The sequence below is a fragment of the Mercenaria mercenaria genome, unplaced genomic scaffold (assembly GCF_021730395.1).
Source record: "Mercenaria mercenaria strain notata unplaced genomic scaffold, MADL_Memer_1 contig_677, whole genome shotgun sequence".
NCBI lineage: Eukaryota > Metazoa > Mollusca > Bivalvia > Venerida > Veneridae > Mercenaria > Mercenaria mercenaria.
In genome coordinates this window covers 291-72,379 of record NW_026463567.1, presented here as the reverse complement: position 1 = coordinate 72,379, position 72,089 = coordinate 291, and the positions used below count along the sequence as shown (strand labels likewise).

The window sequence follows — 72,089 nt, the reverse complement described above, 5'->3', positions numbered from 1 at the left end:
TATAATAATAATCACATAGATTTGTCTTTTTCGCAGTTGTTCTCAAGAACAAGATGGCGTCGTTTTAAGACAAAATTCAAAAAGTAGTCCGCCAAGCTTTACAAGTCACTGACCTGATAAAGCAATTTTTTTTTTTGACCCCTTGATTTTTGCCTTTAATTTGCATGAAGGTATGAATTTTTACAAGCGTTTAGCCATTGGAATAAGTTTTCGAAAAGTACTTATCAAAAATGTAAAGATAGAAAGAGATTATATGAATATATATCTTATTAATTACAGGTTTTTTATATTTATTATATATTGACGTGATATTAATTTAAGCAGGAGTCTTTATTAAGGTCTGCCTCAGTTTTAAGGAACCTGTACAGAAATGATGTGTCCGAAAAGTGGAAATGTCTCCATGAAAACGGTTAATTTCTATTCTTAATTTGCAGATCTTACTCGGAATATGTAACTCTGTAAATTCAATCTGAAACTCCATTCTTGACGACTACCCCATTTTGGATTTACTCTCATGTTCAGTAACATATATATTAAAGTAAAGACAGATACAATGACCATTGTGGCAAACACAACTTTGTAAAACGCAAACGTAGGTGACTTTTGTTTAAGTCGAGGATGTCTTGTCAATCGAGAAACGATTCATCTGAGTAAGTTTTGACCTTATTTTTTCTAGAAATATCATTGATAAGCCTAGGTTTGAAAAGTGTAAAATATGTTATTTCTTTCAACAAATATAGATATGATAAAATAAATGTCCGGAGATTTTGAAGAATATGTTTTATTTTTTTTTTTATTTCATAATCATATAACCATTTACTTGATATATAAACTAAGTTAAGTAAAGACCAGTCTTTTTTGTATTGATGATATCTAAATGCTAGGTCTCATCTATTTAAACAATATGATGGATTAATGCCAAGATTTGTACAAAAGCTGTGTTCCAGATTGTGAGATTTGTTAAATTATATTCAACGAGCGTACGGTATTAGTACACGTCCATTCACAAACTCACCCCGTGTACATTTTCTCTTTGAAGAGACTGAAGACTTGTTCAATACAGTAGGTGAGTAATGAAATGTTTGATTTGTACCCTAAAATACAACCAGTTTTTCATCTTACTATTGAAATACACGTGATCTGAAGCCAACACTTTACAAACCTATTTTCAAAAATAATTTTATTTTTGAAGAAATAGAAAAGAAGAAAAGAAAAATTCTGAAAATGTTCTTTTACTAAAAACTTGAAATTTCAGCAAAAGATAATTGCTGTGTTCTCTTTTTTTTTTTTTTTTTTTTTTTGGTTGTTAAATGATATGCACATTTGTTGTAGTAGCCCCATAATCTGGTCTATTTTTGAGAATTCGAGTGCACACATCAGCAAACAAACCGACAGATTTTAAAATGATATACCTGTTCAATTTTCATGTAAAACAACTCTTTCTTTGAATAATTTTGTAACGTTCAAGTTTCAATTATCAATCGATTGGAATGCTTCATTTGTATTCATTTCCTTTAAAAAAAATCCACGATGATTATAAATACATTTTATGTAATTTCATTATTTAAAAACTTTGACCTTACGTCTATATTTAAAAGTAAATTTAATAATGATAATGTTTTATATCACGAACATCCTTTCTACCAAATTGTACAAATGTCTAATCTAGGCAACCTTGATCGCAATCTGTTCTGTAAAATATTGCAATGTCCGTTACACTAGACAAACTAGAAGCCGTTTTCTTTCAAAAAAAGTGTTTCCGTTTTTTCAATATCTTTTTTCCATACTAACATTATCGAAAAAGTAACTTTAAATGACTTAAGCAATGTCAGGTTTGAGTGTTAAACACTGTCCTGCAATGCGTGCTAATTATAAACACATTGCCAGTAATGTAAAACGTGACATTTGCTTAAATGATATATAGGTTATATATGTTTATATTATCATGTAATTTCAAAATTTAAATAAATACAAAATCAATAATTTTGCAATACAAATTGCGTGGTTCCTTAGATGTAGAGGCATAATGATTAATGGCAAACACATATATTTTGCGTTTAAATGCGAAATAAACATTCTTCCATAATTCCCCTCAAGTACGCCTCGAAATCTATGTTAGTCTTTTTTTCGAATATGAATATGATATTCATTTTCAAGAAAGTTAAACATTTTAATTAACTTGATTTATTATATTGATCTGTTATATTAAAAACATGTGACACAAAGCATTTAAATCTTGGAAGAATAAATATATTTTGTTTCGGAATAACCACATGTATAAAAAAACAATTTAAAAGGTTAGTGAATTTATTTGTTTATCACTGGCTTTGTTTGCGGCTATATTTGAGTTCACAGTGTGCGTTTTAATCTACTCTTTTCAAACTGACCTAATATGACATCAGTTATATTGCACCCGATGGCCTCAGTATGATTTATTGAATTTAACCTTTAACAACCCGTAACCTTTTATCTGTAGATCTTACAGTATTGAGTAATTAGTTTCATCCAAGTGATATTTCATCAGTGCTTCTTTGCATTCCCTCTCCACGGGAAGTGCAAAATACCTTGGACTTTGGATATCGGTACCTAAGGCTTTTTTAAAGTTTTACATTCTGTTAACACGCGTTTAAAATTTACATTTTTATTGCAATCTTTACTTGCTTTACTGGCTTAAGGATTGAGAATGGAAACAAACACTTCCTTGAAATCTTACACAAGTGCTGGTCATATACATGAGAAAAAAGAACTGTAGATAGCAAGACGCATTGTGGAGAAATGACAATCTGGCCATAATCAATTCGATTGTGTTGTTTTCTTGTTTCACCGAATGAAATGGAAATCTTGCAGAAACTTCTTAACGTTATTTATTGAAAAATAAATGATTTGCAGTTCTATGGCTAGACTTTCTTGAAGCAACCAGAGCCAACCATTGCAAAGCATGTAACATAGGAATACATGCTGCTTAAGAAATGTATAATAGACGGAGTGCTTAAACATCCACGTACAATACTTTTATCTTAAAAATCAATATTAACCCAGGAAATTAGCTTCATTATGATATTTCGTAATTAACAACTTACACCTTATGATACTGAAGAAAGTTTAGAGTGCAAACTTTAGAATAAAAACACATGTATTATGAAACATGCACTTTTCCATTTTTGTTTTTCAAAGAGTACTAAACAGAAATTTCTAAAGGCATCTTATAGTGAAATGAAAAAAAAAAAAATAAAATAAAATGTCTATAACGTCCCTGGGACCGTTTCATGTAGCCTACCTATTGCAATGTTTGACAAATGCAGACTAGAGTCAGAACCTTATTTAAATAAATCTAAAATTGCATTTTATTAAGTAATTCGATGTGTATTATATTGCGATATAAATACATCGAAACACGTGCCACATATATATTACTAATTTAATAATTTTGGTTTAACTTTGTTTTGACTGACTTTATCGACCTGAAAGGTACATATATTCTATTTAAAACAGCTTTATAATTATTATAAACAACACAAAGTGAAAATGTTGTAAGTAATTTGGGCTAATCTGTGGCGACAAATTCAGTGCTTTGTGTAATTTTGTAACAGAAGAACGCTAAATTGGTGCTAATGAACCTGGTTGGGTGTAGCACATTTGACCTTTTTTAACAAACTCAAACTTCAACATTTTTTATTTGGTTTCAGTTCGCTTCTATGGGGAGAGTAGTGAACATATAAAACATTGTCGTTTATTTGGATCGTTGGATACACATAAAATGTCAACGATGTAATGACTTTTCTTTGGTCATTTTGATTTCTCATACGAAGGCATCTGAAAAAAAAATCCCTGAAGCATTTATTCTAATTAGTTGGATTTACTATTATACTTTTTTTCTTTGAGATATGTCATTGTTTCACTTAATACATGTTGTTGTTAGCGTGGAACATTTACATAGCACTTACGGATATATAACAAATAGCAGTTGGTATTTCTTCGTTCATTTACTTTTGTATGAAAACATGTACCATAAACTTTTGTTACAGTATTTTCGTGAAATTGCATGCAGTCGTCCTTTTACAACATGTGCACGGTAAAAAATGTATATGCAGCATAAATGTACAATGTAAGTTAAATAAACAATACAAATGTGTACTAAAGAATGACTTTCATTCATCATTTTGAGGTTAATTCCATTACTCTGCTTTTTCTTTCTTTCGTTTTTCCTTTGTTTTTGTTTTCTGGTTTTGTTTGTTTACATTCCTCCTAGCATGTTCCCAAAAACTGTGACTTCTAGACATCATGTACATGATGGAAGTTTACGCAAGATTTTCTGTAACGTTGATGAAAAATAAAAGGTGAAGTATATCAGTAATATGACATATTTTGACAATGTGACTAATGATGAATTATCATTTATTCCATATGCTTGATACCCAAACATCGAAGTAAATGTTTTAGGTGAGAACCGTACAATTGGAACTGGTTAGTGCATTCTCCTGTTCATGACCATGGTTCTTGTTTAAAACCCATAGGGTTTAACATGTATCGTGGGGTACTTTTTTCTTGTCTGGTGCCAGTGACCATAAGAGCCACACGTGATATGTTTTGAAATTGTGATCTTATATAAATAGAGCGCGTTTAATTTGTTAGCCAGTGTTTTTTGCTTTGGGAACAGTTGGAAAATAAAATGTAGAATGTGATGTTTAAAAAAGTGTCTACATAGGAACAATGATGAACTGCCTTAAATTCTAGAATTTGTTTACTATATTTTAGTTCTTAATCGAAACGTTGGCCCTGAATAAAGTCTGCCTTTTTTGTGAGGATTCTGATAAATTGAATAATGTCGATGATAATTAAAAAAGAGTCTTAAATCTATAAAAATATTCATATCCAGAAAGAAATCTGATTTGTTTAGAAAATGTATCATTCAAAAGATAATAGGTAAGGGTAGATTTCTCGGAAGCACAGAACACCGAAAAACATAGCCCCGGAGCCAAGCATTTACATAGTAGGCCCACAACAAAAACAGGCTTTTATGGAAAATATTTCAGACGTGTTGCTTCAAACATCCAACAAATACATATTAATTTATGCTAAATATTGATGAAGGGGAAGGAAATGGTAAGAGGCGAGGGGTCGGGATGGGGGGGATGGCGGGATCCGAAGGAGAAAGTTGAACAAGGATAAATATACAAGGGAATGTCATGATCATTAAAAACATTCGCACTACATTGTAAACCATCATTTCGCAGACACTCATGTACCATAGATAAACACACAACTACGATCAACCGATCAACTAAATAACAGAAAAACGAACAAGCAACACATAAGAAAAAAGTAGGGCACCGTTATAGACTAACAAGCATACACACGCACCCACACAAGTAGGAAAAACAATCAAATACCGTCTTGGGATCCGGCTGCAAAAACAAAGCCACGAAAACTTACTAAAAAGAAAGGGGAGGGGTTGTAAAACGTAGCGTAAATGCAAGGGAAACGCGAGGACAATAGGGGGAGTTGGGCGGAGGAAAAACGCTTGCAACAAACAAGAAAGCATACGCAACATACAATACAAGACAGACAAAACAACCAGTTGAAATAGGGGCACCGCCTTGGAACGGTCAGTAACCTAAATAAAGGAAACTGGGGATTTAAACGCGTTTAGGGCATGCCAACCTCGCATTTACCCTATTTTAAGGGCACGACTAAGAAAACTGTAAGAAAAAAATCAAATTCGCTCCGTTCGTTGTGTGTAGGATTTTGGAGAAATACATCATTGAGTCCTACACTTTATTAGTCATCGTACCATCAAAAAGGAAAGCGTAGACATGCACTGTGCTTCACGATTTTCGCATTGTGTCCTCTTTTGATAAACTTTTTAACCAATTTTACAAAAATTTGATTAAAATAAGGAGTATGTTTCATTTTCCGAATTCTATTAACTACATCTCCATAGTATTCCGAGTGTGTAAGTCCAAGTTTTAAAAGTGTTTTAAGGGTCGTATTGTATTATTTTAACAGTTCAGATGATCTGTAGTAAAATTTACTTAAAGCTGTCCGTAGCTTATGATAACGGTAACCCTGGTGCAACAATTTCTTGGTAATATGAAGATTTCTGTCATTAAAATCATCTCTCTGTGAGCAAGCTCTTGCAAAACGAATAAGCTGTGAAATACAGACACCGTATGATGTTGCTCGTGGGACATCTCCGTCAAGATGGGGAAAGTTGACAATATTAAAATTAAAATCGTGGCTTCCATCATACATTTTCGTTTCTAGATTATTATTCACAATTCTTAAATTTTAAGAAATGACGCTTTTTAAATCTGAAGTATTAGCCTTGTTAAGCTCAAATTCTTTAGGGTAAATATATTTCACCATTTCTGAAAAATATTGGTTGTCCATATTTAAAATATCATCAAGATACCTTTAGTTTCCATTAAAAGCTTCAATAATTTCAAATTGTGTCTCAGTCGATAAACTAAGCGTTCATAACAATATAAGTATAAATCAGCAATGAGGGGGCGCAGTTGGTTCCCATAGGGATAGTAATTATCTCCTAAATGCACCACGGTTAGAAAATAATTCTCTAGTTAATTAACGTCTTCTCTTGCAAATGTTTCCTCAATTAGAGCTACTAGTTTGTCTGTAATAAGATTATGTGGTAAATTAGTGTAAAGATTAGAAAAATCGTAAATACGTATCTGCGAACATTTGAAGTGTTTGTTGTTTAGCTTTTTGATAACATCTCCAGAGTTCTTGATGGACCAAAACAGATTAACACCCTAGTTCCCATAAACCTTGGAGCAATACTTCTGTACGTGGTCTTTAATTGTAGTAAGACAAAACGTCAAAAGTACAAAAATGTTTTTTTTTTTTTGTAGTGCAAGAGGTTGAATTTGCAATAAATCGAGCTTTATATGGAGTTTTGTTTAGAGTTTAGAGATCCAATAAAGAGTAGGGAGCTTCATTTAACTGTCGTCAATTGCGACATTAAAATTTAAACAACGAATTATACAATGATTTGCATGACTTTTTGCAATAGTTTAGTCATCTAGTTGTGATATCTGGTAAGTTTTCGTATGTTTCAGTTCATTTTGTAATACTTGTGTGTAATAAATGCGACATATAATAATAACAATATTAGAAGCTTTGTCAGCATGAGTGAAAACAAACTTCGTATGTACCTTGGATAAAGCTTTCTTTAAACTTCGAAGTGAAAACTTGGGTTTAGGTGGTAAAAAGGAAGACTTTGATTCATAATATTTAACTCGAGTTTTAATGATTTTAAATTTATTCTTTTTCTATTCAGTAAGAGCGTTCTGATCTGCATTTTCCTTTTTCTTATATAGACACCATTTTTAATATAGTCATCAATAGATCATAAAACTTCAGCTGCACTACTTACTTGGAACATTATACTCAAAACTGATTATGTTCAATTTCTTGAATTTGTGCTTTCTAACAAATTGAAGATAAATATATCTTTGAAAGTTAGACAGTTAATCTTGAAGTTTCCGAATAATTGTACCTGTGGATATTAGAAAAAAAACTGCACATCCAGATGTTACCAATTTACAATATCTTATTCATATATATAAACAATTACACAATTACATTATGGAACGCTACATTATAAAGGCATGAAGGATTGAGTAGAAAGCTAAGCTTATTTGAAATATTTCTCCTCCGTTATTGGTTATTTCAGAGAGACATATCTCAAAGTAAATGGACGAGGGAATTGTATATTTTGGACCTTTGGAAAAAATATTTCTAATTCTTTTATTATTAAAAATCTTAAAATTACCCGTTATGATAATTATGGCAAGCTGGTTGGTAACAGTGTATAGAGATTCTGTACAGTTACAACTATTTGGAACATTAAGTTCTATATCTAAATTCGAGACAATTTAATTGTAATTAAATAGAACGTTTTTAACTGGTTTATTATATTTGTAACAGATAATAGGTATTTCTGTATTCTTGAAACATTTAGGAATACAGTTATCTACTGATTGGTCTCTCAAAATCCTATGTAAATCAATAAACTCGATTCCTTTATTTACGAAAGATGATTTTAGAAAGTTTCGTTTATGATCGGATTCAGAATCAATATGAAGTCTGATAACATGTTTTGTATAACTTTGATTAATGAAGCAAGGTCGTCAAATGGATGTTACGCATATATATATATTATCAGCTTCTTGATCAATTTACCTTAAAAAGCAGGTAAAGAGGTTAAACACGAACAAAACGCTATAGTATCATACGGCAATCAGCAACACTCATTCTTTTGCAAAGACTGGTGAAATCAAAATTAACATTGAAAATAAGGCACGGAAGATAAAAGTATCAAAATCGAATTCTGTATTGCGTTGTGTTATTACTGTTATTACGGCCTGTTGTAGGGTTTTGAAAGTGTTGTTTTAATTGTAGGAATAGGAATATACTAAACCGCTAAAAAGGGAGAGATAAACGAATGAAGTCAAATGAAAACCAGTAATCTACGAATATAGAAAATGCCGATACCAACGAGAATATTTAAAATAATGCATTTAAGCTTAAAAAGAAGATAAAGGTGAATGCAAAATTGTGCTGTGTTTTCAATAATGTATCGGCTTCTGTTGGGGTTCGAGGATTTCATTATTAATCATAGGAATAGTCTATACATTCCTAAAGAGAGATAGGGTATACATGTGGAAATTGGATGTACTTATATCGATCTTGCGCAATACGTTTTTAGCCGATTTGCGATATTCAGTGGAAATATGTTTATTCATCTAAGCGTAACTATTGAAGTAATTATCCGCTTTCTTTGATTTTTAGTATTAATTGTAAAATGAGGTATTGATTAAATTGCTAGAAAAATGTATATTAACGTGTGTATAACTGCCTTGTTTACCTTTAGATTTTGAAAGGGGTCTGTAACTGACGCTGTTATTTTGTTTTTCAATATAAAACAGGTTTGTTACAATACAGTTAGGGCAGATTGTATACTTGTATCTTAAAATAAGATTATTTTGCATAATTAATTAAACTGTGTCTGAGACGTTTACAAACTAACAGGAAAGGATAGGTTGTGTAGTGATAAATGATGCCTGTATGAAGTGAATATTATTTTGTGGCATTGGACTGTGTATGAATGCCTCATTTTTATATCAGTACTGATTCAAACAGTCGACTCAAAATGCACTTATTTTACTGCAAAGTGCGCATAATGATTATGCTGTTGATACATTTTAATAAAGATGATATATGTATGTATGTTCGGAGTATTCTTTTCTTTCTTCATTCTTGAAAACGTGAAAACTGATTTTTTTTTTTTGATAGAAACATAAAGACACAGCTTTAAATGTAGTGAGGAGAAAACTATATACCTGAATCTGAAGTTCCGGATTAGCAGCTTACTTTCAAATAAACGGCAGTAAATATGCTAGAAAAGGTTCGTCTGCAGCTAATATCTTAATGTGTAGATACTTAAGTACGCACAGATTTAAGGAACCATATCGGAAAAGTACCGAACTGACACTAAAAACTTCCAGGTCGATCGCGGACTTAGAAATTTCATTGATAGTTTCAACTTTTCCTTTTATGACACATACTTTAAAGTGAGAACAAAATACAATATTTAGAATTTTAGATATAAATGACTACATGATTTTACGTTTTAAGAAAAATAACACTTTCCCATTATTTTCATATGTAAAAGAAAACTTGTGAATATATGTAATTTAACCAGCATTTTCCTCCTTCATCCATCAACAATTGACGTTTACGTTTTTCTTGTAAGAACATAAAGGCACATGAAGAATCAGAGATTAAAATGTAGTATAATGCTAATTTTTTTATTAGTTCTGTAGTTGAGGCACAGTGGAACAATTCCAAATAAGCACACGTAAGATGTTGAAATAATTTTGATTGCCTACATTGGTTGTCGTTTCCGTAGCCCAAATAAAAAAAGAAATAATTCATAATCATTGTAAATTTTGTTTACTGTTCAAGTTCATAGAATACATTTACTTCTTTACTACATATACAAGACCTGTCAAATTGCAGCGGATGTGATACCACTCTACATGTATATCTGAAGATACAATGCAATGTTCCATACGTAAGACCATTTACATAGTAAACCTATAAATATATCAGATTCGGATCGAATTTCGTTAATGTTATCATTCCAATTATATAGTCTAAGGCGAATTTTAGTGTGTTGATTGTTTCCCTATATTTTGAAAAGTGTCTAGTTTAAAATAGAAAAAGTGGAAACTCCACAGGTCGCTCAACACAACAAAAACGAAAATGCTGCAGGCTCGGTTTGATTGAGCCTGTTCATGGACGGTAATGGAAATGCATGCTACCGTCCACGCTCTCTAGCCCCGGGTTGAGCAGAACTCAACATTTACGACATCCGCAGATGTGTTCATACGGCGATGCACATGGAACCTTCAATGCTACACTAGTGTGTAATTCAATGAAAAGCGCCATATGGTCCCCAGTTAAAATAATGGTTTTGCCCTAAACGAGAAAACAATGAGCAGAACTAAACAAACTGGAATTTAGAAAGGGGATCCGAGGTTATGGAGCCTGCATATCACAGGAATTGCCAAAAGTCAAAATTAAAAAGCAGGCACCATATCCAAGGGGTGATTAAACAATACCCAAAGCTATGAAAGCGGGGGTATTGGAACCACCCAGGCCGAAATGTTCATGCTGAGAAACTAAACAGTACCAGTAACACGACATAAAAGTCGTGCTGAACGATCTGAGAAGATCGAAAAAGTAGTTTACGAATAATCGATGGAGTATTCCAGTGGCAAAAATATATCAGTAAGTTGCCATCCTGATTTTCAAAATGACTCCCATTTTTCAATAAACAAACTAAACTATGTAATCTAGCTTTCAAATAAGCAATTATTCCTTACTGAGACACACAGATTAATATTTGCATGACAACGGCGTGTTTATATGCTGTTTATATGTAGATTTAGTCAAGTATTGATTTTATACAAGTGCAAATTAAGATAATGTATCTGTTATCATAGAACCAATTTTTGAATAATGAAATATGGTTATTATTTGATGCATCGCCAAATACATGTTTAAGACATTACTGAGTCAATTATCATATATAAAGTAGGAGTGACAGTTAGTAGCAAAAGTCCCTTCTGTAATGAAATACTTATGATAATGACAAAAACAGCAAATACGGATATGAAAAAAAGACATGTAAACCAATTTTTTTATTGAAACACAAACAGCAATATAAGAAATTTAGAAAGTAAAAGTACAGCTTTTCCAAGAAATAACACATGAAATCTGATACAAATATACTTCATGACAATGAAATAAACTGGAAAATCTTCATTGAAAGCGATATGTTCAAGGCAAAATGAATTTATAGTCTGTAGATTGAATTAGTATTGCCTAATATACTGTTTGCACCTTCATCAATCAAGCTTTGTTATTTGTCTAATATTAAATACTGTTACAGCATGCGTATTTCTTATTTGTTTCAGATCTCTCAGATAATGATATAATAGCGTCTGCCTTTATAAAACGTGGAGACTTCTCCCCAAGCCTTCAGCCAAATACTCCTAGTATCTTTAAGAACACTTTCATTTAAGCTCTTGAATTCAAAGTGAAACATATCTGTATTAATTAGATATCTGTTTTGCTTTATAGCTGTCATTCGAAATGATATTTTATGCCATATATTTCATACAGAGGCATTTCATATTGAACTTTTATATCATTACCTGGTAGGTCTTGTGTATAAAGGCTATTTCAATCTCATTTAATCAAATATCTTTTAACAATAATTGCTAAGTGTTAACAGCTCCAAAAAGGGACTTAAGTATTGATATCCTTTGATGAAACAAGACCTATTTATGACATTCATTAATAAAAAGCAGCCGGTACGATAACTTGATTAAATGAAACCTTGGCCTATAATAAAAATACAAACACTTATGCAAATTTAGCTTTTCTCGTCATCAAATCTCGCGACTGAGATATCAAGAAATTAAGGTTTTATAAACGGAAAAGTAGATATAACAAATGTATTACGGATTGTTTGTGATGCCATAAATACAGTAATGTTAATATTGCAATATGTTACAGACAATTGTATTAGGCTTTAATGGTCAAGTAAGCGGTTTGTTTGAACTGCTTACTTTTAGCTCGACTATGATGAAAGCTTACAGTTTATTGGAATCACGCTCGAGCCCGCTTTCTTGAAAACCAAGTACTGGTGTCATATAAAATGTCATGGTCGTGACCCCAGTGGGGTTCAACGACTCCTTGATTGAGCGGGCGACACGTTATCCGCTAGACCACCGCTCCCCGCTACACGATTGTAGTTTTAGAAGTTCTGAAGACTGTTTACAGCCTCATAAGGAGCAAACATAGGTGTTTGTAATTTCCTCTGCGTGTGTTTTTTAAATTTATTTGATGCTTGAGATGATTTTTGATATAAATTATAAAGAATTATGATGGTAGAAGTTTATTTTGAAACATAATGCGAAATTTTAAGAGCAGCAATTGAGGGGGTATAACCACAATTCAGGCATGAGCGTCAGATTTGCCATTCGTTTTCCTAGTTGGTATACTTTTAGCTATGTCTGTTATAATACCAGTTCGATTAAACAGATGCTTACTGCGGCAATAATGAAGTCACATAAGTCATTTGAACTGAAATTCATTGATTTCTATAAAAAACAGTTAAATTTTTAAGAGCACAATTGCGGCTTGAACTACAGAACGGGCTTCATGATACTTTCCGCACTGTTTCCTCCGAATCAGTAATGCATTGATCGCTTCTTTCTGGAACTTCTATACGTATTGCATGTACATCTTAGAATCTAGCTTGTCTGAAATGAATGTGTTTTGTAAGGATCTGTCTTAAAAGAAGCTTCTTTCCTGATATTTTGTCACTAGTAAATCGATAATATTACGACAAAAACATCAGATATCATACTATGTTCATCTGTTTTGTCTCTCTTAGGAGGTAGTGAGCCATTTTCAGCTGCTAGTGTGAAATTGTCCAGGGCCAAACTTCAAATTTACAAATAAGAGGCAATTTGAGAATTGAAATGGAGATTTGTACCACTGGCACCAGACCTAAAAGAAAATGCCACTGTGCTTGTTTTACCCTACCCCTAAGTATTCTATATGAATCATACTCATGAACTGGAAAAAAAACAAACCCGTTTCAATCGCGCATTTCATGCCTAAAACACGCTGTTCGGTAAATGTGTACTGAGGATTTTGAGCAAGTGGTAATTTATCTTCAATTACCTTTTCTTCAATATTACTTATCTTAGAGAAACAACGCGTAGTTTATAGTTTTTCCAACGCTACACAAAATAAAACTTGAACTGCCCTGGTGAATTTCCGGTCTACAATACTCCTATTCTGACTGACTGATGTGAAAATGTATGTCAGTTGTCATTTTGCTACACGTGTACGCTAAAATTTGTATATGCAGCAAAATGAAATAAACAGAACAGATGTATGACTTCGAATTGAAAACATATCTAAGATTAATGTCATTCATCATTACGAGTTGATTTTTATAACACTGTGAATAGTTTGCATTCTGCTTTTGTTTGTTTACATTTCGCCTAAGAAATGCACACTGCTGTGACCTCTAGGCCGGATGTTGAATAGGGAAGTTTACGTATGATTTTTCTGAAAGGCTGACGATAGCATCAATTATGTGGAGTATATCTGCAAGCGCCATTTTCACAATAGAGTGCACAAGAATGTTGCATTTAACAAGTAAAATTAAACGTTTGAAAATGACCATGATAATATTTTTAAATTTGAGCATAATGACCACTGTAACAGAATTTAAAATGTTTTTGTCGTACCTCTTCAACCTTTTAAGATATGGTGATGTTTATAACATAGGGGTCTGTTGAAAAAAAGTAGCACAATTTCGCTATGTTACGTCGAGGGTTCTAAGGTAAAAGGTGCCAACTTACATCATTAACATTTTGAGAAAATCGCAAAAAAGAACATTTTGAAAATCTAACATTTTTTTTTCCGAAAGAAATGAGCTTCTATTTTGTTTCGCTTGTATGTAATGACCATTAAACATTCTGTTGTGAAATTATAGAGTATAAGAAGAGTGTCTAAACAAATTTTATCCATTTTGGAAACCACTTATATCTCTTTTCTATAGCTCAGCTCAAACTCGTAGCACACAAAGATGCAACTAGGGCGGTTTTCGCGCACGTGTATCCATTTCATATTTAACCACTTAACTTTAGATCATTTTTCATTCTGTAAGTTCTGGTCCTTGTATGTTTTACAGTCTAGAAAATCTTCACATTTCAATGGAACAACGTGATATGGCTCGCCAAAGTTACTACTGTTTCCGTTGTGATGGAACATATACTTTTGTTATTATTTGGCAGGTTCAATCGAAGCATGAATTGAGTCACATTTCATTTCAGACTAACCATTTTCCAAGAACCTAGAATTAATGGTTTTGAGATTTTGAATTTCCTGAATACAGTAAACCAAGCAGCTGCCCACATACTGATTTCGGTTTTACCCTCCGCAAGTGTCGCTGAAAGTGTTTTCAACTGCATACGTTTATCTTGCAATAGAACTTATTAGTTTTATCATAAGTACGTTTCGACCTCACAAGGCTCTTCTTTTCTGTGAGTCTAATCCCAGAAATAACACTTACAATTTTCATTACCTAAATCATAGAATGTAAGAGTGTGTGTTTTTTGTTTGTTTTTTTTTTTCGTTTGTAATACAGCTCCCCAATCAAACTTTAAGGAATTGTTTAGACTTATTGCAGGTCGAATGTTGATTTATAAAATTTATGGCTATTACTTGTTTTTATCTTCACAATATCGGTTTTTTTTTTCGTTTTTTTTGTCTGGCTTTTGTTTTCTCTCTTGGTGAGCTTGGTGATTATGTTTAGTTATCTAAAGTACATTCAGCCTTCACATTTTAATACTAGTTAAAATACGACACGGGTCCTTTTTGGAATAGGAAAGGGAAAAGTTGTACTCGTTACAAAATATACTTCTTTACACTGCCTCTGTTACAAAATGACTTCTGCGTCTCTTCATTCTTCAGCAAAGGGCGAGTACATTCTTATACAAAGATCTTGTGGCAGTTACATCCTGTTTGTGTCTTTTCTGGAGCAGTGCGAGTCTACCGTTGTAAAACTATCAATGTGTTGTTTGACCAACGCTCTGTCACTTACAGATGTCTTACTTGGAGGTGGTGCAGTCCCTCTGTTATCCGTCCCAGAAACGGCAAACATTCCAGACCTGTTTTGTTTCATTGCATTTTCAACTCTATTTCTGGAAATTTTTAGTGTTGTCAAAATAATTCCTGCAAACCCTTTCTTTTCTGTGATAAACTGTAAAGAGGTAAGTGTTTGAGATTGTTTTCTTAATCTAACTTTTAGCTCGACTGTTCAAATAATAGTAAATCTATTGGACTCGCCCGTGCGTCGGCGTCGGCGTCCGTGTCCCAATTTGATTAATTTTTTGTATGTAAGCTGGTATCTCAGTAACCACTTCTTTAAATGAACTGAAACTTCACACACTTGTTAACTTTGATAAACTTACGTACATTGTACTGATTCCATAACTCTCTTTTGCATTTTTTTACAAAATCTTGCCCCTTTTTCGACCTAGAAATTTTTGGTAGGTTTTGTATGTAAGCTGTATCACAGTACTCCCTAATGGGAATGAATTGAAACTTCACTCACGTGTTCACTGTCATGATCTGACATGCATTAAGCAGGTCCTATAACTTTACTCTTCTTTTTTTTTAATTATGCCCCTTTTTCCACTCATTTTTGGTTAAATTTTCGTATGTAAGCTTGTATCTCAGTATCCACTTATAAGAATGGATTGAAATTTCACATACTTGTTAACACTCATGATCTGAGATGAAATGCTTAGGTCCCATGAATCTAATTTGCATTTTTACAAATATTGCCCCTTTTCCAACTGAGACCTCGACTTTTTGGTTAAGGTTTCGTATGTAAGCTGGTATTTCAGTAGTCACTAATTGGAACGGATTGAAACTTTATACACTTATCCACTGTCTAAAGCTGATATGCACTGTTCAGGCTCCATAACACTGTTTTGCATTTATACAAGATAATGCTCCTTTTAGGACCCTTGTATTCATTCAATTGACAAGGCTGTTGAATAGTCGAGCGTTGTTGCCCTCCGACCGCTCTTGTTTAGCTTGTTGCTACTAGCAAAAGGTTCTAAATACTGATAGAAAGTTGGCACAGTATATTTTTTCATATTTGCCCATAAAAGGATGGAATATAAACCAAACATTTTACCGGATATAAAGGACATCAAGCATGTTTAAAAAACGCAAAATGTCATTTTTGACCAAAAAGTTCAGTTGTCACCTTCTACCGTTTACCTTTGAACCTGTTCGCATACACGAACTGTAAAATACACAACTGCATGTCCTACCAACTGGAAAGAGACCAAAATTAAAATCTCAAAGCACAATGAACAACCACCGCCCAGTATTCGGTGTGAAATGTCACATGTTGAGCAAAACAAAGTTCTTGACAGAAAAAGAAAAAAAAAGAACTTGAATCTGAGGCAGAGAAACACCATCAACGATGCTACCAGGTCACCTAATCCACATCTGAAGTATTTTTTGTATACTTTCATACTGCAATACCAGCAATCTCAATCTGATATAGGGAACCAGAGGATCTGTTAATGACTTAATTTGGTGCACCATCTTCATACTTCAAAATGACCAATTTGCAGTGTCCGTAACACTAGCAATATTTCTCCCTGAGATAAAATGAAAGCAGTTCCCGTTTCTCAAAGGAGTTTCAAGTGAAAATCATTATATTTGGAGTTTTGCATTTGAGAACATTTTTTTAACCATATTTTCAATTCCAGATGAATCTTTACATTGTGATTATTTTTTTAAGAAAGACGTTTGTTTTATTATCAAAGCATTAACAAATCTGTATAATATAAGGTGAAAAGTGATTAAAACAATGATGAATAAGGTAAAACAACATTTAGAAAAATATATCATAAAACCAGACAGGAAAAAAAAATACTTTGTCACGACACCACAGCGTCACGGACACTACAGATAGAATAAGACCCGGCATTCCAAACAATTGGTTAAGATTAAAGCGATACTTTTCTGACTTAAAGTCTGGTTCAAATTACTCTACTGAGTTACCAAACCAGCTTATTCTAAAAATCATGTTAGGGACACGTCAGCTTTTCTGTGATCTTATATAACCAAGAAGAAAATTAAGAAGATTAAAAAAGATCTGTTTTTTTTTTTTTTTTTTTTTTTTTTTTTTCATACAGTTTATATATCAATGAATTTAAATACCATGAATGAGGATGGATATTTCTATGCAGATACATTCTATTGAACATAAAACTTATGTAAATGATCAAAGCGGAAAACGCATAACGAACCAAAGACTTCACTGGACATGTTTCTGTTTCATAAAACAAGCGGCAAAATAATTTTAAATGATTTATTATTGAAAGTATACTATGCAAAGCCTTTTTGCAACTCCATACTTATACAAAATACAATGTTGAAAACCTATAAATTTTCAAGTTCAACAACATAACGATGAAATTACTCTGGTTTGGGATCCATTATTTGGACATGTAAACGTATTACCGATATAGGATATAATATACCGTTTTGATTTGCAAGAACACATCATAGTATTATAAAAAAGTACAAACAAAATCAACATAATTTCTTGATATATTTCATAAAATAACATCATTATAATTGGATATAACATGCACAAACTAAAAAGGTGCGCTTTTATGTAAAAATGGCGAATATAGAATACTGAGACAATGTAAGATAAATTACGAAAGACCCGTGGTGACATTTCAACTTCATTATTTCACGCTTTCTGCTTCATGATTTCACGACTTCATAAATTCACAAATTCACGATTTCTGCTTCCTGATTTCACGAATTCTACATCATGAATTCGCGAATTCACGATTTTACGAATTTACGATTTCATGATAGAACTTCACGATTTGACGAATTCGCGATTTCTCGATTTCACGATTTCAACTTCACGAATTCACGATTTCACAATTTCACAATTTCGTTTTCACAAAATTACGATTTCACGAATTCACAATTTCATAAATTCAGGATTTTACGAATTCAAGATTTCTATTTCAAGAATTCACGATTTCTCGATTTCATAATTTCCGTACAATTTCAATTTTTTGCGACTGTATTATCCACATGACTTTTGTATGACATAGAAAACCGAAGTTGATATTTGCTTCATGTAAGATTGCGTGTTATATATTTGTACAACCATGTTTAGGTACTGAAAGTGGAAGCTGGCCGAAAATGACTCAACTGATGAGGAAATAGACTTAAAAACAATACTATTAGAATGCATTATTTCTTTAAGTGTAAAATTGTTCAAGTCCTTGTTTTTGGTTTTAGTAAGCTCCCAATTTTTCTTCTATTAAATGAAAAGCGACACATCTTATTTATATGTAAGTTATTGCCACCTGCTGCGTAAATGGTATGCAAACTGAGTTGATCAAGAGAATGGCCTTACCACAAGGGCCGTTTAAAACGTAAAAAAAGGGCTTAGAGGTTTTACTACAATACAGGCGTGGAAAGGATATACATATAAAATATAAATTCAATCCATGCAAGCATTCTCTTTTAAATGAACGGAAACCAATGTGTCTATGGACGGAAAGACGGATTCCAAAATATCGGAATGACAGCCGGACAACTGCAGGGCTTAATGCTCCGTCGCCAAAAATGACGGGGGTATAGAAAACATACTTATATATTTTTTAATTGTCTAAAACTGTAAAGCTACTTGGGAATCTGATATTGTTCATACATGTTTTAGTGCTGGAAGTACCCAATACTGTGTTTGTACAGGCACCATATCCCTCCCCAGCCTCCACACAGACGCATGCAGGAGTATAAACTCATCCGTAGCCCAGACCATTCATTACATATACACTACATTGAGCGGAGAGTAACGGAATGGATTGGCCAAATGGAATCAGTGAAATCAAGAAATTATGAAATCGTGAATTTAATGGTGAAATCGTGAAATAGTGAATTCGTGAAGTGGAAATCACGAAATCAAGAAATTGAGAAGTTTTTTTCGTGAAATAATGAATTCTTGAAGTAGAAATCGTGAAATCAGGAAGCAGAAATCGTGACTTCATGAATTAGAAATCGTGAAATCATGAAGCATAAATCATGAAATAATGAAGTTGAAATGTCACGACGGGTCTTTCGTAATAAATTATCGTTTGTTCAATATACTTAGTACCAATTCACCGAGCTGTGCGTTTTAAGTGAGAAATGTACGATTGCAATTGTTTAGTGCACTTTCCCGTTCATGACCATAGTTCTTGCAATATACCTAAAGATAGGGTATAACATGTACAGAGGCATCTTCTGTCTGGTCTGATGCCGGTGATTTGTACTGAAAATTATCATTATTAACAGAATTCATGTTTCGGTAGTAGGAAGTGAGTTTAGGTTAATGAGTGAAAATCATCTATAGACTTGCAGGTGCGAGTGCAGGCGTTCCTTTAGATACATTTAATAAGAGCTTTCATTTTAGCAAAGGACTCAGAAAAAATGTTAAAGTGAATAAACGGTATGAATGGGACATGTCTTTGAGTTTATTTTCCGATTTTACAGAGTTTCTTAACTGAAAAGTAAGTACAACAATTATTTTTCATATTATTATTCAAATTATTTTGCATGTGTTTTATTTTAGATGTGTAGTAACAGACATTTGTGTGAGATGTTGAAAGTCAAGTAGGAGATAATAGGCCGAGAAGTTCTGAAGACTATTAACAGCCCTCTTAAGAACAAAGCTGGCGAATATGTAAGTTCTTCCGCGTACATCTATTGGATCTTTTTTACTATGATTTATGAGGGGAAATGAGTGTAGTTTCACTAACGTCTATTTTAATACAAATTCGGTTAACAGATGCTTGTTTTGGCAATAATGTTGTCAAGAAAAGGCATTTAGATTGAAATCCATTGATTTCTATATATGCATTAACTTTTTAAGAGCATGATAGGGGCTTGGACTACAAAACGAGATTCAGGGTACTCTTCGCACTGTTTCCTGCGAATCCGTAATGATTGATCGCTTCTTTCCTACAATTGTTATACGAATTACATGTAAATTTAATAAACTAGCTTGTCTGAAATAAATATCTTCTTGATTTTTCTCTAAAATAGCTTCTTTCTTGATATTTTGTAACTTGCAAAATGGACAGAGTTTGTGAATACATGATTAATCTAATAGTCACCATTTACAAAATTCAAAAATGATTGGAGTTGATTACTATAAAATAATCATTATTACTAGAATTGAAGTTTGGGTGGAAGAATTTAGACATTTGATTATAACCATGTACAGACAATCACGATAAGGAGCATTGTCAACAGACAAGCTGCAATTGAAAGAACCGGTGTAGAGTGCTTTATCGTGTTAGATATTTAGATATATTATACATAATTCAAAACTTATATCAACAAATTTGATTACCATACTTGATTTGTTAATACAATACGCCGAAAAGGCAAACGCGACGGCCATTTTAGCCCCCATTTTGAATTCCAGCCGTCCTAGAGACCATCTTAGATTAACTTAATAAATAAATAATGATATATAAATATGTTTGAAACATTTAAAGATCAATCAATCCGCAAAAAGCAATATGTAGGTTATTTCTTGCACCACTGATGTGTTTTTTTTTCTGATTTGGCGGCCATCTTGGACACCATCTAGAATTTGTCAACATGCTCAATGATGCCAGCTGGGCCTTATTCAGATAATTCAATAACAACATATTTTCTAACAGAATACCATTAAACATTTACTATACAATCGAATGCCAGGTCATTTTAGGATTGACAGGACTATTAATTTTGGAACGTTTAAAAAGTATAATGAAAATGTTACATTTATCAAATAAAGCATAAAATGAACAATAAACTGAATCCCACTCCATGATATATTTAGACATCATTCAGATTCTTCAATAACAACATATACTCTAGCAGAATACAATTAAACATCTACTATGCAATCCAATGCCGAGTCTAAATCAAATATTACATTTATTTACCAGACTATAACGCTTTTAACAGATTTTACTACTACATATGTATCTGTATTATTCCTAATGTAAGTACAACACAGCTATTAATGGCAGGCCACTAAGGTGGTTAGTTAGCATAATGTGTTTGGTAAAATAGCATTATTTCTCCAAAATGATAAACAACTAGAAGAAAAGAAACAATAAAAGTGTTTTCTTAGCATACGCGGTCTGTCGAACAAAGAAGAGTATTTTAAGAAGTCAAATAAAACAAAGTTAAGAAATGATACTTAAAAGAAATGCATAAGGTTTTCGAAAGTTTGTCACAATCTTTATATTTCAATGACTGTAGTAGTATAAGAAAGAAATACCGTTTTTGGCACAGTTTGACCTAATTTTGACCCTTGCCTTTGACCTGAACTGACCACAGCTTGCCAATTCCAAAAAACAACAACAAAAAAACAACAGGTTTTAACAAATTACTTTGAAAACCTCTAGTTTTGCAATTAAAACAATTCTGCCAAACTTCTGTCTAATTTCTGCAACGGAGGTAGCAATGTGTCAGTGTCTGCCAATTTGGCAAACTTTTGGCAAAACTTTGGATGGTTGTTTTCATTGATAAAGTGTAAAGGTATCGGTTTCATTTTCAATCAGTACTGGAAAACAATTTACAACACTTTTGACCTGGCATTTAGTTTTACCCTTTTTTATTAAAATAATTTATAATTGTTTGTTCGTTTTGTTTAACATTGTTAACTTTTAGTATTTTATACGATAAATCATAAATGTTTATACCATCTTGTAACATTTTTATGAAAATTAAACAATGATAACCACAAAATACACTTGTTTTGTCTTGATATAATATGCTGCTATACTTTACTCCAGGTATATATTTGATTACTTCTTGTGGTGGTGGTAAACCGAATGGGTCAGAGTATATTTTATTTACATAACATACCCAGTGTGTTCCGGATCCGACAGAGTTGTCCAAATTTATAATTCCGTATTCAACCTTTGGTTAAGTGTAACTTTCCAAAGATTTTGTCTTTGTTCCTTTTGTTTTTGGTAAATTATTTCTACTAAATAGACCGCTAGAGTTTTTAAATTTTAATTGTTTTACCCATTGTTCAATTTCAAAGTTAGAAATAGGTTTGTTTAAAAATTTTATTTATCTTTTTTACTATAGGAATTCGTTTGTAAGGTCTTCGCTGAGAATCAATCCGTATACCCTGCCCTTGTCGGTTGCTTGCAAAACCCTTACCACTTAACTAAAATGTAATCAATGGTATGCCGAGACTAGCAGCCAGCATACATAAAATCCCACCGTCTTGTTGTTGTTTTATAGTTTGTTTTTTGTGTTTTAGATTTTTCTGCCTTTTGTTTTTTGGATTTTTCTGCTTCTTGCATTTCTTTAGTTAATTCAGTAATACCTTGTGTCAGATCTTCTGATACACTTTTCGGAAGTAACGCTAATTAGCCTAATTGCTCTTTAATACCGAACAATGCTTTCAACTGACTTGACAATTTTTGTTTTTGACTTTCTGTTCCTTCTGTAATTGGTTTATAAATTTCACCATACATTTCTCGGCTAGTAGCTGTTCCTATTTTTCTCTCATTAATTTTTCTCCTTTAGCTCTTACTTTTTGTTCAACTAGGTTGTTTATTTCTCTCATTTCTTTAAGTTTTGCTAGCATTTATATAATAATGTAAGATACTGTAAGATAATTTAATATTATCATATAATGGAAATTCCTAATTATGATACAAAAAGTGATAAATCTAATAAATTTAAGCAATTTTATCCTTTTATGCCAGATTAAAAAAAAAAACAAATGTATTAATGCGTATGCTTTGAAAACCTCTTATATATTATAATAAATTATACCTGTATGCTTAAGACTTGGAGAAAAACATGAAATAGATCCAAATGAAATACTTGAATATTCTAATAATGAAATTGAACCTTGTGAGAATTTCGAATCAGAAGATCAAAAAGTAGCAATGTTTGATGATTTTATATGTGAAGAAAAAAAATTCAAAATGAAATTATAAAATATTTTATTCAAATACTTCACAAAAACTGTTCTGTTATTTATTTAAGTCAGTCTTACTAAAAACACCAAAAGATATCCGAATTAACTGTTCACACTATATTTTGTTTGAAAGCCCAGGTAAAAAGGAAAATGATATGATTTGTAATGAGCAAAATATAAATCGTGATTCTTTTGCTAATGCAACCAAACAAAAACATGATTTCTTATATGTTGACAAACCAAAAACTTTACGGGAATTATATAGATGGGAGTGTTTAAAGATGTAGTACAAAGTTAAATTTGATATTGATTTTAGTGATAATGCCACTTGAAAACAATTCAAAAACCTTAAAAAGGACGTGGACTCATATCTTCATAAAAATAAGGAACTTGATAACACAATGAACAGACCATTAGATAGGGGAGGTAATGGAATAATCAACCTAGATAAACCCAGTGATGCAGTTTCAAGACGGTTTGTGTTTAAAAAAAATCAAGTGTAATAGAAGACTATAATCTAGAAGACATCAAAAGTATAAAACAGACACTCGAAGAAGAAGTAAAGAATAATTTTGAAGAATTAGAAAAAGACTTTAAAAACAATCGAGCATTAATAGTTCAATTACAAGGTCAAATTGAGGAAGAAATGAAAGCTATTGTTGATTCTATTAAAGAACTTGAAGAGAAATCTGATTTGACAGATAGATGAAATAAGTTTTCAGAACCAATTTTGAAAAGTTATACAATCAAGTGCAGGAATTAAATAATAGTTTGATTAAACATGAAGAACTAAAAGACAAGATTGTTGAAGCCGAGGAAAAGATACAAAATATGTATCAGTTAGAAGTGAAATCAGAAATAAATAAACTAAATACTGACTTTACAGAAAAGAATCAAGATTTGTTAGACACATTTTCAAATAAACTTGCAGAATATAAATCAAAACTCGAAAAGATAGCTTCACAAAGAGGTGATGATCATGACACAGCATTAAATAGGCTTAGAAAAAGTTCTAACTCAGAACATTTGAAGAAACAACTTGAAATCTGGATAAGTACTGTCAACAAACGTCACAATATAAAGTACGCAAAATTAACTACACTTACAGAAATATTACAAAAAGATATTAACAAATTTAATGCTAAAATTGAAAAAGAAAAATGAACTTGATTTTGTTGAAAAGTCAGTTAAACAAGGAGAATCAATTACCTCTAATGCTGAAGCAATTATCACTAATGCAGAAGAAAAAAAAAAAGTAAGAATTTTTTTTTTGAAACAAGAAACAGGATAAGCTAAAACAAAAATACTGTTGACAAAGTATCTGCTTTTGAAGTTGCTACAACAAAACGAGTTGATGATTTGGCTGAAGTAATTCTTAAACTTAATGAAAATTATAAATCAATAGAAAAATAACTAGAAAAAGTAAATCGTGGAGTGTTTCTTTTTGTACATTACAATAGCAGACAACTACATGTAACGATCCTTAAAGGAGGATTATATTAAGATAAACAGATACAACACAAGGTATTATAGGCCGCAGATTGTTTTGCAATAATTGGAATACGAGTTAATAAGATTATAGATTATAAAAGTTTTATTAAAAAATGTATATATATTTAATATCCGAGAAGATGGGGATTACATAATTGAAATAAATATTATCATTGAATACTCTGGTAAAATATTAAATCGTTTTATTTTAACTGGTGGGATTGTGATTGCACAAACAGACATGAGTATATAATACGTGACGTTAATAACACAATACAGGTTTTTAAGGAAAAATTGAAATCAATTCAAGCAAAGGAATACGGTTTAGAATTTATCCAGATGTAATAGAAAATGAAAAAGTAAATAGAATAGAAAGACAAATAGTAAGAAAATCTCCTTCGTATTTAACATCTGCAACAGAAAATGCTGCTGGATTATTTCAATGGAAAATTAGTAATGCTAATCCTGGTTTAGTTCAAAATGATAATAATGTAACAATCAAACAAATTTGCATTTTAATTATTCTTATAGATGCAATTAAATTAGATAAAGGAGATGTTAAATTGGAACTAAAAATTTCAAACAAAGTTCTTCATAGTTATAATGCAAAAAATAAGAGAACAAAAATGAATCTACTTCTATTAATTGTGCTAATCAACTTAAAATGAATGATATAATCTCTATAGATGGTTTTAACGTTAAGAATATTCAATTAACAATTTATGGTTCTACAATAAGCTACTGTATTAATACCATTATCAATAATATATCTTTTATCGTCATAACATGATAAAATTGTTTAGTAATAACATAACTGGAAAGATTCTGCTTATCAGAAAGAATAACTTTAAAGGTATGGTTACTTTGGGTTTAAGGTATCTTTGTAATTTTCATGAAATGTTTTCTTTACAACATGTTTTTTAATTCCTTTACATCTTTTTATTGTTAACTTCATTTTCTAATAAATATGAATACATTTTACTTCTTAATCCAACAAATTCAACAATGGGAATTTCGGCAGCTTCATCTTTGAATTTTCCAATTACTTTTTATTATTATCGAAATAAAATTTTGAATTCCTATCATAATCACTATTATCAAACAGTTCTGAATCTTCATAAAAATCCTCATATGCATCTTTAGTATTTATTTCATAACATAATAAATTAGTGTCAGTGAATAATAATTTACAATTACCTTTAAAGTTTTCCTTCATATAATTATAATGAAAATCATACATTAAATATTTTGATCAATCTAGCTTGCATATTCCAACATAACAACGTCTGTTTAATAATAAACTTTCTTTTATTCTATGAATATCAAACAAATTCTTATTAAGTATTGTTGAACTAACAAATGAAGGTTTTGCTGTATACTTCAATAAAAGATTTTCATCATGTGTTAATTTCATATTGATTCTTTTGCGTAAATTCTCCATCGTCTTACCGAATACAGAACTGTTCATGTGTTTAAAAAAGTTTTTTTTCAATATAATTATTTGCTTTAGATCTTTTTGGAGTATGAAAATCAATATATCCTTTTAACCAAGAACTTTCGTCAGTTAATATTCTGTGTATTTTTTATTATTTTTAGTCCAAATTGGTTATATAATTCAAGATTTTTAAAATGGAAAACATAGTTTTGCTTTTTGCTTTAAAGTTGGAACTAAATTTTTATACATTACATTTCCCTATTTTAAATTCTTTCTTAATGTTTTTACTTTAACTCGAAAGCCATTGACCTTTAATGAGTATCTTTTTAGGAGCTAAGGGATAATCATTGCGAATATTATGTAATTCTTTCGGATATTCAAGATCACAATCAATTATAAAGTTAGTTTTACATTTTGCAGTTAACTTATTATATTGTTTTGGAGTGACACATATAAAATTTCCAGAGGGTAAAGGTCGGCACATGGCCAAACCGTAGAGGTTATTGTCGTCGAGGTACATAATGTATTTAGTTTCTAATTCAGGATCATAATCTTTCATATATTTATTGTTTGCTTTGCTGTAACGATTAGCTATATAACTAATTCCTCCTCTAAGTCCCTTTTCAAAAAAAAAGATACAGATCAATATCCGTTATTAAATCCAGATTTATTCCAGTCATTTTTAACATTGCATTCCAATCTAAACCAGGACTACTAAAGTAATGGTAAGGGAAATGTTTATAATATTCGAAACATAGTTTTCTAAAACTTGCAAAAACATCAGCTAAAAGTAATAGGTCAGTTTTTAAATATAGACCATGATATTCTCCTAATTGTTTTTATTTCAAATTTATTCCAAACATTTTAGCATGCTCATATTCGTTGCCGGATTATATGCTTTTCGTTTAAAATTGAATAAAATTTTTCTTTAGGAGGTAATTATGTTTCTTTGAATTTTTTAAATGAATCCATGTAATCATATGGATAAACGCCTTTTGTTTTTAATAAATCAATGTTATCACCATCAAATTCTTGAGAAGTGTACTTCAATTATGGAATATTGTTTACTAAGTAATCCAATGGTTGAGACATAAATTGAAAACTATCTCTGAAAATCAAATCATCTACCATAAATGCCATATATCTTTCCATATTATTAGGAATAACATTAATTTCTTTTTTTTAAATTTTCCTATTTGTTGCATAATAAAATTGCCATCATAACCGCTTAAAGTATGAAAAATAACAGGAATTTTATGTGTAAGTCTAAAATTAATATTACATTCTGAAGAGCACTTCCTCTAAAATTTCCTGTTGTATGACAATAATCTCTTACTTTGGTTTCATTTTCCTTATATTCTTTCCCATAAATATGACAAGAGGTTTGTGTTTTAAATAAAGCTTCATCTTTTTAGACGTTTTCAAATCTTTTTTAAAGTTTTCATTAAATAATTGCTTACAATATTCTTCTTCCTCAAGCATTATTTTTAAATCAATTTATAAACTGCATTAGGACATCTGTAAACATGTGTTGGCTTAGTATAGTGAGAATCATAACAACAAACAACTTTATAACTGTAACCACAATCTATATGTTGATCTTTGGTTTTGCCAAACATTGATCTATTAAAGTCTTTTATCCAAACATCATGTTTTTATTCCTTTATAATTGAGTTTTTATATGCTTTTTGTAATTTGAAACTCTTTGAGGATCTTTTTCAACAGGAAATTTGTAAGCTAAATGACACCATCTAAAACATTCATTATCATCATTCTTTATATTTATTAATCCTTTCTTCGGATGTTTTAATTGTTTTGGTAATTGTATGTAACTAGAAGCAGCCAGCGGGGTATATTTATATCTATTTATTTAATGGGCATCAACTGAAACTATTCTTCAGCCACTTCCTTCCGAAATCCAATTACCAGTCCTATTTATAATTAATATATTGTATCTGTTTTACTTATTTTTTGGCGAAAGTTATTTTTAAAACAACATTTATTTTTATACCTTTTAAAGTTTCAAGTTCAGATTCAAGAATATCAAATGAGTCTTCTATATTTAATTATAACTGATTTTTTGGATCTTGTCTGTATGTAAATTTAATTTCAAATTTCTTAATATATTGATTTAAAGACCTCTCAATTTCCCTAACAACCATCTATATATATTATATTTACCCGTCCGCTTAGCTCAGTAGCTAGGGGTCTCGAGTTCGATCCTCGGGCGGGGCGTATGTTTTCCGTGACTATTTGATAAATCACATTCAGTCTGAAATCATGAGTCCTCCACCTCTGATTCATTTGGGGAATTTTGCTGTTACTTCCGGAGAACAGGTTTGTACTGGTACAGAATACAGGAACACTGGTTAGGTTAACTGCCCGCTGTTACAAAACTGAAATACTGTTGAAAACAAACAAACAAACAGATATATTATAATCAGATAAAAAATCATTAGGCAAAAAAATAAAGTTTAAAAAGAGGTGGATTCCAATCCCCGGCTGTTTGCAGTTAATAAATATTTAAGTTTATATCTGTTCCCATTTGTTTTCGAATTTACACTTTTTACTCCGTTTTTCCCTACACAGCACATTTTTATTAACCCAGAATTTATATGAAGGTCTTTAGATGCTGTGTATGTGCTTTTACATATTTTTTCTTCATTAGTGTCACAACCGGTTGCAATTATCTTTTTTAGGATTGTTTTGATGATTTTTTGGTCTGGGAAAATCACATAATATTTCATTATTTCGCTCTTCTGCTAAAGGCACTGCTGGAGGCACTGACATTAAACAACCACAATCCCATTCAAATAAATCTATATCCCTTTGTATACTGCCTTTAAAAAGATAAGGATCTATAACATTGTGTAATTTATGAATCACATGCCTTTTATAATCATCGCTAAATATCTACCTTTCTATTAACCATTTATTTAATATACTTATAGAAAAAAGTCTTTTTAAAACGCACGTAAAAAAAAATAAGTTCAGCAATCTTAATTTGATACAACTCTTCTTCTTTTTTATTTCTAAATCAGTTCAGTTGATATTCCTTCATATGCATTTAAAGAGACATTGAATAGTTTTTTTTTTCTGCATTTCTAACAGTATTGTAAAAATATCCTGAATAACAATTTTTCTCATCGTCTTTACCTAATTTTCTAATGTGTGCTTTTGATATTAGTTGTTTTATCTTTTTTATGATGTAATTTTAAAATAGCTTTTTTTGTCTTCAACTTTTAGCCTATTAATAAATATAGTAATTACTGATGGAACAGCGCCAGCAAATGCAACAAATATAGGAATAGCAGGAACAAGTGCTAGTGAAGCCGAGCAACCAAAGATACCTGCTGTAATTTGTAATCCTGTATTTAATCTTCCACAACATTGATATTTTTTTCTATAAGCAGCAGCAAGTTTATTCAAGTGAATAATTAACTGATCTATTGTTTCTATTTCTATTCCATTAGAAATTAGATTGTTATCACTCATTTATATTATGTATTTCTGTTAAATTTAATTTATATAGATTAAACTTCTTCCGATTCACTAAATGGCAGCCAGCTATTAAATTTTTCACTATAACCTTTCCACTTTACTGAAGCTTGCTTTTTTCTTATAGTCTCGTCTAATAACTTTTTCTTTTTTAAAAAACCTCTTGTTTAGTAGGTAAAAGTTATTGCTCATAAAATGAGTCCTGAATTATTTCATTATTCCAATCGTTAATAGTATATGTTTTTGGATTTGTGTTATTAATTCCATAAATTATAATTATGTCCTCTGTCCAGTTTGGTGTATATCCTTTTTCAAAATGTCGTTTAAGTTTACTTAAGCGAACTCGATCACCAATTTTAAACTTTGGTATACTCTTTGGTATTTTTAAATTACTATATAAATTAAAGTAAACATTACCTTTATTTAAGTTTATACTGGCTTCAATAGGTATCATTTTTATACTAGAATGTTTTGTTTTGTTTTGTTTTCTTATATTTACCAGCCATATCCTGCAAATTATCTAAGTAGGTGTAAGTACTATTTGCTGTAAAATATATCCACATTATATTTTTTGAACTTCTATTAAATCTGTCGATTACTACAGCTTTTCTTTTATTTATTGTATGATACATGTTAATCTTTTTATTCAAAAATGATTCAAACTTTATATTATAAAGTTCTTTTCCTTCATCTACCTATACATTTGTACGTGTTCTACCTTCTAAAACTATTGTATCAAATGCTTCAGTAACAGATTCCCCAGTTTTATTCTTTAATGGAATAACCCAAGCATATTTGCTAAACACGTCAATGACGGTTAATAAGTACTTCACATCTTTATTATATTTTGAAAAAGCTTGCATATCAACTAAATCAGCAGACCAAATATCATCAATGTCACTAACTATCACTCTTCGTTTAAAAAATCTTCGTTTAATTGGTTTATATAATAGTTCTGCTAATTTATCACTCCATGTTATTTCGGGGGTCTTTTTGAGTAAGCTTTTAGCTCCCAAGAACTGACGTCCAAGTAAAAACTCTACCCCCGTTTCCCGTTTTATTTTTTTTTTACTTTTTTCCGAGCCCAAGTTTGTATTTCGTTTTAATTGCTGGTTTTACAGCTAAATGATTTGCAATCTTTTCTCCAAATATTTTTGATTGAGTGTTGTTTATGTTGGAAAGCATTAGCTTGTCACATATACCATTTTTTTACACCACTGTCATAGTAAACGACATGGTCCATACATTCTGCGTCTATTTCATTAACAGTAGTTCCATTATCTAAAGGATTTCCTTGTCCACAATACTTATATCCTGGGAGTGTTACACTTTTCTTAGGTAATAAAGGTAACATTGCTTTATGAATATCTAAATTACCTCCTGTACTTTTAACAAACTTTGATTTCATTTTTCCACAATATGAACAGGTAGCCATCATATTTTTTACCGTTTTTTGTTTTTTTTGCTGTAACATAATGAGGATTTATATTATCAGTAAATTTTCTTTCTTTCAAACAATATATTTTATTTTGTAAACTCATTTATATTATATGTATTTAAAATTATTCAAAAACTAATAATGTAGTTACTAATTAAAAATAAAACCGATACCTTTACACTTTATCAATTAAAACAACCTGCCAATGTTTTACCAAAAGTTTGCCAAAGTGGAAGACACTGACACATTGCTGCCTCCGTTGCAGAAATTTGGCAAAAATTTAAATATAAGTGTTTTATGAAATTTAAATACATTAAATAACCTTGCCAAAGTTTTGCCAAAGTGGCAGACACTGACACATTGCTGCCTCCTAGGCAGAAATTTGGCAGAAGTTTGACAGAAGTGTTTAATTTTGCCAAACTCGAGGTATTCACAGTAATTTGTTAAAACCTGTGTTTTTATTTTTTATTTTTTGAATTGGTCAACCGTGGTTAGTTTAGGTCAAGAGCAGTGGTCAAAATGAGGTCAAACTGCGCCAAAAGCGGTATTTCTTATACTACTGACTGTTGACCTCTTTGCAAACTATTTAGATAAGTTTATTAAGTTCGGCTTTTGTACTTGTCTCATATCAGCATTTGTTCGTAAGTTTTGTGTTTGATTTTATTTCCAAATGTCTAGATTTGCTACAGATGTGCAATTACTTTTTAAGTCTGGCGTGGTGGCAATTCAGGAAGAGTATACCCGACATTTAACATCGCCATATAACAATGTGTATAATGTTTCATATGAAAAATTGATCAAAAATGCAACGTCCATTAATAGCATATATAATCCATATAATTTTACAACTTTGGTGAGGTATGACTTAACATTCAAAGGTCTATACTTTTTCATTACATTTTTGTAGTAATTATGTTTACTTTTAATGTGCATTAACCTGTAAAATTTGGAGAGTTCATTTAAATCTTTTAATCAAGCAAACAGACGTGACATTAAACCTGGTAAGTGCAACATAATACTTAGATTATAAGCACGTCTGATGGCCCCGTGTACCAGTACTTTACTGTTTTCTTTGCACAAATGAAATTCACACATTTATGGTTGCCTTTAAACTTATTCTATACCTTGAGATTTTGTAAACATGTTTCAACAGTAACCCTTAAGTAAGGATTAGCATGTAAATAAACTTGAGAGTAAAATGAAAACGTGATTTAACTCTTTCTAGTTTAATTTAGTCACAGAACAAGATAAACTATCAAGGATCTTAACGTACACTCAGAATTTATTTTCATATGTTTTAATTTTATACTTGGTTAATAGATATACTTGTCCCGTCGTTTTCCCACATTGAATTATCATCTCTTTAGATATATAGAGACAAAATCGAACTTTATTTTTGGTAAGTTACATTGCTTTTGCTGTTTTTGAATTATATAAATTATATCATTTTTATGTATTTTTTACCTCTTTTGTTCGTTGTACTCGTTTTTGCAACACCCCTTTCAGTTCTAAAATTTAATTACGCTATTTTGTCATGCCTATCTCAAATTTATCTTTTTAGCTTATTCTTAAAATCGCTTCATAGCTTGAGCAAGTAGAACTTACGCAGGAAATAAGCACGTCTGAAAAAATATTTTCTAAGAACATTGTATGACAATTAAATTTGTAAACGTACTAAGTAATGAAATGTGCTTGGCTTTAATCTTTTGTTATATTTTCAGACTGCAAAATGTTCGGTTTGGAATTAAACAGGAAGACGTGTCTCTGTGCCATAGTTGCGTGCATTATATTTTCAATACCAGTTTACAGATCGTTATTGCAAAATAACCACTTGGAAACGGTAACTGTTTTTCATCCAATGCTGACGCCAAAAACTCACTGTCGGCATTTGTTTTGAAAATCAAATCTTTTATAAAAAGGTTGTGCTTTTTCCTTTGAAAGAAACTCCCGATGCAGGTGTAGGTCATATTTAAGGTCGAACTTAATTTCATTATCACGTGAGTGGTCCTATTCAGCCTCAGATTAGTATGAGATTATGAATCTAATTGCAAATTTAACATTACATTAAAATTCTAGTTGTGACGAACAATCAATATAAAAGATAATAGGTAAGGGTAGATTTCTCGGAAGCACAGAGCACCAAAAACAACCCAGAGCCACGCATGTACACAGCAGGCCCACAACAAAAAGAAGCTGTAATGGAAAAATATTTTTTACTGATATAAGATGCAAAATTTTCAAGTAGTCACACTTTTTCTTGATATTTGTTTATGACAAATATACATTATGATATGCCGTACCTGAAATAAGATATTTTTGACATTGCACATTTTATCATCTAGAAAGTAAATACAAATATATTACTAAAGGGTTTTTTTAAATACATGTTTCAGATGCATGGTGCCCAACACCTATTCTTCTTGCAATTTTTGAGCTGTTTCGAAAGTTTTTAAGCAGGAGAATATCATAAGAGAACGCCATCCAGCTGGCTTACGAAAGGTTGGTGGTTCTACCTCGGTGCCCGCTCGTGATGAAATAATGCAAGGAGGGGCACCTTGGGTTTTCCACTACCACCAAAAGCTGGGAAGTCGCCATATCACCTGTAATTGTTTCGGTGCGACGTTTACCTCCCCCATAAAAAAGAATATCTTTAGAATCTTAACATCATATTCTTGTAGATCTAATTACGTATTGTTACGTCAAAGGGTAACAATTGCTTATTACAGTAGATAAAAATTACAGAAAGGCAAACCAGCAACTATTAACAATAACACAATTTTATTGGTGAATTAATGTTTAAATACATATACTTTTTAAAATGACAAAGAGCTGTAAAAAAATTTGTCCCAGTCTTGTCCAGATCAAATTTAAATCCAGTTAGAATAAATTAAATATTTCATATAAACAGTTCAAAAGTCATATCCAAAATATATAATCCCTCTCTTCAAAGATAAAGTTTTAATTCTAGAATGTTTTTAAGACCCTCAAATAATTCTTTTCAATATTTAAAATCCGGTAATCATTTTTTTTTATGAAATACAGGAACGTTTCATCAATGTCTACAGTCTAGCTTCTTAGGTTATCAGGTTCTAATTTAAAACATCTGACTGTATATTTTACAATGGACGATTCCGGAATTTTCATGTAACACTAACAATAAAAAGAACATACTGCAAAAAATCAAGGACATTTTTTTATAAAATTTACTGATATACACTATTTATCAATATTTATTACACAATAGAATATTCTGAAATATAGTAGAATTTTATAGGAAATACAGGAAGATGTTTAAAAGCAATGTTTGACTCAGGAGAAAATGATCTATGCATAAAACCACCCCACCTAAAGAAAAAGAAAGTTTGATAAAAGTTGTGATTGTCCAGACATACCAAGGAAATGCATAACTTGTCTTTTATTGGTTAGAACTGGACAATCACAGATTGATGTAACCTTAGGATCGATAGATTTTACTTGACCCTGTCCAAGAACATGACCTAAAATGTAACAAAAGCTTAACAAGATTCACTTTTGACAGATTAATTTTTAATTTTGCTTCACTAACTCTCCAGTAAAATATCCTGATGGTCTGCAGATGATTTTCCCAAGTGTCGTAAAGTATGATGACATCATCAATATATCCATCACATGCATTAAGTCCAGAAATTATTGAATCTACAAGTCTTTGAAATGTTGCAGGCATAACTTAAATGAAGCAATCCAAACAGTGTTACCATGGCTGAAACTTGTTTAACGTTTTCAGTAAGAGGATATTGTCAAATCCTGTTAGCAAACCAAATTTTGTTACAATTTTGCCTGACCAATTTTATCGATACAATCATCAATTATAGGTATTGGAAATGAATTAGTTCATATTCATGGATAGATGTGTTGTTTCAGCTATTCTCTTAAGGTTCCAAATGTAAAAGTTTTTTATCCACGTGTTGAAAAATATCTCAATTATGAAGATTTATTTGACCATGCACAGTGCCGATGTTTTTTTCCGTTTCATGTTCAGCTGAATTTTCAATTTCCTCATAAACAGGTAAACTGATACTAATGTATTCTTTTAGCTTAAAAGTTCTTTCTTCAGCACATTGATCATATCTTGATTTCATTCTGTTTTGAGCAGATTGCAAATTTGAACGTGCCAGTTTACAAGCTTTTGTCAACTTAGTTCTGAAGTCAAAAACATATTCAAGGAACTGTCATTTTTTAATGAAATTTCTCTTTAAGTAATTTTAATGGTCGCGGACAGTGTGATCAAACACTTATTCAAATAGACTGAAGCCCAGTGATTCTTGTAAATCATCGCTGACTGCAAATAGCAAAAAGTGAATACCTTCGTCCTTCTCTGTATAAAAATAGTATGTTCTGGTATTTTTCAATGTTTGATTAAATCGTTCTTATTCAACTTGACTTTCTATGTGATAGGCTGAGGATTTGTATTGTTCTATTACTAAGCTATATAATACGTGTTGAAAAATGCTAGACATAAAATCAGAACTTTGGTCAGACTGTACAGACTATGGGAGACAATCAAATGTGAAAAAAATAGCTAAAGCCTTAGCAAGTGATAAAACTTCAATGTTTCGTAAAAGAATATCTTCAGGAAACCTTGTTGAAGCAAACCTTACTATTACAAGGTACTGGTTCCCTGATTTGTTTTTTTTTTTTTTGGCAAGGGAGCAACACAGTCTGCTATGATTCTACTGAAATATTCATTAAATGCGGGTATTGGCTGAAGATGTGCCTTAGGTCTTTTCTGATTAGGTGTGCCTACCATTTGACATGTGTGACAAGACCAACAAAAATTGGGGCACATTAGATTTCAAATTATGTCAATACAAAATAATTCAAGATGTTTTGAAATGTTTCATTTACACCGCAATCTCCTGACAAGGGCGTTTTATGAGCCAGGGAAAGAATTTCCTAATGATAAATTTTTTGGACCACAATGTCTAATTAACTGTTCATTTGTCATCAGCAGGGACATCTGGTAGTCGCCATTTTCTCATCAAAATTCCATGTTTAACAAAGTAGCACACAGGAACCTGTGAAGCTTTTTCTTCAATTATAGCCTTTTGAAATAATAACGAAATTTCAGGACCATTGCTCTGCTCCTGGACCAGCTGTGACCTTGAGAATGATCAGAGAAGTTGTCAGAATCTCTTTTTGAACAGACAGTTTTAAGGAATAGATTCATATTCATCTGTCTCAGAATTAAACGGTCCATTGATAAAAGTATTAGAAAAAAATCAATATATGACAGAAGATGACTCGCAATGGCTTTCTTAGCCACAGAACGGGTAACTGCACAAGAAAGGGTAAAGGTCAGCAATTTCTTGTTCAACCGGACCAGGTTTTAGAGCTAAACAAGGTGTATCAGTTACAAGTTGATTTACCACAACCTTTTCTCCAGCCAGGTCATTTCCTAACAGTAAATAGACAGCTTTAAATGGCGAATCAAGTCTCACATCCACAGTCACGGGGCCAGTAAGCAAATCTGAGGTGAAACAAATATTATGGAGGGTACAGAAATAAAACCACACTTCACTCCAATAATAAATATATTAGTACTAGAAAAAATCTTCTCAGAAAAAGGCAGAACATCTGCACGAATAAGAGATTGAAAAGCTCCCTTAGGATTTTAATTAGAGTAGACTGAGTAGAATAACAGGTAAGTGATATAGAACATTCAGACATAAATGGCTCATTAACCTCCATAAATGAATCAGAATCAGTGTACGTGACCCCTATGACAGTATTTATATCAAATCAAGGCTGGGGTTAAGACTTCAAAGAGGTAAGACCTCTGGGCCTTACCTCATCTCTTCCCTGCTTGCTCTTAAAGAAAAATATTGCGAGATATTGTGTCGAGGTTTTCTGCAATAACTGCAGGTAGCTAGAGACAAGTGATTTTCAACAAGTTATTACCTGAATTTTCAGCAGTTGTATTACCTGAAAATTTTATTTTTTTAGAACTTACTGCATATGAATTATTACCAGATGAGAACCTAGAATTATTTTGTGGAAAATATCGTTTCTTGTTCAAATAATTAGGTTTGTTTAGAGAAATGTTATGCGTTTATGTATTATCATTAGCCAATCTAGCAGCCTCTTCTAAATTTCAACATGTTTTTATACAAGGTTGTTTTGACGTCGGTGCCAAAGCACTTTTTTACCTTTTTCACTTAATACTAACTGCCTATATTTGTCATAAGTAGTACCTTTCTTCTTCGATGCACATCACCTATAAAAACAGTTCTTTAACTCAGGCAAATTCAATATGGATCAGGTCAGGCTCCTTTCAACAATTTAGAAATTTTTGCCGGTAAGCCTAATGAACCAGCTAATAACTTTTCAAGATTATTTTTTTAAATGATCATGATTTGAGCTTTGCTTTACAGGCAGATGTGTAAAAAAAAAGACTCAAAATGTCCTTAGGCCATTTAAGAGTTTTAGCTATTTTTTCAACATGCATGAAATATTTGACAGCTTCTTTTTCTTGAAAAGTTGGAACTTACCTAGCATGTTTTGTGACATCAAAGTGACAAGAATCTGGAATTTCTGCACTTCTACGTTCCAATTTAACTTTTACATTTCAAATTCGTATTGCATTAGTTTTTCTTCTTCTTCTTCTTCTTCTGTCTCTCTCTCTCTCTCTCTCTCTCTCTCTCTCTCTCTCTCTCTCTCTCTATCTCTCAATTTCTAACTTTTCTCTTCTAACCGTATTCTTTCATTCTCTCTCCCATTCTCTTTCTCTTGAAATTCTAATTTTAATTGCATTAGTCTTAATTTCAAATCTGACTTCTACAATGAATGACTCAGCAGATGAATCAAAACAGTCTTCATCCATGAGATACTGAACAACAGTATTGTAGTTTTTTGTTTGTTTGCGCATGCATGACTTTACTTCAGAAATATTAATATAATGATTGGCAAGCAAAAGAAAACTACAGTTTTCTTGTTAATACAGTCTAACCTGTCTTAAGCAGCCAGCCAAGGGAAGCAGACAATTTGACCACTTAAGCTAAGTGACCGCTGATCGGAGGTGCAGCCAGTATATGTATTGTTCAGACTTCCGACCAATTTAGCCTTTAGGGTCATTTCTTTTCGGTTTTCTATTATTTTTTTACCAGGTTACATTGACGTGCATTTGCCTTCACAATAGGAATGGCCTTCTGAGCAATCTAAATGTAATTTGCTTTTAAGAAATACAGGAATGATCTATACATAAAAGTATATTCTTTCATTAAAATAGCTTATGTGGTAAGTAAGTCAAAATGTACAAAATGTACAAATGAAAGAAATTTGCTTGTGACCTATTATGCATATCACCATGCGTTCATAGTTAACCTTAAGACTTCAAAAAGCTTAAACAAAATAAGTAGGATATTATTATCTTGATTAAGTAACTCGTTTTTTATATTTTTATATTCAGAAGTAACTTTTGATCATACTGATATGTTAACGTCTATAAAGAAATGAATCTCTACTACTTTTTGTCGAACAACATGAAGAAGACATGTGTTTTTATATACTGAAAAATATAGTATAAATGTGTGCCAATTTCTGACCTTTCTGATTTATATCTAAGGCAAGATTCATAAAATCTTGATAAAATATGATAATAATGCTAATTGGGAAATATAACCCAGTTCAGTAAATTTGTGTGATATGCATTCAACACAATGATCATTAATTATAATATTACCGGTTAAATTGTAAAAGTCACTTGTCTTTCAGCAAAAAAAACTTGATAGCGATCGGACTAGTCGCCTTCCTCTTCAAATTAACATTGATGATCTCGCAAAATCAGGAACGAACGAAAAGATAACAATTCTGGCAAAATTCATCCTTAGCGCACAAAAACACGTCAGAGGATCGAAAACTTCGCAATATTTGCGTGATGCTGTATCTGTTTTAAATAGTATACTTAGAGATATAAATGTTGACTCACAAAAAGTGTTTGAAAGATTTAACATGAAACCCTTACATATTTGTTCAGAAACTTTCAAAGGTGCTGGTTTCGGATTTGTGACCGACAGATGTGATTATGGCGTATCTTTATCAAGTCTTGTAACTGTAATCAAATATATTATTGTAAAACCAGATGATGTAGAATCTAAGGGGGCTGAACTAGATCAATTTCTTTCCTCTGTATATGAAACAATGAACAATATTAGTACTTTAATAGCAGTAAAATCTGCTAAGTTTCCAAATTATCTGAAATCAAAATATCCCTTGGTCAACATATTTCAGTTAAATGGTAAATCAGAGGGAGAGGCGCTAAACAAATTAATGAAAAAGGTGAACACACCGTATGTTTTAGTCGCAAGGAATACAGATACTATAACAAATGATTCTAGATTAGAACGACTGATAAGAGAAATAGAAAGTTTGAATGTGGTCGCTGCTGGAGGCTCAATTCGTGATTCGAATGGATATTGGACAAAGGGTTGTTTTCAAATTGTTTATCGAAATTATACTTTGAAATATATTGAAGGTTATGACGAGTCTTTCCACGAGTGTGTGTTTTGTGATTATATACAGGGACCTTTTGTTACAACAACCAGTTACTTGAAACAAAATATGTTTCAAGAGTTTGACGAAAACAATGGATTATACGAAGACTGGTTTCTCCAACTTTTCCAAAAAGGAAAAGAAACTGTGGTGTGCCCGGACGCAATGTTTTATGTCAATAATCAAATTGAAATTTTGCATTCAAATTTGGCAAAGTTTGCACAAAAGTGGGACCTATACAAAGTGATTACACCTAAAGGCATTGAATTTACTCGAGTGTGTGAGAATCAAAAAACTTCAAGTAGGCCCTCACAATCACTGTCGCTATGTACTTTGCAGAATGTAAGTAATGGCATAAAGACTATAATGCGAATTTGTGAAGAAACCGGTGTCATATGTGAACTCCAAGAAGGCACTTTGTTAGGTGCTGTAAAGTTTGGAAAAGTTCTCCCGTGGGAATATGACTTCGATATAAAATTTCTAGCGACAAACTGTTCGAAATGCAAGAGACTTGAAAGTGCTTTCAAGAAGACACCAGAATTGGAAGTTGCTAGTTTTTCATCCTTCTGTTGCACTAACAAGAGTAATACAAAAGATTTTTCCTCCAATTACCAAGGTTTCTACGGTGATTTTTTAGGAACACATGTCTTGGACAGTGATACACTTATCAAAGCCGGTTTTCCACCAACGAAAATATTGTTTGATGGACAATGGGTAAATGTTCAAAGAAATCCTGGACTATCCATGAGAAATAGGTACGGCAAAGAAATATATCAACATGTTGAACACTGGAGGTTTACTGGAAACTACACAAAAAAAATATTTTTGACATGCAAAGAGCAAGGTAGCCACGACTGTTTGGATAGATATAAAGCCGATGGCGATTTGCCATTCAAACAAATATTTCCATGACGCTTACTTGAGTGTTACATACTATTATTTAGGAAAATGGCATCTTCATGCGTCCATAATGTTAGTTAAAATGTGGTATTCACTTTCATAACAATTTTAATTTGTGCTGTCAGGTTTTATATTGTATACGAATAAAATATTTCTTGGAATTTCTTTCACTCTTAGAAGTTGATATAATAGGTGATTTGCTTTAATTATGCTTGTTGAATGTATCGACACTTGTTATCAGTTATATTGCATCTGTATTGTTTATACCATATTCTATTTAAAGAGACTTACACACACTAAAGGCGAAAGATAATGGAAACATATCACAGAAAACCGCGGGAAGGGTTAACACATAACAAAAAATGTCATCTTTCTTATCGCCGTGATACTTCTTCTTATAATTACTGATATCATAGGAAAACTCCAAGTTTCTAGAAGGATAGACTAGCCACTGGTCTGATGATAAAGATTTTGTCGCAAAATTTAAATTTGTCTCTTTTGTTCTTTCATTTTGTGTGAAGGTAGATTATATCAGATTTGCAAAGAAACATATGCTCCAGTTCTGTTCGAGAGGTACTGCGCAACTTTAGGAGCTGAGGTGCCCAATGTTAACTGGCGAACAAACTAGAGCATATATTTCGATAGAAAGCGTTTATAACGTATGATACAAAATGATACAAATTTGGTATATTTGGCTGAGTAAATCAAAAAAATTATCAACTTGCTTAACGAAATCAATTCATGTCAGGTCATTTGTGACGACACACACCTAATCTAAGAGTAAATAAATATTTAAGGTTGCTATATTTAATTGTGATAGTGTCGAAACAAGGGAACATAACAATTATTATTAGTTTACATTGTCAATTTTATAGGTTTAAACTTACTTTAGTCATTAGGATGGTACTGTTTACGTGAAATTCATGTTTAGGGTTATCCTATTGAAACTGACCATTACTATCCATTAACTTAATTTTGATTGTTTTTAATGTGTTAAACATATAATAGTATTACTACAATAGTTGCATATCATTGTTTGGAAAATCATGAAACTGTTATGCATTTAGATATTGAGATACATACAGAGGTTGCTCAATGCATTTTCATGAGATACATACAGTAGCTGCAAATTCTTTTTCTTAATTTTTTAATGCTATTTTGTGAGATACATACGGCGGTTGTCTTGTTATGTCTCAATTTCTTAATGGTATTTTCTGCAATAACCAATGTTATTCCGTTAGATACATTATGCCGACGCCAGTTTTTTTTCCAGGAATTCCTCAGTGCAATTTCGTGTGACAACTTATGTCATTTAGGTCCTGAATTATGTTTGTTCGTGAGATGTATAATGTACAATTTTGCATCCATTCCAACACCCCTATAAGTATCTGAACACAACAGACCTATTGAAGAGAAATAATTCCAGTCTCAATAAACATTTGGTTGATCGGCTCTTTTTTCCATCATAATGAACCAAATCACATGCGTATGAAGAATACTCTCTAGATGGCCCCAAATCGGCCCTATCAAAAAGTCATGTTATGCATATTCTTACATTTTCATTCTGTACATCTGAAAGTTACACCTTTGTAGAACTATGCACTAAAATTTGACAGCTTTCAATGTTGCACATGGTATCAATCAAATCTGAGCAAAAAAGAAAAGAAAAAAAAAAAAAAAAACGGGTACTTTTTTCACATGAAAATAAAACGAAAAATTCTATAACATTTTGTTTGATGGAAACTCTGTAGCTTTCAAATGTGTTCTTCTTAAACAGCCCTGCATGTAGCAAATGTGAGAATGAATAGCTTTCGTACATAAATGCGTCATTTATTTTTCAGTGATCATTCCTGTATGTCTACCCTTAACAAAATGCGCAAAACTCCTCTGAGAAGTCCAATATGTCATCCAACTAAAAGGCTTCTGAGTCTTATTGAATGAATATTTCACTCAAATCTAACAGTTCGTAGGCATTCAGTGCACTCTGTACATAAAACATGCACGCCGTGACCATTTACACTGAACAAAATCTTAAATTGTGTATCACAGCTGAGCTTTCTGGCAAAAACAGTCCCTATCTCTATAAAGAATGATTTTAATGTACATCACTGCCTGCTGAATGTTATTAACTGGTTAAATTTCTGCAGAAACCTTAATATATACCAAACGGAGAAACTACAACACGAGCTCCTAATTTTTGCCTGATGAATAATATCTATTGAAGTGACCCTGCGTGACCCTGCGTGTGATGGAATCAGAAACTTCTGTGTGACTGGAAGGCCTGCGGCCGAACTACATCTGAAATATAAGTCAAGCTATCTCAGATTGACTACTTTATTTGATTGCATGTATGTGCAAAATATATTTCAAAACAATCTGACTGCAAAAATAGGTGAAATGTAAAAAAGTGCCCTTCAAAGTAACTTTTCTACGGATATTTCTACCACAATCTCCTTGACCGATACTGAAACTGTCATAATGTAATAAAAGAGCTCAAATTCAATACTTACACATGTATAATGTGTCATAACATACAATTTGAATAACAAAACTATAAATCACAAAGCAGTCTGACCAAATTATGGCTTTAATGACTGCTGGATCTGAAGAAATTTTATCTGCTTTCAGGTAAAATTAGCTACAATCTGAACTGAGTATTCACACTGGGAATACAGCCTACTGTATCAAGTACTATGAACAAAATCCTGTCCAGTTTCATGGTAACTTATTATAATGTAATCCTACTAACACACATGCTTCAGAAAATAGTCATTTTGACAAAACTGGTTGAAATAATGTTATTCCACTATATTTCAAAATTATTTTTTTTTCTTCTTTTTTCTTTTTCTTCTTTTTGTTTGTTTGTTTGTTTCGCTTGCCGGTGCAATTTAACGAAGTCTATTTGATTTTAAAATATCACAAAGAAGTACCCGATTTTGACAGAAAGCATCTAAAAAGGAATTATTTACCCATTCACAACACCGAACAATTGTTATGGACTTACAAAGGCGGTCAATCCCGTCTATGAGACAAACTTCACATTGTCCAAGCGCTCTCATTTCAGGCTTTTTGGTACTAAAAATGTAAGAAATCCAACAGAATAAGTGAATAAACAATTCAGTACCTCAGATATGATGATTCATACTCAATTAAGGAAACCAATATGCAAGTCTAATGTGTAAAGATCTGCCTTTTTTCCTTCAAAATCAATTAATATTTGCCAAATTCAGGCCTTATCTGTTCCATTTTCAAGTCCTTGAACTGATTTTTCTTGCACAGGTTATGATTCCACAAATTGCTCTATTTAGACTGTGTGTACTGTGCAAATTCAAGTAACAAAAAAGAGCAATTCAGTGTTAACAAGAACAGAAGATATACATATCCAATCCTTGGTCAGATATCCTCGGCACAGCTTATATTTCTAAAAAATCCAAGACATATCTCATCTCGACATTTGTAATACCCCATTCTGTTTACCGCATACCGGTTTCAAACAGAGAACTTATAAAAATGCATTTCATGCATGAAAACCTGCAAAATTAGAAAATTTCCAGAAATAAGTATACTGACAGTAGGAATTTTCACATTTTCAAGTGCATATATACCTCTTACACAAACTGAAGCCATATCAGCAAATGTTACGATTAATCCAAATATTTATCAAATGTCTATGCCTACCGGCCATTCACTGTCAAAATTTTATTGTAGATTGATGTAGATTACTAATAGTTTAGAAAATACCGAAACTTGCGCAGTTTGCCCTCATTTTGACCCCTTACCATTGGCCCAAACTGACCAATTCTGACCAATTCAAAAACCCTTCTGTTTGACCAATTCAAAAAAGCACAGGTTTTAACAAACTACTGTGCAAACCTCTGGTTCGACCGATTAAAAAAAGACCCACAGGTTTTGAACCCAGTGAAAAAATAAAAAGTTTTAAATACATATAATATAAGTGAGTAAAAAACAAGTATATTGTGTAAAAGAAAGGAAATTTACTAATAGTATAACTCCTCAATATGTTACAACAAAAAATGGCAGACTTATGTTAAGAGCTCAGTGTGCATCCTGCGGTAATATAAAAACACAGTCTGTGAACTGCACTGGAGGTGCAGCGAAGCTCGCCGGAGGAATAATTGATATTCATAAAGCAATGTTACGTTTATTACCTAAAAAGGTTTAACACTTCCAGGATATAACTAGTGTGGACCATGAAATCCTTTAGATAATGGACCTCCTATTAATGAACTAGACGCAGTATGTATGGACCATGACTTTTGCTACGACAGTGGTGTAAAAAAGGTATATGTGACAAGCAAATTCTTTCCAACTTAAATAAAACTCAATCAAAAACATTTGAAGAAAATATTGCAAAACATTTAGTTGTTAAACCAGCAATTAAAACGAAATACAAACTTGGGCTCGGGAAAACATAAAAAAAACGGGAAAAAGGAGTAGAGTATTTAATCAAAAAGACCCCTGAAATAACATGGAGTGATGAACTAGCAGAATAATTACATAAACCAATTAAACGAGAATTTATGAAACGAAGAGTGATAGTTAGTGATATTGATGATACTTGGTCCGCTGATTGAGTTGATATGCAAACTTTTTCAAAATATAATAAAGGTGTGAAGTACTTGTTAACCGTTACTGACGTGTTTAGCAAATATGCTTGGGTTATTCCATTAAAGAATAAAACTAGAGAATCTGTAACTGAAGCATTTGAAAAAAAATGAATTCTGGAGCTTCAGCTCCTGATGAGCTTTACCCTCGGCCTGAAGGTAGAACATCTACAAATTTATGGGTAGATAAAGGAAAAGACTTATAATAAGAAGTTTGAATCATTTTTGAATCAAAATAAGATGAACATGTATCGTACATTGAATGAAAAGAAAGCTGTAGTAATCGAAATATTTAATAGAGGTTTAAAACGAATAATGTGGAAATATTTTACAGTAAATAATACTTACATTTATTTAGATAATTTACATGAAATGGTTGATAAATATAACAAAACTCAGTAGGCCAGATCAAATGAAAAGCTGTGAACACAGTTGTGACTCAGTCTTTATGAAATTTGATCAGAATATTTGTCTTTATGATCTCTAGGTCAAGTTTTAATCATGGTCTTTTAGGGTAAAAAAACAAGGTCACATAATCAAATCAAAGGAAATGTTTGTGAACACTCTAAGACTACAGTTGTGACTCAATCTTTATGAAACTTTGTCAGAATGTTTTTTGTTGATGATCTCTAGGTTAAATTTGAAACTGGCTCATTTGGGGTAAAACAACTAGGTCAGGAAGCCAGATCAACTCTGGTAAGCGATATATAGGGCCATCATGGCCCTATTGTTTCTATAAAACTGCGTGTACATTTGGTGAAGAAATATCATAAGTACTTTAATGTTCAATTTATATTTTAACATTATGTACGATAAGTAAATACTTAAAGGTCTTTTGAATTTACAGAAGATTACTCTTTGTTGACTCTACCTGACAATAATTCATAATAACTATGCTCTTAAGTCAGTGATTACGATCTTAAGTCAGAAATGCCTGAGAGACCTTCAGTCAGATTGTCTAACTTTGATTCAGAATAACTGGGACAAATAATTTCAGAATGCCTACGCCCTTAAGTTAAAACTACTGCGATCACAAGTCAAAATGACTGTTACCTTTATTCAGAATGATTTTGAATCAAGTAACTACAATGATAGTGACATTAATTCAGAATGTCTTTGAATCAAGTTCAGAATACCTATGCCTTTATGTCAAAATGACTGCGATCAGAAGTCAAAATGACTGTGACCTTTATTCAGAATGACTTTGAATCAACTTCAGAATGCCTATGCCTTTCAGTCAAAATGACTACGATCACAAGTCAGAATAACTCTGACCTTTATTCAGAATGATTTTGAATCAAGGAACTACAATGATAGTGACATTAATTCAGAATAAATCCATAATGACTGTGAGAGTTATGCAGAGAGCTTACCTTAACTTAGAATGACTTTCATGACTGATAAAATTGAGACTAATTTTCAGTGCAAAGAATAACTCTTATGTGAAGTTTGGTAAATAAAAGTCTGTCGACCATATAATGACAAAGTGTGTAGCAGTCGTCTAAAGATGAGAAGATAGTGCAAACTGCTTTCAGTGCAAAGAATATCGCTCAGATGAGTGTAGTAAATGATATTTACCTCCACAAACATGCAAATTCAAAGGAATAATTCAGGAAATCAGCACTGAACTTGTTGAAAAAGAGCCGTGTGTTTTTTACGTTTATTACCTAAAACAGTGACCATTTAAGGTCAGATGTCCATACAGGCGTAACCTTTAGCACGGTCTGGATTATTATTAATATGGGTCAAAGCCGTGTGTTTTTTATTAATTATAAAAACAAATAAATGCTTTGTTGTGTATAGTTACATTGTGAAAATAGTTGAGATGCGAGACACATTTTTGATAGAAAAATGTATCTCACTGCATTTTATACATTTATAAAATTATGCAACATTGAAACATTGAGACTAGAAATAGATAACTAAGCCATCAAAACTGTGGACTTAAAGAGTCAGTGCTGTTGCCATATACATGTGCAGTTACTTGTGTTACTGTAACACATTTCTTCTTATCATTTCAAACAGTGTCCAGACTTGACCACTGTCGTAATCTATTGTCCCAGTGTTAATGTCCATTTAATTGACCTGGGGGTTGATATTAATTACATGCATCATCTAAGCAATCTATGATGAAATTCACTCTCTACCTTTGCCCTATAACTTACAAACTGTACGGTCAAATTGAGTGGAAAAAATACACATTGTTTTCATATTTTAGCGAAAATACGCATAAATACCTCATTCAAGAGAAGGACATCGTTGAAGAAATAGACCAATAGCCGCAAGTAAAATGAATACAAATTGTGTATTTATCAATTTAATGTTACAATATATGGAGTTTATGAGCAGAAGCATTTTATCATTTTTATATTGAATAGTCATACATGGTTTTGGCGAATAGTAGAATAGTTTTTTTTATCAAGTTTTGCGACTAGACGGTCAGTACATATTTAGATGCATGTTGGATCAAATATTATTGCAACTGTTTAGGATAGTAAATGCATATTTGTAAGTATAAACATTTTTTTTCAGTGAAATTTGTGTCTTAAAGAAAATAATTTCAATAATGAAAACGTATTTCTCGCTTAACAAAAGCACGAAATGGAAGGTGCTTGAACGCATCCTTCATGCACCGTTATATATATTATTAAAAGTATTTCTTAAAAGTAGATTTCTGTCAACAAATGAATTTAATCATTCGTCTATGCTGCTTGCTTTTGAGTTTTAATGTCATGATATTATTCAGGCAGTATCTTAGCTATTCCATTTAAGGTCAGATGTCCATACAGGCGTAACCTTTAGCACGGTCTGGATTATTATTAATATGGGTCAACTTTGCTCATTTTGCAGAAGAAAATATATTTTATAACCAGGGTATGTTCTTTATAAAAACTTTAATTTATAAATCACTTGTGTTTTCCATATCACATAACACTTGAAGAACTTCACGTGTAAAATTTAAAAAAATCAATCAACCGTAAAGTCGGTAGTCCCACAATAGCCGCTTTGCACGAAATTCACGTGCATCTGTAATTAACAATTTTCTTTGTGAAATTTTATTGTCATTGGAAATATTGATAATTGGCTAACTCGAAAAACAGCATACAGTTTCAAAAATGTTGTTGGTTGCACCTCACGACTGAATTAAATTTAGCGCGAGCGCCCAATTTCGATGTTACAATGCAACGGACGCGCAGAAAATATAGCCTTTCAAACGGCTATTATGGGACTACTGACTTCATGGTTGATTGATTTTTAAAAATTTATCACTTCAAGATCTTCAAGTTTAACTTTGGTATGAAGAAACAATTCAAATCTGAAAAAAAAAATTTTTTCTTTATTTCAAAATATACCAGTTATACATCTGGATAGTTTCTTTTGTTGTTCAGTATATAAAGCTGCTCGAATTGTTACTCTACAATTCCAGTTTTTGTTTAGAGATTACTATTGACAATACGTGAGATATCTGTGAGATATCTGTGTACATTATACTATCATGTTTTCATTGATAATATATTGCCATGTCTTCCGGGTTATTTTGTGCAAAGTAAGTAATACAAATACGTACTAATTACTCGAAAATAATGTCATGGCTAGTACGGATTCATGTTAGATACATTTTTCATGAACAGATCATGCCGAATCATTATCATGTTCCGAAAAGAAACTGGATAGTATTTTTAAGCACGGAAAGTTCCAAGAATGTTCTTTACACGTAAATGAGAGTACATTAAACTCAAGCATAATTTGTCCTATCTAATGTTTTCTATAAGACAAACTTAGCTTTCTGAAAGAATATAGCTGTATAACAGTGGACGTTCTTAAATGTTCAGTACCGATCTTATCTTGTCATTAAACATCTTATCTCAAACGAAAATCAAATAACGTCTCAATTGTTTTCCATTTTGGTTTGCGTCTTTTGAAATTTTTATTTCCCGAAAGGCAATAATGACCTAAAGGTCGGAGTTATATTCAAAAAGCGTAAGAGTTTGTACAGTATAGATCATAAGATATCATAAGCAAATACATGAACTGTTTTTTCAAATTTTGAAAGCCAGTAACTTACCATAAATTTCCACCTTTCCGTCTGTACTCTTACGAATTCCTCCCATCCTGAAAATATAATTAAAATGACTTCAACACCATGATTTTTTTTTCTTTCTTTTAAATGTTATTTCAACAGGAGAAACATATGCACGAAATAAACGAAATTTGAATATTTGCTCCAATAAAATTAGGGAAGAATATAAGAAGTAGGTTTATCATATATTCTAACACGACTAGCAAATAACCTACATACATGTAGAGCAAAATCTATCTCGGGTCATTTTGCAATAAACCACTCGCGTGCAATGACGTCATCCGATCCAGGTTCGTAGTACGGTCGTTAAAAGTAGTTACCATTCAACGCTGTTGATACTAGTATGTCTAGTTAGAATCGAAATAATTAGTTCCCAAGTGTGATTTATCGTAGAATAATCCGAGTTTTTCGTTCTTATGCGAAACAATATATCACTCAGGCCTAAGGCCTTCGTGATATATTCTTACGCAGAAGAACTCAAAACACGGTGTATTCTACGATAAACCACGTTTGGGAACTTATTATTTCTTAAATAACCTAAGTTTAGAGTTCGGCCTTCGTGATATATTTGTACTCATAGGCCAAATTCAGATTATTCTACGATAAAACATATTTAGATACATATCATTGCTATTCAAACACGACATACTTCAAAAAATTGTAGACGAAAATCTTAGGAGAATTTTTATCAAACGTAAATAACAACAAAACTGCATCCTACGCCGAAATATTTAGTCAAAATTTATGTAAGTCATCAGCTGTTCGTCTTAGAATCTGTACCATAAACTCTAAATGTATAATAAAATTATCTAAGCAATTCACTTTGTCAATTTTTTTCCAGTAGAAGTGTGCGTTTATTAGACCTGGAGGGCGAACTTCTCTCTGAATTTTGCAAATAATGGACAAACAAAAACGCGAAAGTTTCATTCCTTTACCAACAACTAACATTCACCGCTACATCTGTTACAATGTAAAGTTACTGTATAAGAAATCACTTTGTCGAAATTACTACAAATCCTGCACAATAATGCAGTGAAACCCCGCTCTTTCAATTGATCATCTAATTTTCACTACTTACGAGATGACTTAAAATTGCTTTCATGAGCTATGCCCATACCAGTTTTTTTCCACCGTAAAGACGTGAGTACTGCCTATTAAATTCTGCCGACAAAGCTTGGAATGGGTTTCTAAGTATAAAAACAGCCTTTGTGTAATTCAATTTAAAAACACCAATCCGGCAATTTTCATGACTAGTACCTTCATTACTAGCAAGGTGAGTTTTCACGATGTATATATTTCCACTAGCTGTACACAAACCTGAACCTTTAAAGTTCCAATCAGTGTATATACTGCCAGTAAATGTACCTAAAATATATATTATAAACACTTGTCTAGTTTTCAACAAAATTGACAATTCTTTGTCATCATCCTAAGTAATTATGTCTGTAAATACATTAAACATGTTAATTCAAATTGTAGAACAATTGAATTTTTTTTACATCTAGCATATAGATAAAGTAGAAAATACTTGCATGTCACATTATTTTTCCAGAGCGTCCGTTTTTGTCTCCGTCAGTCACACACGTCAGATTATGTTAAAGCGTTCACAAAACAAACGTTTCTGTTATGAATGGTATTTATACGTAGAGATGAAAAAAATAAAGAAAATAAATAAAATCCATTTCGATCATGCATATATCCACTCATCATTAGTCAGAGAGGATGGTACAAGTTGTTAAAAAATCATTTAGAAGTACATACAGATTCAAAAGCAAAATGAAAGCAGAGTCGGTTTGATAAATACAATAGCAAAGGTAAGACTTACAATATGAATGACAAAACATAGAATTACAAATTCAAAGACACAATAACAATAACGAAATATATTAGAGCAGTTATGACTTTTACTATATGATCAACAGACATACAATAAGAATAACGATATATACAATAAAAACAGCAGAGTTAAGAATATGAATGACTCGACATTGAATTATAATAACATATATAGAATGAAAATGAAATAAATTATATAATTTATTTCCGATTTCATACAAGTTGTTGAGTGTATTGGTGTATCAATACGCTAGATTGACTCCATTTTGACTCCAGTTTAATATTTTACTATTAGTGCAGCCATGTGGAGACATTATTTCATTAAATCATGCCATTTGTGGGAAAGGCCCCAAACTTGGTACAAATGTTACAGGGTATTATCTTATAAGGAAAAGAAAGAAAATTGATGTTATATCTAAGATGACCGACATGTCGGCAATTAAAGAATGGAAGCCAAAATCCAATATGTATTACAATAATCTGTTATCACGTCATATATTTCTACAAAAACTGAAAATAATGCTCATTATTAACATAATATTACATTTAGGACTGCATACTTTATTTTGTTGGCATATTTGACGCTACTGTGTGATCAAAATGGCCGTCAAAAGTAAAATGGCCGCCAAAGAATATGAATGTAAAGTAGTGATTTATTTCATGCACTGTACCATTATACTGTAAATTAAGAATATATTTATCATGAATATGGATTTATAAATAGTTATAATTGAAAACAAATTTTGTCATACCTATACTACCCTCTAATTATATGCATGTGAAATGCAAGCCTCGTGCAAATTTGGTAGTGAGTGTAAATGTAGACGGTTTGTCTTCACTGATAGATATCATTTATTTGCCACCTTAAAATAGTCGTAATTCGACTTAGTTGAACCTATCAACAAACGACCTATTATACGAGGCCAAACATCTAATCAGGCATGCTCCAAAGTAAGCGCCCAAAAGCTAAAGTCCCAATGAATAATCAAATGTAAAGCGACTGGTAATATTAAACTCAAATTGATTATTACACTGAATATAGCTTTTCAAAAACTTCAAAAATCTGCAGAGAGACGGTAGTCATCTAGTCAATCCACTTAGCTCATTCGGGAGAACGCAGATCTGACTACTTGAAAAAATAAAGTTATTTTGTGTCTGAAATCATTCATCCTCCATCTATGGTTTATGTTGAGAATTTTGGCAGTAATTGCAGAAAACAGGTTTGTACTAGTAGAGAATCCTGGAACACTGTGTAGGTTAAACATCCGTTATATAACTGAAATTCTGACGAAATGAAATCGGCGTTATATCAAAAACAAACAAGAGGTAGTGATCTTGCTATCCTTTTTGCGTTACCAATTAATCTGAAAACATAAAGAATGTTATACACTTACACAAGACATATCACAAAGATCAGATCGGTTAGACAGATAATGTCATCGAATGTCATGTGAAAACAAACTGTTTGGTGATTTGAATCGTGCAACAAAAGATGCAGTCAAGACGGTTTAATAAAATTAATAGCAAAATCTATGAACACATTCCATGGAATTAGATAATATAACAAAGATATTCAAGAGTGTGCGAATAAGATCTCTATGTACAAGAAACCTAGGCTTATACCAACAGCCTCACAAACAACAGGACTTTGCCTGTACCCCGTCTTAAACTCATGTTATAGGGTTTGGAGATGGTATTGGATATCCAGTAAAAGCACCATCTAGCTAATAACTAGCTCCTTGTGGGGAAACAATCATTCACCTGTATATGCGCTAATAGAAGACCAGGTCTGACCAAACGAAGTTCCACAACGAATTTTAGCATCTTGACCAAACTGCATGTTATAAGCTGCTAGAGCAATAAATAAAACTGTTAAACTGACTTGAAACACCATTTGAAAGGTCAAGTGTCATCAATCAAAGCAATCACTATTAAATGGTGTGTACATATCTGGCGTTATCTACACCTATGTTGATGAAATACAGTGTACCTGAAGGTCACAATCTAAATCCCAGATGTTATATATATTTATTGTTGGTGCAAAAATCATATGATATGGAAAGATTTGCTATTACTTCATCAGATCCTTTCCTAAGCCTATAAAAGCTACAGTTATGAATTGTGACATGATCAAATTCAATGCTGATAATACAGGAAATAAAAATGCATAATTTTCGGTTCAGTCCTAACATGTCGAGGAAGGCTAGTGACGCTGTAACTATGTATGTATGTGACGAATCGAGGAATCGCAGGCAGGATTTTTAAATGGACATGTTACATCACTTCGACTTTGTTTGCAGGGCTTTATTTCAATTATTTATAATAATGTCACCGCATAATTCATGAGTCATTGGTTCGAGCCCACTGGGGTCACGACAATGTCTTTTCATATGACACTAGTACTGTTCAATTGTGGGAAACGGACTCGAGGGTAGTTATACTAAGCTTGAAGCCTTCATCACATTCAAGAATAAACAAAATTGTATAAACTAAATGCAGGTCAGATGATTTGTCGGTACCTTAAAAGTGATGCAATTAATACCTTTACGAATTGCCTTTCTACCTCGCAAAAGACTGTTGCAATGCATTGTTGAGTGGAATTCATAGAGCCTTATTGTTCCAACAACAACATGTACATAACTCAGTTGCTCGCATTATAGATATACATCCGATCATAGTCAGAATAGAGACCCATTTTGCTAGCAGCGAATTAGTACACATATAACATACACGAACTTAATCGTTTCTTCTCAATCTTCCTCAGTGTCATCATTTACAACATGATAGAAGTTTTTACCCTTGATGGGCAGAATAGGGACACACGTTCAAAAGATACTATGTCATTAGAAGTACCAAAGGCTCCAAGTTTTATTGATGACAACTAGAGCAACCATCTGAATGTCTTTTCAAAACTCAATGAAAACGGAATATTGCTTGAAAGATAGCCACCAATATAAACTTATGATCTGAAGTTTTCTTGGTGGTATTCTTTCTTGAAGTTGGACATTCTTTCATTTATCTATACATCTAAAGTAGATCAAGGCAATGCTTGAAATTTTGTTGTTTTTTTAATGTGACATTCCCTGTTTGACTTTCATCCTTGGTTATATTAGTTGTTGACTCTGAGTCATTTTGATGTATTTTATAGTATGCATTAAGTTTCGGATCACTTTGATTTCCCAGATTTTTGAAATTATAAATTAATTGACACACATGATAATTTCTGTGGAAAGATTACCACATGGTAGGACAGTAGTCTATTCATATTTGTAATATACATTTTGATTAAGGAAAGGTGCTGATTTTAATTTAATATGGCAGAAACAAACTGAATGACAGCACGCATATATATATATAACTTTAGTCCGAATAACAATTTGTATTTTCTTCTGTATCCGTCATACAACTTTCTGATAATATCTTTTTTACAATTTGTTTTGTCATTTTGCTTCGTACTAGTATTCTTACGGCCTTTTAGGATTTCGACAAAGTATCTAAACAGATCAAGCTGTGTGCGGTATAAATAGCGAAATTTCAGCAAATGGAAGTAACTCAATTTCTTAAATTATAGTAAATGAAAACAGTGAACAGCTGAAATCCATTAATTAGCTTGTGTGTAATCTGTGCTTGCATAAAGTAATTTAAAACACAGATTAACTGGCTAAAAAACAATTGAGTGTATCTGATCCTTACTTTTTAAGAGCTCTTTTAATGAATGACGGTCTCTTTGAATAATTTCGGCCATTTTGTTCCTCTTCAAACTTTCTTTCACATTTAAATTTAAGACATCGTATCCTAACTTTCAACCAAAAATCGATGCTTTTATCCACAAACAGAACGTTCCTTTTATTTTTTACCATATGACTGCACTACATACATGATTTGGTATTTTAACACTAATGTTTGAACCCTCTCAGCGGGGAATGATTTTATGTACAGTGTCTTGCAAATGTGGTGTTCGGGATAAGCGGTATCTCAGAGTGATGTTGTTTGCTTTTCTGTTTGTCTTTTCTGTGTATGATAAGTGTGTTTGTGGGGGTTGTTGTCTGTCTGTCTGTTCGTGCGTGCGTGCGTGCGTTCGTGTTTGTGTGTGTGCGCGCGCGCGAATGTGTGTGCGTGTGTATTTAGTACGTTCGTGTTTGCGACGTTGTAGGAGTACTAGGTTTAAGGGAAGCTGCTGTTCCTGTTTAATATTCATCCTTGCTCAACCTTCCCCCAAGAACCCACCCTGTTATCTAGCCCTTAGCACACAACCCTTATTTTCTGTATTTTGCATATATCTTATGTGCTTATTGATGGGTTTTTGAAGCAATCCGTCTAAATTATTTCCAATATAGCTTCCTTTGTTGTAGGCATACTTTGCGATGCATGGCTCTATGTCTTTGTTTTGCGTGGTCTTTGTTTCCCGGAAATCTACCCTTACCTTTTTTTCCTTTAAAGTGAATTTGACACAACTAGTAATATGCAGGTCATTTTGTATTTAATTCATAAGAACAGATGTGTTTTACTTGCAAACTATTATTGCAAAATACGAGACACCTGGACCATATCATCAACACAAGTCGAATATGCAATTTGGCTATTATAATTATAAAATTATTGTGTGTACTGTTTTGGGCCGAGAGCTCACGGACTTTTATTGCAACAATTCAGTCAAAAGAAGTTTATACATTTTTAGAAACAATATTTCATATCCTCAATAAAAATCCATTTCTTAAGTATCCAAGCCGTGTCCAGCTATATTGTGTTCACTTACGTTTGTGATACGTGGGATAAAACTCACTTTTAAAAGTTTAGGGGGTAGAATAAAATTAACGTCTACCAGTTTTTTCACTGTTTAATTACAGTAACTATCTGACTGTCAGTAAATGTATATATGTCAAAAAGAAATTAATCAAATACGAATGAAGGGCAAACTTGATATTTAAGTTTAAAGGTCAAATTTATGTACAAATCACAAAAACTGGCATATTTGAAATTTATTTTTATTCTTTAAAATTACTTTGTTATTATAAGTTACTCAGCTTTATATATGTAATGTGTATATATCAGTCAAAGTCTCAAATGCAAATCTTATTGCAAAACGTCAAGGTCAACCCTGATAATTGAAGGTCAAAGTTCATTTTCATGCAAATGTATAAAATGTTACCGTTACTTTTCCTAACCTGTTTAATATGTATTCACAGTATTAGTCACTGAAGTAAATTCGTTTTAATGTCTGTATACCAGGCGAAGTCGGCAGTGCAAATGTAACTCCAAAACTGCGGAGGGTAAAGTTTATATCAAAGGTCAAAAGTCTAACTTATGTGAAAAATTGCATGAATAGCTTCCTGTTTGAATTATAACAGCTATTTTTAATCCTTATTAGTAATTGCTCGTGATTAATTTTATTGTATATATGTCCAACAATGTCAGTAATAAAGATATCGTCTAAAATCAGACAAGTTCAAATGTGATATTAAGGGTCAAAGATCATTTTCAAGTAAAATAATAAAAAAGGTCTTTAACTTTTCTTCTTGTATCTGGTCGATATTACTCAACGATATCAGTTCATTTTAATGTATAAAAGATAGGCGATGTCTGGTATGCAAGTATAATTTCAAAACATTCAAGGACAACCATAATATCAAAGATCAAAGGCTGAAAAAGTAAGTAAATGTTGCAATAATACCACCTTTTTTGTTTAAAAGTAGTTGTTTCGTCATTTTACTAACTGATCGTTGTTCATTTTACTGTATATATGTCAGACGATGTCATGGAAGAGAAAATACTAAAGGTCAGGGGTCATTTTTGTGGAAAAGATCAAAATGTAGCTTACTTACTCATTACTTTGTTCAAAAATAATACCTCGTTGTTATATTTCACTGATAGCAATTTATTTTGATGTATACATGTCAAACATGGTCAGGAATGTAGGTCTTATCCCAATAAGGCAAAGCCAAACCTATTATCAAAGGTCAAGGGTCAAATTTGTGTGAAAATTAGCAAAAAAAAAGCATTTTTGCAATGAATTTTCTTTATTTTTTAGGATATTTCAAAACAAGTGACTGATCATTATTCATTCTATAGTATATATAACAGATGATATTCTTGAAATAATAATGAAAAATTAGTCAAGGTCAAATCTGACATTAAAAGTCAAAGGAGAAGGCCCCAAAAATACTCACCATTATGAACAAACCTGGCTGGAACAAGTTGGGGAGCAAATGTAAAGATCCTATGGCAAGTCTACATAGCCCATAGCAGAGTATCCACCTCATTGGTAACTGCTTCAAAAACCAGCAAAGATAAACTGGACAAGGTTAAATTTCAAGTCTGAGGATAATCCTGGATCAATGAAAACAACTCCAATAAAAGAAATGGAAAAGACGGCCAACCCTTAGCCATTAGAGACAAGACGAGAGTACAAAGCCTTTGTGCACGCAGAGAAGGCAAACAGACTACCATCCCGACCACTCCACTCAAAATTCGAGAGCAGAACCAAGAACAGACTGAAACGACATCGTCAAAGAACTGCGAAGAGGGAAAGCAGCAGCATTGGACACAGAGGCAGAGCCGCTCAAGCCCGATGAATGGGTTCCCGGACAGTGTGCTCCCAAGATCAGGTTGGAGGTGTCAGGAGAAGAAGAAAATGAAAAGCAGCATCAAGCTTACCAACAATCTCTTACGCTAGAAATGATCAATAATCGCTATCCAGCACATTCTTGGATCCAAGCATATACCGATGGATCAGTGAAAAAGGCAGTTCAGAATGCTGGGAGTAGTGTCTACATCAAGTTTTCAGACAGCTCCACTCTCACACTCTCTCATCCAGCTTGCAAGAGATGATCAAACTATAGATCCAGATGCAAGCTCTCACATCGGCGACGCTCGAACTGTATGAGCGAGGAGAAAAGGGACAATATATTCATAACAGACACCAAGTCAGCTCTTCAGGCTCTCTCAGCATGTCCACAAGACCACTTAACCACACAGCTGTTGAAAAACATCAATCTCCTGTCTGAGAACAATAATGTAGCATTTCGATGGATTCCTGCACGTGTGTGTGTAGCTGGAAACGAAGCTGTGCACAAACGTGCGAAGGAAGCAACCAGGCAAAAACAGTTCCAACCTCCAACTTTATACAGAAGCTCAGACTCTGTGGAAGGACAGCTTTGCGTAAGACTGGAAAAACATAAATGGAGGCTACCTGCCAAATCATGACAGTCTACACAAGCTAAGGCACAGCCAATTAACTGTCTTCCGTCTGCGCACTGGGGACTGTGACCTGAGAAAACATATGAAGAAGTTGGTTGTTGTAGAGACAGCTAAATGTCAGTGCGGATCAGAGGAAAAAAAAACATTTCATATTCTGCAGGGCTGTTCCTATCTGGAAGCACGCCAGAAAATTTGGCCAACAGACATCCCATTTGAGACCAAGCTGTGGAGAGATGCCAGCGACCTGCAGAATACGGTATAGTTCATTGCCGCATCTAATCATCTATATAAAACGGCCATAAGAAGATGGAACGCAGTAAGGAAGTAAGTAAGAAAAAGTTAGCATTTAAATGAATTATTATCAAGTTATAACGACAATATATATTTTAACAGAAATAAAATAAAAGTGCTATCTTTTGAATTTATTACCCGAAAATGAATTTTAAACTTTAACGTCAGGGCTGACCTAGACTCATATCATATGATAATTATCTTCATTGTTGACATTGACACACACATATATATATTTGAAACTTCAAGTAATTACTATAAGACACTAATAATGACAAAATACCTTTAAACAATGAAAAGCATTGGAAAAATGCTATTTTTGCGATCTTTCACGCAAAATTGACCTTTTTCCTTTGATATAAGCTTTACCAATCATTGTTTTTGAAATTAGATGTGCATTGCAAACATTGACTTACAAATAAACATCAGACAAATTTATTTTCAATGAAAAAATGACAAGATAATTTTAACGAAGAAGAAGTTTAAAATGCTGTGTTTTGAATTTTTACTTGAAAACGACCTTTGACCTTTAATGTTAGGTTTGACCATGACTAATTTGTCATTATTATTTCAACAGTGATATTGTCTGTTATATATACTTTTAAATGAATAATGATCAGTTTTACTTGCAGTGACAAAAATAACCTACTCAATAAAGAAAATCAGAAAATTCTTACACGAATTTGACCTTTGACCTTTGATAATAGGTTTGCCTTTGACTTATAGGGATAAGACCTTCATTGCTGACCTTGCTTAACATGAATACATGAAAGCAACTTGCTAACAGTGAGTTATAACAACAAGATATTTTTGAACAAAGTTGTAAACAAGTATGCTACATTTTGATCTTTTCCACAAAAATGACCCCTGACCTTTAATACCAGGTTCGATCTATTTTCTCTTCGATGACATCGTCCGACATATATACAGTAAAATGAACAACGATCAGTTACTAAATGACAAAACAATTACTTTTAAACAATAAACAATTTTACAAACAGATGATATTATTGCAACATTTTACATACTTTTTCGACCTTTGACCTTTGATATTATGGTTGTCCTTGAATGTTTTGAAATTAAAAGTGCATACCAGACATCGCCTATCTTTTATACATTAAAATGAACTGATATCGTTGACTAATATCGACAAGATATTATTAACAAGAAGAAAAGTTAAAAAGCTTTTTTTCAGTCTTTTACATGAAAATGACCCTTGACTGTTAATATCACATTTGAACTTGTCTGATTTCAGACGATATCTTTATTACTGATATGGTGGGATGTACATTAAAATAAATCACGAGCAATTAATAATAATGATTAGAAATAGCTGTTATATTTCAAAACGGAAGATATTCTTGCAATTTTTCACACAAATTTGACGTTTGACCTTTGATATAAGCTTTACCCTTGGCAGCTTTGGGGTTACATCAGTGTAAAGTGTGTAATATTGCACTATGTCGAAAAGACAAAATTGATGGTCCTAGTTGAAAATATACATCAGTGAAATTGAGAAAAAAATAACACACTTTGGAAATTCGATAACGGTTGGGTCATTTGAAAAACTTGGGGTCAATCATTATACCATTAAAGAGGGAATCGTTTCCTTTTTAAACTTGTGTTTTTTATCGAATATGACATAGACAGAAAGGTATCAAATTCTTGCCTACACAGCGAGGAAAATATACATTTTTCAAACACGCGCCAGGATTAAACTTGTCAAAAATAGCGTATACTAAGTTGACTTCACATTGTACTGGCGCTATTGTGACGTCATAAACTCTATAAATAATGTCAGGAATACCGAAAGGTAGTGGTCTCCACAACCTATTTTACCACACTGTCCACACTGTCCCTCGGGTGGGGAAAAACCTTTCTTACGCAGGCAGGCATGCTATATTCTTATATTCTGGTTAATGCAAGTGTACCGAAACATGTTTTATGAAGGTTGGGTTTGTTCAAAATGTTTTATTCAATATGTTAAAAAATCCCCAACCGCAGATTTTACACGTCAAGTATTTAGATGTTTAGAACAAATTGTATGTAACCAGTTTGCACAAGTTCGGAATTGTACCTATTTTTCGTCAAATCATCATGATCGCCAAATCCAGTTTGCATATTGCACGCAATTTCAAATTGCTAAACATGTCATAAAGAATATTTCCTTCAGGTGAGCTTGTTTAAAGCTGATGGTGGATAAATGATTGCGGAGATATCCCTTTTTCAGCATTCGAAATACCTTTGATAAGATCAGTGTGCAAAGAAAACTGTCAGTCTTTTTGTTGTCATGCCATGCATTTACTTCTTTTAAAGTTAACATGCCCTTGACCGAAAATATTATTTTGTTGACACAGTGCCATATACATTATAACCATTCTGCTTGTTATTATTATAATGACACATTATCTGAATGTCTCGAAAAACAAGAGCTAGTTTATTAGTATTCTGACAGGAAAGTTCAACGTGCCTTCTACGATGTGCCTCCGGTAGACTGCGCGTACATAAGGTGTTGACTTTACATTTTTGTGTAAGTAGAAATGATGAACATTCACGCTGAATGTTAACCCTAATATCTTAAATTAGAAACAAACACATGAATTAAACACACAACTAAGTTTTGACTGACCTACGCACTCGTCATGTGCCGAGTATAAGACAGCTATTGGTGACTTGGACGTTGATCGCGGCAATATATAAAACTATCGCTTTTGTGTTTGCAGTTGTTCAAAGTTCAATAATTAGATCATCCAGAAAAAATGACAGTTCTAGATTAAAATGTTCTGAAGAACTATACACCTGTCTCTAATATAAAGTATGCATCCAAAATACATTTAAAGGTAGTCGATGTTTATGTTTAATGTATATTTCTCTACTGTTTTCCAAAGCTCAGTAATGTGCTCTTTTAGGATCATTTGTAAGTAATAAACGGCAAATATTTATTTTGATCGTTTTTTTTTCTTTCATTTCATCTCTCCTGATGTCACCATTAATACTTTTCAACCTGTAATTTCGGCGGTAATTTTGCATTTTCATGAACTATACAATAATACAAAAGCCTTACAATGGGTTTTCTTGCTTATTATTTATTCAAGTTATCCATTTTGTTAACTGTCTTAAATCTATCATAATCAAACATATTAATCCTAGTGAAAATGCGCTTACATTTTTTTAAAGTTACCCCATCCACTCAATTTTTACTATGCATGGCATTTAAAGAAAAACTTACGAATATATGTTTTCCATAAATATCAAGTCTTAAATGAGGTAGGGAAAAAGGTGAAAGTTAATATCTTTTTTTCTTTTGGATTGGCCATTTCATGGGCAGATATGTCTCAACCAGTTTCAGAGCTGTATTTGCTACAAAAATCCATTTAGGAATTATAAATAATCATAAGTTAAGCTTCAATGTGTGTGTTTACATAGCAAAACACACATTTTGAGAAGTTTTGCTTATTTACTCAAGATTTACCTCAAACACAATGAAATATTTCAAAAAAAGTAATTGAAATTGAACAATTGACTTTTCAATATTACCGTTATCATTTAAAAAAAACAACATATTTTTATATTTCTACACTAGTATTTCCAATAATATCTAATGATGAAATAGATAATTAATTAGCGAATGGACCACAAAAAGCCCCACCAAATGATTAAAGGCAGATTTAAATTATTGGCAGTCTTCTTGGGTCTTTTTTAGATTTACTCAGACCGCACCATTATGTGGAATTATCACCTTTAATATTCAAGTACTTAAGCAGTTCTTGTAATCACAAATGTTCTTCACATAGATATCCCTTATGGACTGCATTAAAGGCCTAACCAAATAATGTTAGGATAAATTCAATCGGTAAGTTTAAAAAGAAATCAATATGACGACTTTATAGTGACCCATGTCACTAGCATATACTTATTCATGACCAATGAAAACGTTTTGTAGTATATGTAATTTTTCATCTAGAGGACACAACATTTTGCAATAAAAAGGGTCTGTAATTATAAGAACAGAGTTAGTAAGGAATATGGAAAAAAAAAGTGCAGTTATTTTGATATGTGGCTTAGTGTTGTATAGCTTTTTTGTTTTTGTTACTATTTTGGAACAACATGATTACACGGAACCACCATTATTACGACAGGTATTCGATTCCTTTTATTTACTTATATGTACATTTTTATCGAATGTTTACTGTGTTTACATATAAACTAATGTTTTTTTTCAAGTTTTACTTTGTCAGACTATTTTCCCTTTGTCCTATTATTGTATACGTTTTAAAATATTATGAATTTACAGACATCAAGTCAATAGCATAGTTATGTTTTAAATAGTTTTTAAGGATTCGATAGAAATGTGATATTTTAGAATTTGAACATCACCATCTCTGAACATTACCAAGTCAAAAAAGGGAACTTTTTATATGTAGGAAGTCCTAAATCATGAAAAGAACCTTAAATTGAAACCTTTCCATTGTCCAACAAACTTTGTTTGCTGCACATTTACAGGTTGTAAAATATGTAGATTTAGTTTTCTTATCGGGTCCAGCTTCATTATGTTAATACTTGAGGTATAATCTGCAAGACTGTTCCGCTTATTTTCAACGCACAGGTTACAATCTATTCTTATCAACAGTATCAGATGTGATGCCAGTTGTAATGTGTCCTCTGAAAAAAATTACTCTTTATATTTGCATCCAGTAGCTAAGTAACACAATTTAGACGTTTCCTGTTATTAAGTAATATTGGTTAAGTCAAAAGATCCGCGCTTTTTATGGACTTGAAACAGATATATCCATTGTAAGTGGAATGTAAAGAAAATAAATTTTAGGAAAACGGTTTTATCTCATTGATTCAATGAGTCCTATTTTATAATTCTTCACTATGGTCTCATTAAGGCATATACAAAAAATAACGTCTTTGTATCACAAAATAAATTAGTAAAATGTATTAATGTATCTATAAATTGTGGTTTTAACAGTCAATAACAGGTTTTAATGATCTTTAATTTTCAACAATATAACAACGGCATAATATTAAAAATACCAAAACATAAAAGATAGACTTAGTCTTGTTCATAAAATAAATATCCAAGCTATAGAAATGATAATTTTGTGAAATGCGCCGATATTTACAGAAACATAAACAGATCTATGTAGAAGTTTCATGTATTTCATGCTGATTCCTTCGCTATTTTCATCAATGTGCAACATACAAACAATCTGCATTATTAGTGTAAGCTAAAGTATGATTTTATAATTACAAGCACATTTATTTTCTTGTAATCTATTTTTGATATATGTACAAATTAAGAAAAGACGTTAAATTGCTATTGTTTTTATCACATTTCATATCGTCGGGAATCCCGTTCTCGAGCGTCACCTATTCTCGAGTTACTTCCCATTTCGCGCTGAAAGTGAGGCTATGACGCGTTTTGACATTAGGAAACCCCACTTCCGTTGTAAACAAACGCTACTTTTGCACTCTAAAGAAAATGAGCAGCCTGCTGCGTATCAAGGTAAAATCATTATAACAAATACATAAACTGATGTAAAAATACCTGTTTTAACTAAGCATTATTTATTCCATTTAATATTCACTCTGTATTTTATTAAACTCAAAGTATTTTTCTGGTCTCTCTGCATCAGTGATGACCTGCATTATGACTGCATTACTTCACATAAAAACCACTACCGTACCGTATTATTTCTTATCTATGGAGTGGGTTCTGTGGAGTATACTGCCTTAAGACAGATGTGTGTTAGGCACATTTTTCTTTGATTTTCAGCTTCAGCCTACTTCTAAAAAAGCTGTCTTACGTCAGTATTCTCCCACCAGCATGACTAATGCATATAACCTGGTGAAGGACAGGGGTGTCTCTGTATACATGGCTGCTAAATTACATGGTGTCCCAACTTCAACCTTGCGTGATAGAGTTGACAATAGAGTCTCTATTGAAACTGTTAAGTCTGGACCAGAGCCAGTGTTAACCTTAGAGGAAGAAGCCAAACTTTGTGCTCATCTGAAGGAGTTAGCAGAGGTAGGTTATGGATATACCCGTGCTGAAACAATAGCATTAGCCTCTGACTATACAGTTGCACTTGGAAAAAGAAATGTTGACAATCCCTTCAGCATGAAATGGTTTTATGGTTTCATGAAGAGGTGGCCGGAGCTGAATGTAGTTCGTCCGTCTAGTTTGTCAGAGCAACGTGCAAAGTGTGACAGTGATACATGTATTTACAATTATTTCTGTGAACTTAACAGAATAGTCAGCAAGTATGCCCTAAGTGATAAACCACAGAATATCTATAACATTGACGAAAAGGGTATCAATACGGAATTTAAACCACCTAATGTAGTTGCAGGTAAAGCATCCAAGCAACAAACTATCATGGCTGAACGTTCAAAAACTGTGACTGTCATTGGTGGAGGAAATGCTTTGGGCCAGAGTATTCCACCATTTTTTGTCTTTCCAGGGGAAAGACTTGTAGATGGTCTTATGGACGGTAAAACTCCAGGCGCTGATGGTGTTATGACCAAAACAGGCTGGTCAAATACTGATGTGTTTAGAAAATATCTTAAAGATCACTTTGTTAAGTTTGTTCAGGGTAGAGATATGTCTGATACTAGTCTTGTTCTTTATGACGGTCACAGAAGCCATCTGTCTGTTGATCTGATTGAATGGGCCCAAGATAATAACATTGTTCTGTTTGTTTTGCCACCACACACATCCCATGTCCTTCAGCCAATGGATATTGGTTGTTTCGGACCTCTTCAACTGAAGTACAGTCAAGAGTGTACCACTTTTGCACGTCTTAACCACAGGGTCGTAACCAGGTATGATGTGTGTGGTCTTGCATGCAAAGCCTATGCAGCCGCTTTGAACACCATTAACCTACAGTCTGCATTTAAAAAAGCAGGTATCTTCCCCCTGTTGGATGGTAAGACCATGTGTGAGTCTCTGGGTACTAAAACAAAACCTTCAATGCTTTATAGTTGTACAAAAAATGATAAGGATATAGCTTTACCAAACAATGAGCATAATGAAACTTCAGTTAATGACACGAATGGTGGTAAGGATGAAGCATTGCAGGTACCTGAACAGTTTTTTAGTAAACGTAAAGGTGTTGTAGTTCAGAAGGTAACTAACAAAAGAAGAAATGTTAACAATATTGTTGGTGGAAAGGCACTTGAAGGTGACACTGTTGAAAAACTAAGGAAGTACCACCAAGAATCTGAAAAGCAAAAACCCCATGAATGTAAATCTGTAAAGTCAAAACAATCTGTAAAACAAAAGAAGGTTTCAAAAAAGTTGAGCAAACCTTTCACTGATTTCTCACAGACTGCATGCAAACCACTTCCAGGACCATCACATATAAATTTAGCCTGTGATAGCAGTTCTGTTGCAAGTAACTGTCAGACTGACTCATCTGATGAATCTGAGGTTTGCTGTGTATGTAAACATTTTTATGTACCCCGTAAATTAAGAGATGGAACTCTGTGCATTACCCAGTGGGCCCAGTGTGATGTATGTGATCACTGGGTTCACTTGAAATACTGTACTCCTGTGAGAGTTGTATGTGTGTGTTCGGGTTTAACGTCTTTTTCAACAATTTTTCAGTCATATAAACGACGGTGTCTACTTGTAGCAGTGAGCACAATGCCCAACTTTATAGTGCTGCCTCACTGGAATATCACGCCGTAGACACGTGGCATGATACCCCACCCAGTCACATTATACTGACACCGGGCTGACCAGTCCTAGCACTATCCCCTTAATGCTGAGCGCCAAGCGAAGAAGCTGCTAGTACCATTTTTTACGTCTTTGGTATGACGCGGCCGGGGATCGAACCCACGACCTCCCGCACTCGAAGCGGACGCTCTACCACTAGGCTACCGAGGCGGTGCTGTGAGAGTTGTAAGGAAAAATACTGAATTCAAGTGTAAATGTTGTTTGTAAAGTATATAATATAAAATGTGTGCATCAGAAATAAAAATATTAATAGGTCAAACATCACTAGGTTAATTATTGTATTTTAACCTGAAACAAATTTGCATTTCCAGTACTGTATGGTATAGCATTTTACAGATCTATAAATAGCTCGAGAACAGGTGACGCCATTTTGGAAGCTGATTGTAAACATGCCTTTACAGTTCATGTGTTCCTGGTCTGAAATTCGAATAAGGCATGCTTTTTGTGGTCTATAATAAGAAATCAGATATTATATGATTGTCTGAACTAGAAGGTAAGCGTACTGTTGCATTGTTTATGTTGCTGTTCGGAGTTTGTTTGTTAGATTAACGAGAACTGGTAACGCCAGGATATCATAACGTGTATAATTCACATCATGTTTCAATAATGATAAAAAATATATGAATGAAAGAAAACGTTTGGCAACAAAAAAATTTACAGGAAAAATATATAGCTCTCGGTAAAACCTGAAGACGTCTATATCCACAGAACTTGTATTTGTCAATTTAAATTTAAAAAAAAATCAAAATCTTTGATATACACAAGTGCATCATGGAAACGTTAGAGCTTAGGTAAATGCGAAAGATGTAAAGAAAGTCGAATATCGGTTAACTAGATACTCCGGTTTGCACGATGTGTTTTGGACGGTCCCCACTTTTCTCTTGATGTTTTTATGGTATTATTCATCATTACCTCGATATCACTAGCAGGATATTTTGTCAAGGTTCATTCTATCGGAAAAAGGAGTGGGTCTAAATAACTTAGATTTGCGGGTTTGTTACGAAACAAAAGTAATAAAAAAAATATACCAATGGATTTGTCATTGAACGAGGTATACGACCAGATAGCCAAACTCTTTCTTAAGTCGTTCAATGAAGAATTTGGTAAAAAAAAATGTTTTATTCATCTATTTTTTTTTTTAATTATTAAATCAAGGGCTGCTTCAACCTAGGTGCGAAGTCCATTTTAAATATATTAATAGACAGACAAGAAATATACCTAGTTCCTGCCACCCTTTAAATTACCCTTATTGTTTTTAAAAGGCTGAAAACTTCCGTTTAAAAGTATACTTTAGAATGCTTCAACTGATTGTTTTCAACGTCCTTTGTTGACATGACCGACTACTGTTTTTGTTGATACAAATATGAATATTGCACGGAGAAATTGTGTACGATTCCCGCCAAATAAAATAAAGGGAAGCTGTTCACGCCGTTTACCTTAAATGGGAGTTCTTTATCCCGATAATCATTCTTGACAGATGTTATAAATCCAATTACACCATTCAAATAATACAGTCAAAGGGTATGTCAAGAATAAAATACTATTTTTTTTGGAGGCAAAGTATTCAACAACCTCAAATGAAATCTTAATCATGTGCTTCATTGAAGTATCACACTTTTTAACGGTCTATTTGATTTAATAGAATCGTTATCGTTCCAAAATTTCTTACTTCCAAGACCATTACGTCTTTTGAATAATTTAACTACCAGACTCATGGGCGGCTCAAGGCGGGTCAGGGTGGTCCGGACGCCCCATCCCCTAGAAGTTTCAAAGTTCATGGCGGAAACTTTTAAAGCTGAGCTCTCACAGTTGAAAAAAGAACAGTACAAAAATAGTATTATAACTTACTAGGTACATCAGGAACCATTCATTACAACACCTTTTACAACATACAGGTAAACCCTGAGAAAAGATTCCTACGTTTTGAAACACCAACTTTTTTTTAGATCAAACGGCAAAGATCCCCATCGATAATGGCAATACACGATTTATATCATATTTTAATAACCATTTAGAGTCTTTGGCAGGTTTCTTAAACTTAACCAACGCCAAAAGTGATTTTTTTCATCCTTTTCATCCGTGCCCCCAATATGCTCGTTTTCATATCATGGGAAAATTTGTAAAATTATATTTGATTTATAATTTTCGAAATGATGATAACATTTTTGATTGGATTCAGATTCTTGTTTTTTTTTTTACTCAGAAAAAGCTCAAAATTTGCTCTCTACTGACCCCCAGAAATAAACATTTGCCGAAACACCTTCCCCGCACCTACCAACATCTGGACTGCTCCTGCAAAATATATCCTGGATCCGCCACTGAGACTAGTAATTGTCAACCTTCAGTTTGTACGGAGAAATGATAATTTCTGTACTATATACATATCACAGTCGTTTAAACCATTTAAACCTGATCGAGCTCTAGTATGGAGCTCTAGTATATCAAAAAAGATAACGGCCTTTATTAAGGGGTTTTAGCATCGTCGTTGATAAGCTTAAATGTTGTAAAAACATTGCTAGACCTCTCGTCAGAGTTATATGAAGGAGTTCCAGTCTGAATATTTTACGCAAAGTATAGTACATCTTACAATTCAAAGTTATCAACGAGTCAGATAGATACTCAGTAGCTTCTTCACAGGAATGTATTCTACATTCTACATTGCAAATAACGTTTCGGATGTATGATATTAGGTGAAGCAATTTAGGCACAAGGCAGCGGCCTAAAAGGCTTTCCATTGTATTCGATTTAACCTTTTTCTTTTTGTTTTCTTTTTTTTTTTTTTTTTTTTGATAAACATGGGGAATCAATATCAATCATAGTTTAGCTGTTACATAGTCATCTAATGCTTTAATAAAGAAGAACTATCAGTTAGTCACGAAATCACAATATCTGTAAAACTATACCTAAAATTGAAACTAAAAGTGCTTTTTTGCCTGACTGCCTAGCTGTGTTCATCTAATAGTATGTGAACTTGTAATAATTCGCATTTCTGTACAAGAGTGACTATAGACACACGGTTGTAGGATTTGTTTTCACACTAGGTCTTAAAAACAAAATTACCCTTTAATATCAATTAATTAAGTAGAACATTTTCACAAATAAAAAGTGATATTATACATTATTACTTTGAATGAATGTGCTACTAATATGTACGATAAAAGCGGGTGAAAAGGACAAGTTAAGTTATTCATAATGACTGCTTTATTTTACAGTCTAACAAATTCATGCATGACCACACACAAAAAGCTTATATTATCAATACACAATTATATTATTATTATATTAAGATTATATTATCAATATGCAATTATGCATAGAAAGCTGTGCTACAAAAGAAACAATACTCAAACATAATATTACTTCCTCTTATCGGTACAGTTTAATAATAATCCTTCACGGAGGTTGAAAAGGAAACTAGAATGGTGACGACAGAAAATGTTTAATTCATTAATGTTGTATACCAACGGCTCAATAATGTTTTATGAGCTGCAATACATTAATAACAAGACGGTCATGTTGAAAATCAAAAATGTAGGTCAGTAATATATAATCATGATCACTGAAATTCATTTTTAAGATCAGTATGTCATCCAAATTTTAACGTTGTGTCTTAAAAAACAAGAGCTCCGCCAAGCGAGGCAATATACGCCCGACAGGTAACATCAGATATTGGGAGCATAATTGAAAGAACTTGACTGTTGAAGCCTAAAGAACAGGAATAACAAAAGGAAAAAAAATCAAACAAAAAATCCATAAAAATCCTTATAATGTACAGGTATGTCTAAATACACATGAAATATGTAGTACCATTCATTTTGTACTACAAAAAAGTGGTCTCTGATTTCTCATACCGCCAAAAATAAAAGTTTCAAAATAACCTATCTATAGCAACATAAATAGGAAGTTATTATAAAAAAAAAAGAAACTTTCTAAGTGAAGCAAAAAAAAAAAGTAATATCTGAAATAGGAACTCTGCAATGCAGAGCAATGTATACAAAGCAAATTATACAAAACAAGTCATATATGACTTTTTACCCCTAAGTGTGACATTCACCTTCAAGCGAGCCTCCAAAACATGCGCTCTGCACGTCGTCTATGTGTGATGAACATCTGTCCGAAGTTTCTTTGACATCCTTCTAGCCGTTCAAGTGTAACAGAGCGGAAACGGAACTAATAAGACATTTGACACAAAGTGTGACCCTGACCTTGAATCGAAATATCCAAAACATGAGCAGTGCACGTCGTCTCAGTGTGGCGAACATTTGTGTCAAGTTTCTCTGAAAGCGGACAGGAAAGTGCTAACGGAAAAACAGACACCAGGGGTAGGTTAGCAGCTCACATTCCATATGACCAAAAATCGTACTTGACTGAAAGATCATCAAGGTTAACATTCTGACCAAATTCATGAAGATAAAGTCATAAATGTGGCCTCTAGAGCGTTCACAGGCGTTTTCTTTGGTTTGACCTGGTGACCTATTTTTGTTACCCCACATAACATAAACTTCACCTAAAGATCATCAAGGTTAACATTCTAACCATGTTTCATGAAGGTACAGTCATAAATGTGGTATCTACAGTGTTAACAAGCTTTGCCTTTGATTTGACCTGGTCACCTAGTCTTTTGACCTCAGACAACCCAATATCAAACTCCTCAAAAATTTTATTGAGGGTAACATTCTGACAAGTTTCACTAACATTGGGCCAGAAATGTAACCTCTAGAGTGTTAACAGTCAAATTGTTGATTATGACAGACACAGGGCGATCACAAGAGCTCGCCTTTAGTGCTCAGGTGAGCTGAAGAGTTACAGACAAGATGTTTATTTTTATTACTTAATTGTGACGTTGACTATCATTCGAAAATAGCATGTGTCACACCAAATTATAACATTTAATAACAGTGCCAAGTAATTTGAAATTCTATTCAATCATGGAATAGTTACTGACAATAAGACAAATATTATTTGAATCTCTCTTTCCACACCACAAAAAAATAACAATGACACATGTACAATGAAACATCATAAAATGTCTTCTGTAAGAAAGGTAGGAAAGACTTATACTTTTTTCAACAAGACTAGATTAGCAATTACAATTTCTATGTAGAACTGTGCTCAGAGAATTGAAAGAAAATGTGTCAGTAGATGATTTATCAAAAAGCACTTGTCTAAAATTCCATAAACATAATATCATTAACAACTGTGAGGTATCAACGTGTTTTGTTAATTGATATAAAGCATGTTCTTCATTCATGGCGAATATTTCTTTTTTCCTTAACTCCTGATATTTATTCTCTGATTCCCCCAATTATTGTCTGGAAGTATGTTTATACATTTTGTATTTTCCATTTAGCCAGGTTACAATTTTTTTGTTTTGTAGAATTATGCTCTGAAAATTGAAGAAAAACAAATCTGTTGCAGTATTGACTAGACACGTATTTTCTAGAAGAGTACACCTTTCGTAACTTCAATATGTATTATGCTATTAGCGACTGTGAGATATCAATTTATTTTGCAAATCAATCTAAGGCAGGATCTTTATGCATGATGCGTATTTTTCTTTCACCCTAACACTTGAAATTTTATTTTCTTTGATTCTCTAAATTTGTGTCTGGAAATATGATTGTACATTCTGAATGATCCATAAAATGTGTTAACCGATGCTTCAAACACTTTTGGCCCTTTGGATGAGCAACTGAAATCAGATTTTTTTTCACTTTTACGCTAGTAAAAATTTTCATGTTTTATTTTTTCATTTAAACCACAAAATTCTAGATGTGTTTGTTTGTTTTGGGTTTAACGCCGTTTTCAACAGTGGCGGGCACTTATCCTAACCATTGTTCCTGGATTCTGTATTAGTACAATCCTG

The 72,089-nt window shown here is 32.5% G+C and overlaps 2 protein-coding genes across 2 annotated transcripts; both read left to right on the top strand.

Moving 5' to 3' along the window:
• The first annotated feature begins 19,783 nt into the window (after positions 1-19,783).
• Positions 19,784-40,611, top strand: LOC128554713 (uncharacterized). The gene is made up of 3 exons (XM_053536025.1): positions 19,784-19,897; positions 32,742-32,860; positions 38,770-40,611. The coding sequence occupies exons 2-3, from the start codon at positions 32,750-32,752 to the stop codon at positions 40,456-40,458; spliced, it is 1,800 nt and encodes a 599-aa protein (XP_053392000.1). The 5' UTR covers positions 19,784-19,897; positions 32,742-32,749; the 3' UTR covers positions 40,459-40,611.
• Positions 40,612-63,841: 23,230 nt separating this feature from the next.
• LOC128554712 (jerky protein homolog-like) lies at positions 63,842-65,914 on the top strand (the record flags this gene model as incomplete). Its single annotated transcript, XM_053536024.1, has 2 exons — positions 63,842-63,988; positions 64,259-65,914. Coding segments are annotated over exons 1-2 (1,680 nt in total), but the record flags the coding sequence as incomplete, so codon positions are not given.
• Positions 65,915-72,089: the final 6,175 nt, after the last annotated feature.

Bases quoted from the DNA above. Each gene is read 5' to 3' on its own strand.
- LOC128554713 (XM_053536025.1), top strand. From the start codon at position 32,750: ATGTTCGGTTTGGAATTAAACAGGAAGACGTGTCTCTGTGCCATAGTT. The intron at 32,861-38,769 runs GTAACTGTTTTT...CTTGTCTTTCAG, and splicing joins AAAATAACCACTTGGAAACG to CAAAAAAAACTTGATAGCGA.